The sequence below is a fragment of the Esox lucius genome, chromosome 24, assembly GCF_011004845.1.
Source record: "Esox lucius isolate fEsoLuc1 chromosome 24, fEsoLuc1.pri, whole genome shotgun sequence".
Taxonomy (NCBI): domain Eukaryota; kingdom Metazoa; phylum Chordata; class Actinopteri; order Esociformes; family Esocidae; genus Esox; species Esox lucius.
This window is the reverse complement of record NC_047592.1, coordinates 16,864,706-16,935,435: the sequence shown is the minus strand read 5'-3', so window position 1 is coordinate 16,935,435 and position 70,730 is coordinate 16,864,706. Positions and strand designations below refer to the sequence as shown.

Here is a 70,730-nt window from a genome sequence, read left to right as displayed (position 1 = left end):
AAAGATGGACAACATGTTAATGGAAATCAATAGTGCTCACCCAAAAAATTCTCACAAGTACTGTAAAACAAGCGCGTGCACGTGTGTTTGTCATGCGTGTGCGCGCGTGTGTGTCAGTGTAAAGGCACGGACCATACCTTAGAGGTGAGGTCTCTGTGGAAGATGCCCTTGCTATGCAGGTACTGCAGTCCCCTAGCGATGTCCAAAGACAGGCTCATCCTGACCGGCCAGGACAGGTACCGGTCACTGTCCAGCAGCTGCTCCAGGTTCCCGCCGTTGATGTACTGGAAGTAACCACGACAACGGCACACTCAGACACGCGTCACTCAAACGAGCTGACTGCGCTGTAACCAAGACAACCTCACACACGCGCGCGCACACACACACGTGCGCCGCTCAAACGGTCCTGCTTCACTTAGCCTGGTCTAATTCGAAACAGAGCTACAGGAATCTGCACGGTGACCATGTCAGCGTCTGGAAGCACAAGGCTGTCCCGGCTCCATCGCAGCAACACCCAGCTTATTATGGGACTGTCAATGTCGAGATACACGTCTTCAGAAACACATCCAAGGCTGTTCTGGTCCTTAGATTAGATTCAATTGTATTGTCGCTGAACAGTACAAGTACAGTACAATGAAATGTAGTTAGCATCTAACCAAGCTGCTCTTATCAAGCTGCTTGCTCAACCGGGAGTCTAGACCGTGCAATGAAGGGTTTTCCCTCGTATGTATACTGACCCCCCCCCTCCCAGATTTTAACAGGTAAAAACACATTTTCAGCAATAGCCTGGGAGCATTTAAGGTTAACTGTCAGGGCCAGGAACAAAATGACAATTTCTATCTTGTCAATTGATGTTTTTCAGTTTTGGTCACTGACACGTTGTTAGGCTACCTGCACCCTCCCAAATCTATTATTATTATTTAAGTACTTAAATCTGTTTACTTAAATCTGTTTATCTGTTTATTCCAATCGTTTGTTTTTTTACCTCAGTCAGTGCATGCAGTTGACCCTCGTGGACACAGACTCCCACAAACCTAGGACAGCAGAACGGTGGTTATAGAAGATCATAACAGGGTCATCATACACGTTCATGAAAATGTGCTATAACTGCATGGTTCAAATAAGCATACTGACAAAACATTTGTTGACCAAACCTTTCATGTGAAAATGGGCAGTAAGTCTACATTGAAGACAGACCGACAGACCTGAGGATGTTCGGGTGAGACAGGCGATTCATCAGTTGGACCTCTCTCAGCATGTTGGCTCTGTTACTGGCCATAGTGTTCATCTTCAGAGCCATCACCTGGCCAGTGATACGGTGCTGTACCTAAAGACAGCGAGAGAGAGCAAAATAGAGACACCCTAATTTAGCACACCTGATTCTAATTACTAGCGGAATAAAAAATATCAGGTTAGTCACAAATGGAGTTGAGGAGAAAAGATCTAGGACAGTGGCAGTCCAGGAACAGGTCTACCTGTGGAAAATGCAAATGACTGGACAGGATTTTGAAAGGCACACACCTGTCTATATAAAGGTCTCACACTTTACAGTGCCTATCAGAACAAAAATCAAGCAATCAAGTCCAAGGAACTCTCTGTACACATCTGAGATAGAATTGTGTTGAGGCACAGATATGGGAAATTAATGTTACAGGAAAAATACAAAAGCACTGAAAGTTCCCAGGGGTATACTGTGATACATTACCGTGAAATAGAAAAGGTTTGGCACCACTAAGAACCTTCCTAGAGCTGGCCATCCCACCAAGTAACAGGGCAAAAATGGCCTTGATCAGGAAGGTGACCAAGAACTCATTGGCCACTTCAATAAAGCTTAAAGGTTTCTCTGCAGAGACGAAAGAACGTTAAAGGAAAACTCTCTGCAGCACTCCATCAGTCCTTTATAGTAGAGTGGCCAGACAGAAGCCACTTCTGAGTAAAAGGCATTCAATAGCCACTTCTTTGGAAGGCATGAGGAAAAACATTCTGATGAGACTAAAATGTAACTATTAGGCCTGAAAGTCAAGTGCTGTGTCTGGCAGAAATGTAGTACCGCACATCACCTGACCATCCCTATGAAGCATGGTGATGGAAGCATCAAGTTCTGGGGATGCTTCTCAGCGCCAGGGACTGGGAGACTGATGAGGATTGAGGGAAGAATGAGCAGAGCAAAATACAGAGAAAGTCCTGAATCAGAGCATACAGGACAGAGATGTAAAAGTACAAAGAAAAAGTACTTGGTTGTATTCACCAGTTTTGGGAAGTTCCTAATTAAGAATTAAATTACAAAGTAAAAGTAGTTCATAACTAAATAGTGACCTAAACTGTCCTTGTAGATATAATGCCAATTAACTGAAAATGTTTCTAAGATGGCATTTTCACTTTGTCATTATCGGGGATAATGTGTATACTGATGGACAAATAATAAATGTATTCATTTACAAATTCATTCCGTAGCACAACAAAACGTAAAGTGAAGAGGTCTGAATCCTTTCTGAAGCACTGTAGGTTATGGATTGGACCAGATTATACAACCCTGTTTCCAAAAAGGTTGGGACGCTGTGTAAAATGTAAAGAAAAACAGAATGCAATGATGTGCAAATCCTTTAAACTTTATATTCAATGGAAAATAGTACAAAGACAACTAATCAAATGTTGAAACTGAGAAATGTTATTGTTTCTGGAAAAATATATTCCCATTTTCCTGCCAACAACACATTGCTGGGACAGGGGCAACAAAAGACTGGAAAAGTAGTGTAATGCAAAACAAAACCTGGTGGAACATCTCACAACTAATTATGTAAATTTGCAACAGATCAGTAACATGATTGGGTATAAAAACAGCATCCCAGAGAGGGATGCTATATTATTGTGCCGGGCAGGTAGGGTCAGTTCTCCTCCTCCATTGTAAATCCTTGTAAATCTATGGAATGCACTCTCTAAATTTTCCTTGTCTCCTTCTCCGTATGAACGTAGGAGGGCATGAGGTCTTGGCCCACACCTCCAGAGTACCAGGCTCGTAAGACATGTTGCTGTCCCTGTCCAAAGTCCTCCTGGTTGTGTTGCAGATCAAGAGGACACCTGACAATTCCAGCTGCCACTCTGACGATTGCCCCCCGGGTTGCCCCTATCCTTGTCCATCTGGTCATGCTTCTGACCTGGATTATGTTTTATAGACTTTGGACACAGCCCACATGCATTTATTAATTATTACAACTTAAAATATTCACCCAGCACAGCCAGAAGAGGACGGGTCTCAGTTCTCAGTTTCAACTTGTGATACAATGCCTTTGTTCTATTTTCAGTTACTTATAGGAATTTGCACATCATTGCATTTTGTTAATATTTGCATTCTACGCAGTGTCCCAACTTTCTTGGAAACAGGGTTGTATATTTTATACAGTATATACATTGCGTGGATAGAGGGACAAAGAGGAGGCTGGAGGATTTGAACCCACGCTAGAGCAGTGCATGCACACTGGAAGCAGCAGCTTTGACCACCCTAAACCACACACACACACTTTCTTTACATTCATTTGTTTTACGATTTTAATGTCCGGTTTCTATCTCACATAACATTATTTTAAGCACTTTGAAATACATTCCATGACAAATAGGGGCTCTAGAAATAATGTGATTTCCCTCAGGCACACAAAGTCCCACAGAGACGGATGAAAGGAGCACACACACTCAGGTTTTACTACCCTTGTGAGGACTAGCAATTGAGTACCATTAAAAATAAATTAACCTTAAAACTAAGCCTAAACCTAACCACCAAAACCTCAAACTCCTAAACCTAACACTTAAAACCTAAGCCCTACCCTTAACCCAAAACCAATTCCCAAGTCCAATAAAGATGAGGCCAAATGTCCTAATTTTTACAGTATCGGTCTGGACAAAGCAAAATCAGTTCATGTACACAAGCATGCTGATGTATTGTGCCCTTAGACATTCATGACAGCACTTCCTTTAAGAGCTACGTAGCCGCTTCCTCCATCAGATTTACGACATCTTTCAACAGGATTTAACTACATTAGCAGAGATTTAAAGACCAGCAGAATTACATGAGACAGGGCGCACTTACCCACACCCACACACCCACACATCACACTTACACAGCATAGTGCAGACATGAGCCAAGTGCTGAACTAACAGAAGTGAACTGTATCTGGTTAGGGCTTGGCTATCCGTGCACGCCGCTGGGTCTCGTGCTCATACAGAATTTCTAATCAAATAAACGCTGCCGCTAATAAAGGCCAAAGGTTGGTGTCCAGTGGCCACAGGCTGAAATATTACCAATGGCGATGTGGTGTGAAACTAGCTCCAGTGTGTGGATTCCACGATCACGGCTAAACAGGAAGTAGGTGTGATATCAGCATTCTAGTGACATGAAAACGGAGATGTCCAATGATCGGACTCTCATAGACACAGACGCCGAATCACGACGCGATCGCGAACTAGCACAACCATGACAAGACGATGAGACATGCACATACACACATGCGGGCGAGCACAAAAGTCAGGGGCAGGCCTGTTCGTCATCGGCCGAGAGCCGGGCTGAGAATGACAAAGTCTGAGTTATTGTGACCTCTAGCAAAACACTGCAGACTGACAGTTGGATGAGAGACACAAAGATGATAATAAGAGAACATAAACAGATACAGTTACAGTGAGGGGGAAAATTATTTGATCCCCTGCTGATTTTGTACGTTTGCCAACTTACAAAGAAATGATCAGTCAAAAATTTTAATGGTTGGTTTATTTGAACAATGTGAGACCGAATAAAAACAAAGAAATCCGACTCATTTTCAAAGCCCTGGCTGAGGGAAGGAGGTTCTCACCCAAGATTTGACGGTACATGGCTTCATCTATTGTCCCTTTGATGCTGTGAAGTTGTCCTGTCCCCTTAGCAGAAAAACACCCCCAAAGCATAATGTTTCCACCTCCATGTTTGATGGTGTTCTTGGGGGTCATAGGCAACATTCCTCCTCCTCCAAACACGGCGAGTTGAGTTGATGCTAAAGAGCTCTCTTTTGGTCTCATCTGACCACAACACTTTCACCCAGTTCTCCTCTGAATCATTCAGATGTTCATTGGCAAACTTCAGACGGGCCTGTACATGTGCTTTCTTACCAATTGTTTTCTTGGAGCTGTGCCAGCTGTCTTGAGATCATAGACAAGATCCTCCCGTGTAGTTCTGGGCTGATTCCTCACCGTTCTCATGATCATTGCAACTCCACGAGGTGAGATCTTGTATGGAGCCCCAGAACGAGGAAGATTGACAGTTCATTTGTGTTTCTTCCATTTGCGAATATTCGCACCAACTGTTGTCACCTTGTCATCAAGCTGCTTGGCGATGGTCTTGTAGCTCATTCCAGCCTTGTATAGGTCTACAATCTTGTCCCTGACATCCTTGGACAGCTCTTTGGTCTTGGCCATGGTGGGGTGTTTGGAATCTTATTGATTGATTGCTTCGGAGGACAGGTGTCTTTTATACAGGTAACAAACTGAGATTAGGAGCACTCCCTTTAAGAGTGTGCTCCTAATCTCAGCTCGTTACTTGTATAAAAGACACCTGGGAGCCAGAAATCTTTCTGATTGAGAGGGGATCAAATACTTATTTCACTCATTAAAATGTCAATAAAATTACAGCTCTTTAATGTGTAGCCACTTCTTTTTCAAGGGACCAAAAGTAATCAGACAACTGACTCAAAAGCTGTTTCATGGATTGGTGTGGGCTATTTAGTTATTTCTTCATTAATTAAGCAGGTTAAAGGTCTGGAGTTGATTCTAGGTATGGCATTTGCATTTGGAAGCTGTTGCTCTGAACCCACAACAACCGGTCAAAGGAGCTCTCAATGAAAGTGAAACAGGCCATCCTTAGGCTGCAAAAAAACAATTATATCAGAGAGATATCAGAGAGTGGCCAAATGAACAGTTTGGTACATTCTGAGAGAAAAAAGAACGCACTGGTGAGCTCTGCAACACAAAAAGGCCAGGACGTCCAGGGAAGACAGCGGTGGTGCATAATCATAGGATCCTTTCCATGGTAAAGAAATAAACCTTCACAACATCCAGCCAAGTGAAGAACACTCTCCAGGAGCTAGGCATTTTGTTATCCAAGTCTACCATAAAGAGAAGACAAGAGCAAATACAGAGGGTTCACCACAAGGTGCAAACCATTCATAAGCCTCAAGAATAGGAATGCCAGATGGACTACGGAGCAACAGCTCCCGTGTAAAACTCCCATCCCAGTCAAAACAAATTATGCCTTAGGATTTGTTCAGGACAGACAAAAACTTCACTAGCTACAACCTTCGGTAGCTACGTTATAGGAAGCCTAAAAAAAAACAGTCCTGGCAGATGTTAGGATTTGTTCAGGATGGACAAACACTTCGCTGGCTACAACCTTCAGTAGCTAGGTTATAGGACGTTTACTGTTATATTGCGACTTTTTCTGGTTGACTTTCAAATTATATATTTAGATTTGTTTAGGATAGACAAAAACTTAGCTGGCTACAGGATTGTCTCGTTAGTGTTAGTTAATGTTAGTGATCTAATGCTGAATCGCCATACCAACTCTTGGCAGATATGTAGCTCCGCAGTTTAGTGGTTAAAGACACAGTCTCTTATGTGGGAGACCCGGTTCGAATCCAGGGAGGGTAACAACGATCTTCAGTTTTTATTGATCATTTCCATCCTCTATGCCTTTTGTTGCATTCTGCCCTTTTCCAAGGACTTTGATTTCGGTTTTGATTTCCCAGGTATGATTCCTCATTAGTGTTAGGGAATTTATTGTTGGTCGTTGTTACCCACTGTCCTATCCAAAGCTATTTGATAAAGCTAGTTTAAAGAAGTTCATGTGGATTTTTGAGTTGTTTGATTGCCAGTTGAAAAGTCAATTTGTTATGTCCTTTCAGTGATTGCCATTGGAATAAGTGGATCGCTCATTAAAATAGTTGATAAGGGAAGTATTTCTTACGCTGTACCAATAAGGATTTGGCAGTTTTACAAGGATGTACTTGAGGTAGATCTGCCCTAAAGTTAGAAGATAATTATTGGTTGACTCACTGAATATTACTTTTCAAATGGTTAAGCATATGGGTTAAGAGAATGGATTAAGGGTAGGTTTTAAGGGTAGGAACAAACACCAACCCTGTTCACACTTAGCCCCTTCAAAAAATTTACTTGAGACCACCTGTGGCAAATGCATGATTCAGAAAGGCACACCTGTCTACATGAAGTCCCACATTTCTCTGTGCATGTCAGAGAAAAAGCAAACTAATAAAGTCCAAAGTACTTTCTGAAGACCTTAAAGAAAGAATTGCGTCAAGGTAAAGAAATGGGGAAGGTTAAAAAAGGTTAAAAAGGTTCCCAGGAGCACAGTTGGTTCAATTTTGAAATGGAATAAGTTCTCGAAACACCAAGACTCTACCTACAGCTGGCTGTCTGGTAAAACTAACTACCTGTCAAGAAAGGCCTCTGTCAGGTAGGTGACCAGGAACCCAATGGTCACTCATAGAGATTCTCTGTAGAGATTCTCTGTAGAAATGGGAGAACCGGGCAAAAGGTCAACCATGTCTGCAGCACTTCATCAAACTCCATCAGTCTAGATGGAACGCTCTCCTAAGTAAAAGGCATATGAAATGCTGCCTGAAGGACTCAGAGCATGAGGAAAAATATTCTGTCCTGATGAGACCAAAATCGATTTATTAGGCCAGAACGCCAAGCAATTTGTCTGGCGAAAACAAGGCAACACTCATCACCTGACTAATCCCATCACTACGGTGAAGCATTGTGGTGGGAGCATCGTGCATCGTAATGTTGTTTCTTAGCAGGAGAGACAGAGAGACTGGTCAGGACTGAAGGAAGGATGGGAGAAAGCTGGCAGAGGCAGAACCAACAAGACTCAAATATGTGATTGCTGCCAAAGGCGCCTCTACAAGGTACTGAAAAACTGATCTGAATACTTGAGCACATTAAATACTTATGCACATTAAATATACTCACCTAAAGGATTATTAGGAACACCTGTTCAATTTCTCATTAATGCAATTATCTAATCAACCAATCACATGGCAGTTGCTCCAATGCATTTAGGGGTGTGGTCCTGGTCAAGACAATCTCCTGAACTCCAAACTGAATGTCAGAATGGGAAAGAAAGGTAATTTAAGCAATTTTGAGCGTGGCGTGGTCGTTGGTGCCAGACGGCCGGTCTGAGTATTTCACAATCTGCTCAGTTACTGGGATTTTCACGCACAACCATTTCTAGGGTTTACAAAGAATGGTGTGAAAAGGGAAAAACATCCAGTATGCGGCAGTCCTGTGGGCGAAAATGCCTTGTTGATGTAAGAGGTCAGAGGAGAATGGGCCGACTGATTTAAGCTGATAGAAGAGCAACTTTGACTGAAATAACCACTCGTTACCACAGAGGTATGCAGCAAAGCATTTGTGAAGCCACAACATGCACAACCTTGAGGCGGATGGGCTACAACAGCAGAAGACCCCACCGGGTACCACTCATCTCCACTACAAATTGGAAAAAGAGGCTACAATTTGTACGAGCTCACCAAAATTGGACAGTAGAAGACTGGAAGAATGTTGCCTGGTCTGATGAGTCTCGATTTCTGTTGAGACATTCAGATGGTAGAGTCAGAATTTGGCGTAAACAGAATGAGAACATGGATCCATCATGCCTTGTTACCACTGTGCAGGTTGGTGGTGGTGGTGTAATGGTGTGGGGGATGTTTTCTTTGCACACTTTAAGCCCCTTAGTGCCAATTGGGCATCGTTTAAATGCCACGGCCTACCTGAACATTGTTTCTGACCATGTCCATGCCTTTATGACCACCATGTACCCATCCTCTGATGGCTACTTCCAGCAGGATAATGCACCATGTCACAAAGCTCGAATCATTTCAAATTGCTTTCTTGAACATGACAATGAGTTCACTGTACTGAAATGGCCCCCACAGTCACCAGATCTCAACCCAATAGAGCATCTTTGGGATGTGGTGGAACGGGAGCTTCGTGCCCTGGATGTGCATCCCACACATCTCCATCAACTGCAAGATGCTATCCTATCAATATGGGCCAACATTTCTAAAGAATGCTTTCAGCACCTTGTTGAATCAATGCCACATAGAATTAAGGCAGTTCTGAAGGCGAAAGGAGGTCAAACACAGTATTAGTATGGTGTTCCTAATAATCCTTTAGGTGAGTGTACATTTTACATTTTCAATAAAAAGGCACAAATTTCTAAAAACAAAAAATAAATATTTAGAAATATGTTCTCAACCTTGGTATTAATGGGCAAAACATACATACATACATACATACATACATACATACATACATATACATAGATAAATATACACATATATACAGTGGGGAGCACAAGCATTTGATACACTGCCGATTTTGCAGGTTTTCCTACTTACAAAGCATGTAGAGGTCTATAATTTATATCATAGGTACACTTCAACTGTGAGAGACGAAATCTAAATCCAGAAAATCACATTGTATGATTTTGAAATAATTAATTAGCATTTTATTGCATGACATAAGTATTTGATCACCTACCAACCAGTAAGAATTCACAGACCTGTTAGTTTTTCTTTAAGAAGCCCTCCTGTTCTCCAATCATTACCTGTATTAACTGCATCTGTTTGAACTCGTTACCTGTATAAAAGACACCTGTACACACACTCAGTCAAACAGACTCCAACCTCTCCAAAATGGCCAAGACCAGAAAGCTGTCATCAGGGATAAAATTGTAGACCTGCACAAGGCTGGGATGGGCTACAAGACAATAGACAAGCAGCTTGGTGAGAAGGCAACAACTGTTGTTCAAGATGACGGTCAAGATGACGGTCAAGATGACGGTCAATCTGCTTCAGTCTGGGGCTCCATGCAAGATTTCACCTCGTGTGGCATCAATGATCATGAGGAAGGTGAGGGATTAGCCCAGAACTACACGGCAGGACCTGATCAATGACCTGAAGAGAGCTGGGACCTCAGTCTCAAAGAAAACCATTAGTGACACACTACACCGTCATGGATTAAAATACAACTGCACCGTATTGAGGGGAGGATGGATGGGGCCCTTGTATCGCGAGATCTTGGCCAACAACCTCCTTCCCTCCCTCCCTTCCCTCATTAAGAGCATTGAACATGGGTCGTGGCTGGATCTTCCAGCATGGCAACGACCCGAAACACACAGCCGGGGCAACTAAGGAGTGGCTCCGTAAAAAGCATCTCAAGGTCCTGGAGTGGCCTAGCCAGTCTCCAGACCTGAACCCAATAGAAAATCTTTGGAGAGAGCTGAAAGTCCATATTGCCCAGCGACAGCCCCAAACCTGAAGGATCTGGAGAAGGTCTGTATGGAGGAGTGGGCCAAAATCCCTGCTGCAGTGTGTGCAAACCTGGTCAAGAACTACAGGAAACGTATGATCTCTGTAATTGCAAACAAAGGTTTCTGTACCAAACATTAAGTTCTGCTTTTCTGATGTATGTCATGCAATAAAATGCAAATTAATTACTTAAAATTCATACAATGTGATTTTCTGGATTTTTTGTTTTAGATGTGAATCACAGTTGAAGTGTACCTATGATAATAATTACAGACTTCTACATGCTTTGTAAGTGGGAAAACCTGCAAAATTGGCAGTGTATCAAATACTTGTTCTCCCCACTGTATATATAGCTCAGGTCAAGTGTATTTTATCAAAATGGAAGTCAGAAGATCCTTGAACTTTAAATAAGTTGTCATATTGAACCCTGTAGAAAGCAGATCTAAGTTTTAGAAATATAGACATACACATTTAGATTGGTACTGTGGTGTATCCAAACCTTTTAAAAGTATTTCATAATTATGTTGGTGGGGGTGGTACGATGGTTATAGCCAAGTGAAATGAGATAGTAATATTGACATTGCTGATATTGAATAATATTACAGATTTATAACACTGACACATCATAATGAGATTAATCAGAATGAAAGTGAGATTCTTCTCAGAATGAGAATCTCTTTACCTCTTGTGTCTTGATGTTCCAGACCAGGGGATTCATGTAGAGGTACTAGCTAAAGCCTTGTTTACATTGCGCTTTATTTTCCGAGACATATCGAAGAAGATTTTGTTGTGTGAACTTCCAGATATAGACAGTTCTGGGTGCTACCTTCCAAGGTGGCACGCATCACATTTTCAATATAGAGAATTTTAGGTTTACAAGAGGGAAGACAATTCTGCAGTGCGCACTCATATCGGCCCATTTCCCCCACGGTTTGTGGCCACAATCCTGCGCGATACGTCTCGAACATGCCGGTGTAAATCGAAACACTGTGGAAATGATTATGCCAACAAATACGTTCATCTAGCGCTTTATCCTCTCTCCCGTTCTGTAAACAAGCCCTGGTTCAGGTCCCCCAAACTGACCGTTCCTGGAGAGCCCTGACGAGTCTCCAGAAAGAACAAGACCCAGTGTCTAGACCACAACCTGACACAGAAGTGTGCGCGCACACGCACGATTACGTTAGGCCTTGTAGCATGCAGGAGCATGCAGCTCCAGGAGATCAAAAGAAGCTCTCTTCTCTTCCATGGCAAATGAAAATTCCAATGTACCCCCTCCCCTCTATACCCCCTCACCCCTCCCTCGACCCCCCCCCCCCCATCCCTCTCTGGCCTTTACTACCAGTCCCCCTGAACAGTCACACCTCCACAAACACCCTCATTAGGGAGCAGTGTAGCATCGCATTGGTCACATCCAACATTACTACATCAAGAGATCAACACAGATCAAGAGACCTAGGCAATTACTCCCCCGCTTCAGTGTGGTGCCAGACCAACACATTCCTGGTCTGTTTATTTACCTAGCCTGCTGCCGGGGGTGGGGCCAGGGAGGCGGGGTGTAGCTGGGACAACAAGCTCCTTACACACAACCCAACGTGTGGGGAAACAGAGCGTGTAAACACAGCACACACAGTCAGAGCGGGACCCTTTTCCTACCCAAACGCTACGTATACTTGTATTTGAACACCAAGCAAGTGTGTGTGTGTGTGTGTGTGTGAGAGAGTGTATATATATAGCGTAGTCTTTAACATGTGAACTCATGTGAAAACAACAAGGAACACACAGCCAGAAACAGCATGGTTGACAGGAGAGCAAGTCCTGACTGGAGAGAGGAGAGACAATAGGACCGGGAAAGTGTGGTGCTAGAGAAGTCCCCGTGCCGAGCTTCAAGTCAAAACTGGCACAGGCTCCTCCCCCTCGTCACAGATTACAAACACATGGACGACAGTCAGTTATGGATAGGTGTGTCCCCGTGCGCGTGTCTCAAGTCTCTTTAAGAAGTAGCTCTTCAGGACTGTTGTTTCTTTCCAAAAGGGCAGGATGTCCACTGGCCTTCTCTTCTCCTCTGACAGACCTCTGTTTAGCACTGACATCAGGACCCTAGAGGAAAGCCACGCCCATCAAAGCTTAAGCCAGCCTGTCAATCTCACACACCTCTGAGTCAGTAATGTCCTCTGTGGAAACGCAGAAGCGATTTCAACTAGACAACAGACCTAGCATCATCATAATTTAGTAGAGAAGGAGCAACAGAGAAATCAAGAGAGTGAGAGCCTTGAAGCTTCTGCATGAAGTACACACACACACACACGTTTTGCATTCTGTAGAATAATACTGAAGACATCAAAACTATGATAACAGTTATAAACCAGAGGTCCCATGTGACTAGAAAAATTATTAACCAGTATTATAATCATTAACTATTATTACAATTATTAAGTATTGAACTGTATTGATTGGAACTAAACAAAGAATTACTAAATAAAGAATGACAAATTTATTTCAGTTGTGTGGACAGTGTGAAGAGTGATCTGGGAAATGCACGCTGAGCCTCCCACCACTCCTGGTGTGTAAACTAGGAACCAAAACAGAAGCACCACTACAGTTTGCACAATAGAAACTTGTTTTGAGTGCAAAAAAAAGAAATCCCTTGTGAAACATTTAGCAGTGATGAACAGCCCCCAGCAGACTGCTGCGTAGGCCCTAATAGTGGCAACTGGTGCTTGTACTGTCATTACAAGGATGAGTCAATATTGACTGTGGAAAACTCCTAGCCACAAGACTTAGAACATCAACACATTTAACTCCCCTATGACAACAACAACAAACTCAACACTCCTCCTGGTCTGAAAAGGGCTAAATGGCTTCACACCTGCCTACATTCTTCTGCTCGTCCCTTTTAACCTCCACACACCCTACGGTCAAGCCAAATGTCCCTTTTAACCTCCACACACCCTACGGTCAAGCAACGGCAAACTACTTCATGAACCAAGGACCTGGCTCCAAAAGATGAAGGAGTGTGCTTTTTGAAGCGACACAGTTGTGAAAGTCTCTTCCTGACTCGCAGGGTTGTTCAGACCATTGTGACCTTTAATAGAGGCCTTAATACACACCTTTATCACCCCCTAGACACTAATTTCAATATGCTAACATTTGTTTTGTTAAAATAAATACGTATAAAAAAAACACAATAATACAGAATAATTTGTAAGTGTCTAACAAGATAAAAGAATACTTGTACAGCATAATGAAAAGCACTTAAATGTAGTAATTATACAATTATTCTTATACAACGAAAGGGACTTTCATACATGTAATTATCATCATTACTATTGTGCCATTGCTTAATCCTTGACAAGGAATGTTTTGAAACTTCAGCCAGGTCTGGCTCCTTCCGCATAGAAATAAAAGGACTAGAACAGAAGCATCTAATTGGAAGTGTTCACTTCGTCCCCAGAACCATAATAATCACTATTCATTCTAGTTCATTTGTATAGCAAGAACATCCTGTTCATTTGTAATGCAACAGCTTGATTCAGTTATATCGACAGAGAGAAGCACCAGGGTTCCTGCCTGCCTCTACTGACGGTGACTCGTCAGTACTTTAGCCAATAGCACAGCAGGTAGGTTTAAGGAGCTCTCTTTCACGTTACTTTTGAAGTATATTAAAGAGAAACAGAAAAAGCACCACCTGAAGGGTTTGTCTTGACACGTCTAACTCCTTACACATTGCACAATGGCATTGTGAAAGGATACAAATGCCAATGACTGCCTGACCGAGTCCAGTGAAAAAGCATCCATTGAGAGAGAGAGAGAAAGAGAGCGAGAGAGAGAGAGAGAGAGAGAGAGAGAGAGAGAGAACACAGTTGTGAGGATCATTTATGCCTCCATTACCACACAGTGCCATGTTATCGGAACTCTCCATCAGTTAGACTGGGACTCATACAGTATGTAATCAGTGCAGTAACACATTTGCGTTGATATTCAGTTATCAAAGGGCAGGTTGCTCAATCACCTGTGGCATCTTAACAGCTAGCCCTTCTAAAAATCTAGTAATTTGCATTTGCTATCCACATCCAAAGGGCACACTCGCTGGGCAGAGTTGCCTGACAATGTGAAGAGTTACGTCACCAAGGGCTTACTGTATCATTTTCCCATAGCAATACCATATAATTAACTGGTGTTGACCTGGTCCCAGAAGAGGTTATTTAAAGGGAACAGAGTGTGACAGACTGAACGGTTGTGTTCTGGCTCTAACGACAGGTCTAATATTAAGTCCTGCTAGCTTACTCATGACCATAACCAATATTAACCAGAACAACTATGACTGCAATAATTATGGTTAACTGTAATTAACTGTACTCATGTCAGCTTTTGAAGATAACCCTAGGTCCCAGAATTTGGCCCGACCTTTGGCCTCCTTGTTTAAATGCTTTAATATCAGGGCCTTTTCCAGGTCAGGACACGATATGGGCTGGGCTGGGTTGGGGACACTAAATGTTATACTACAGTGAAAATAGTAGAAGAACCAGGACTAGTCAAACGAAACAGGAGAGGAAGCAGGACTAGTCCAAGGAAACAGGAGAGGAAGCTGGACAAGGTTCTGTCCAATAACACAGAGCACTGAATGTACAGTTACTCCTGTTTGGTTGGTGTAGTGATATATGACCTGAAGCCATAATGTTGATTTTGAAAGGACATTGGTCAGACTTACAGAGTTCTCCAACCCTTACCTGGTTCAGTAGCTACACCACCTGCATGTTCAGAGGAATTTTCCAGCATGTAAAAATGTACTGTATTCAAGGATGGCGTCAGGTAACGGCAACGGTCATCATGTTTCATGCTCAGTGTCAAGACCTCACATCGCACGCTCAGATGTCCAAATGGATGTTTCTATGTTTTCTATCCTATCACACAGTAGGTTGAGCTGTTCTGGACCCATATTCACAAAAGGTTCTGATAAAAAAATAAGGATATCAACAGTATATTGGGAGCTTTCTGCCTATAGGTGAACATATTAATTAAGATATTTTGGCCTAAGTGATAACTGATCTTATATTAGCACTCCTGCTTTCCCACTTTAATATTAGGACATAGTATGGCCCTTACCTACCTGGATGCATAAGTAACTGACCTTAAACACTTCTGAGAAGAACCCAGAGCCAATCTTCTCGCAGATAAAGTCATCTATCCGGGCCAGACTTGACACTGCACTGCGCAGCGCACGGTATGATGAGGGCCTGATCCGATTCGGCCCGTGGATGCCGTGGATGGGTGGCTCCGCCGCCTCCTGGTCCCGGTCCGGCTCTACCCGATCCATCTCGGTTCTCCCGGGAGGGGGAGGGGCGTGCAAGCAGTTAAAATCCAACCCTTCTGTTTACATTTCAGAAGTTATGCGCAGCAGCGCGAGGGTCCGATAGTAACGGTCCGGGGAAACCGATGAGCTTCGCACTGGATCCTGAGGTTCAGAGCGAGGACGAAAAACCGATTAATTTTCAAGAAAAAAATATCACCTTGATCTCTAAAGCAATAATAAACCTGACGCGTCTGTGTCTCCAATTTAGGGTAGTATATATTTATAATGTCAATGCTTTCGAAATGTTTGCCGCATCAGAAAGCTATGAGCTGTAAAGATGTAGGCAGCCAGGCTATCCCCTCTCTCCCCCTTCTACCCCCCGCCGTAACTGCGCACTCAGGCTGCCTGCTTGGCACCAGAAGAAGCAGTCGACTTCAGCTTCCTCTGGTCTGCCTATGCAGTGAAGGGCTCCAATTTTCCGCCAATTGTAGGCAATTGCTGAGTAATTCCGCTCTATCCTCTCGCTGTCAGAAGCAAAGCAGCCGGGCAGCCTCGTTGCCGTTCGTTCGAGGGGAAATGTAAACAGACTTCGCAGTAAAATAGAAAATGGTCTGTTTACTTTGGTTTGCCTGTCATTTGTGTAGCTACTTATCTGTGGCTGGTTTGTCCTGATACAGGGCATGGAAGCCGCGAGACATAGCGGTTTCATTGTTTTAGACCATAATTTTGCAGGGCTGCAACAGCCTGATTACAATCAGATATAGGTTCGCCTATTCAAATGTAGGCCTATCTTTAAGTGATCACTCAATATAATCACCGGCAGTTGAATTAAACACCAAATAGCAGCATGAGAAAGCTTAGGACACGTTTTATGCAGTAGGTAGCAAGAGAGCAGCTTAGCCTATTCAAGACGGACCTTCGACCACTGCCAGCTTGACTGCGGGTCATACATTATAAATGCCAAAGCTGGGCTATAGTTTTTGAATTCGTCTGTCAATTCCATACAATTAAATATACGCGACCATAAACACTCCCTATGCATACTCCATTTAAAAGTTTTAAAATATGTCCAACAAGATAGAAAGGGTGAGGAATCATCGTGCAATGAAGCATGCGACTTACCTGTCCTTGATCAAATCCACAGGTAGCTAGCATTCGATATGTTCAGCTTCTAGTGTCCTGACCCGAACTTGGTATTAGGTTACAGGGCCTTCTATTTCACTAATTAATCAACAGTCTACTGTCCTGGTCCAGCATGGCCTCACGGTTCTCGTTTTACTTCAACCCGCCACTGTTTTGTCTTGGCTCTGGCTCCCTCGCTCACTCGTCAGAGCAGGGAGAGAACTGCGCGAATTTTGGTTTCGCTTCTTATTGGAGGAAAAGCCTCTGGGAGGGTCCACGCGTCCTAACCAACACAAACTTTACCTGTTCACATGCAACACAACTACTGGCCTGGCTCTTATAGCCCGTCCACAGCTCACAAAAGCCTTACTGTCACACTCACTCCACAGTCTATCCACACACCTATTTATAAATGTTTCCTCAGTACACTGTGAACATCGAGGAACACACCTCAAAGCACTCAAGCACTCGACCTCAGGGCCATCCCATGATAAATTGCTTCTTACTGTAGCGCCGTCTCACACCATACATCGACATAGTTCATATTATTTGGTGCTGTGGCCTCATTTGCCCCCTTGGCCCCTTTGCTATTCAGTGACCACTGAAACACTTGAATAATCACATGCATAATTTATCAATTTTATTGGGTATTTCACCCACACAATAGACACTAGACAGTTTACTGCCTGTAACATAAGCCTCAAGTCAAACCATTGTTATAGATAATGACATATCCCATGCATATATTATTTAGTGGTTCTGTTCACTTATTTATCAAGCATAAAATTGTGATTGTTTTCAAGACAGGACAATCTAAGAATAGACTGTGTCTGAATTCCAAATGGAATTCCCTATTTTTTACAGAGCGCAATACTTTTGATTAGAGCCCTATAGGGGATATGTGCCTACATTCTGAATAGAGCGTTATTTGGGAAAGGAGGAGGTTATAATAGCCACAGGTTATAATAACCACACATGACCCCGTAGTGCTCCACGGTTCTTTATCCAAACAAAAATGCATCAGAGAGCATTTGGATATTACATTTGACTAATTGATGCAATGGACTATTGCTTTTGACAAACTTGCTATTCTTGTTGATCCTTTAGAATATGTACAGTCATGGCCAAACATATTGGCACCCTTGCACTTTCTTCAATAGCTCACACAGTCTCAAAAATACGTTGATAGACAAACTGACAAAAGTATAAAGTCTCCACAGTTATTTATTTCACTGTTACTATTACAGAATATTTATTTTTGTTTTTACCTAATAGATCATTTTAAGTCAAAAAATAAACAGAAATGGCATTGACAAAACTACTGACACCCTAGACTCAACATTTGGTAGCAAATAGCTGCAATAAAGCACTTCCTATAAACATGGATGAGCTTCCTGTACCTCTGTACTGGCAAACTGCTCCAGTTCTCTCAGATGTAAAGGGCGCATCACAAATGCTGTTTTCAGAGCTCTACAGGTTTTCAATTGGATTTAGATCTGGATGCTTTTTGAAGTGTTTGGGGTTATTGTCCTATTGAAAGACCCATGATCTTTGATGGAGACCAAGCTTTTTGACACTGTGTTTGACATTGCATTCCAAAATGCTTGGGTTTTCTCCTGATCTGATGATGTCATGCAAACATTCAAGGCACAGAGTGCCAGAGGCGGCAAAGCAACCCCAAAATATCTTTAAACATCCTCCATGTTTGACTGTGAGGAAGGTGTTCTTTTATTCGAAGGCTTCATGTTGTTGTCTGCAGACATATTCACGGTGTACTTTACCAAAAAGCTTTAATTTGCTCTCTTCTCTCCACAGGAGATCGTCCCAGAAGGACTGTAGGTGTGTTTTGGGAAATTGCAGTCAGGCTTTCTTATATCTCTCCTTAAGGCAGTGGGTCAGTTACCAGTCAACCACCTTCAGTGAGTTGGCAACAGATGGTGCGAGTTGAAACTATTGCACTTTTGTTATTTATATTATATTATGCCTATGTATATTATTGCTATATTTTTGCTTTGTATATTTCTTAATTCTTACTATGAAGAGGTCATGTGCCATGTCACAAGAATTTCATTGTGCAGGATGATGCAGTGTTATTCGGTGCATTTGATAAATAAACTTTGAACTTCTGGATTTCCTTTGTTTGTATCGATGTTGACTTCTGCCTGCTCGTTTGTCTGCTTGTGGATCTTATGTTAATTAAATTCTACCCGCTCTGCAACTGGGACAATACCTCTGCCTCTCCTGAGTCGTGTTGTGGGAGAATCAATGGAGCAACTTTGCCAACAAGACATAAAATTTTTGAGAGAAATATTTCAATATTTACACTTACAAGAGGACTTAGATCGAGACCCACATTCTCTTAGAAGCGGACTAAAGGCAAATGCAACTTCATCACGTTACCCAGTTCATCCTGTGGAGACAAGTAAGTAATACTTCCGATTGCTATGTTACACAAAGTACACATTGCCTCTGGATATTCTGGGCAAGGGTTGGGGATTAACTATTGTCACCCTTTAGCTGCTGTACCTGCTTCTGTTTGGTCAATTCATCATCTGTGTATTATGGTTAGAACAAGTAAGAATCTATTCCCTGAAAAAAAAAATTCCTGCTCGTATTCAGAGTCAGACATAATTTATATGCATTTTCCTTTCTCTCTCAAAAAAATAAAGTTTGACTTTCTGAGTTGAATTTCAAAGACGAAATAGGTAACTTGCTTTCTAGCTATCGAATACTAAATTCTGTTTACTGTGTATACATGAACTCTTCCGCAACTAACGCATGGATTGATACAGTTGTGAACAAAACTGACAAACACAAGAAGTACCATTTATTTGAAATGAGAATTATATCACAAAAATTGTAACTTTATTTCGAGGAATACATCGTCATGTTCTTTGAGGTAAACAACACCACTAGTTTGGAGTTTTTAGAGTAGTTTTCCGCTTGCAATGCAGCTTTGCGATATGGGTACCTAGAAATTCATGAATTTGTACAATGCTAATAACGCTAATTACTGATTGAGACAGAGCAAAAAAATTAATTGTTTTAAAAATGACTATGTGTCAGGACATACTCAGGTTAAAGTGTCTGTCACCGAAATATGATTTTTGGATGAGTTTTCCCTTCACCTTCTTACTATAATTACATAAAATAATTTAATGAAATAATAAAATGTTTTGCAAATCTGTGTATGGGAGAGATGTCTATAGGTGAATGCTGTCTAAAAACTGTTTAGGTGGACAGGTCTACATACTGTTTAGGTAGAGAGGTCTCCATACTGTTTAGGTTGTGAGGTCTACATACTGTTTAGGTAGAGAGGTCTACATACTGTTTAGGTAGAGAGGTCTACATACTGTTTAGGTAGAGAGGTCTACATACTGTTTAGGTAGAGAGGTCTACATACTGTTTAGGTGGACAGGTCTACACACTGTTTAGGTAGAGAGGTCTACATACTGTTTAGGTAGAGAGGTCTACATACTGTTTAGGTAGAGAGGTCTACATACTGTTTAGGTAGACAGGTCTCCATACTGTTTAGGTAGAGAGGTCTACATACTGTTTAGGTAGAGAGGTCTACATACTGTTTAGGTGGAGAGGTCTACATACTGTTTAGGTGGACAGGTCTACATACTGTTTAGGTTGTGAGGTCTACATACTGTTTAGGTAGAGAGGTCTACATACTGTTTAGGTATAGAGGTCTACATACTGTTGAGGTGGAGAGGTTTATTTAATGTTTAATTTCCTAAGAACATTAAAAAAATATCGATCATGTTGGGACCAGAAACCCCACATCCATGTTTCCTATACCTATACCCTACCCCTAATACCTACTTCAATAACATAACTGTTATGTCTAAACTTGACCTAGCCCTAACACCTGACCATAAACATAAGCCGTATTACCTGAACCAAAAAGTAACCACAGTTTTTACTAAAGATTTATTTTCATCAATTGTGTGCTTTACTGGAGAGTAAAGTGGTGAAAGATACAGGGAGATTTCCCCAAAGAGCAGTAGTCCAAACAGCACCAGTGTGTACCAGAGGCAGTGGCTCTGAGGAGAACGCTGGACTACACAAGGCCACATAACTCCAATTAACACTAATTGTACGATTTATCCTATACCATTGCCTTCCTAGTGGGGACCTCCTAAAACACCTTGTGGATCGACGTGTCAGGACCTCTGGTCCCCATGTGTATTGCCAGACCTGGTTCTTATATACACACAGACAAAGATGCACACACACACATAGACTTCATTACCTTCATTCTACAGGTAGTAATGATTCAAATCAACTCCCCGTTTCTCATTGGCTGCACAGTTCCACGGGGTAAGAGACTAATTGTTTTCGGGAAGGCACCAGCTGTTTCACACACCCCCAGGGATCGGGGGGGAGCATGGTCCACGATAACCCCCTTCCTTCACCTCCCGGAAACTGGCTGCTGCTGATCGCCCGCTGGAGGGGACACAGGGGCTAATGGTACCTATCCAGGGGGGCACTCTGGGGACAGTCACTAGGGGATGTTGAAGTGGCACAAAAGTGGATCATGAGGAAGTGTGTGCGCTCTTGCCCAATGGGAATAGATACCAAGTGGATCATGAGGATGTGTGTGCGCTCACGTCCAATGGGAATAGATACCAAGTGTGTTTGTGATCAATTGACACCTGGAATGCTGATGGTGGGTGTGATCTGATTACAGAACTAGGATCTCTATGAATTAAAACATTTCTATAAAATATACATACATTTGCACTTTTCCTGTAAACACACAGAAGGTGAATGGTCCAGTTTACTGTACAACACCCTGCCTACATCTATCTTTCTTGTACATATAGATAGATGTGTTTTTTACATTGAGGATCTACACGGAAATGACAAGAAAAACAATGGAATGGAGGTAACGACTTCCTTCCATTTGCCTAAAAGGCTTAAGAATGAAAAGATAAATCAATACAATGTTGACCCTGGAGGCTTTCTGTTTTGTTTGTGTTGACGCATGCATGGGTGTGATAGGGACCCACATCAAACTACCCTGAGGACCTAAGTTCAGTAAACACCCATGAAGCACAATGTGATGCAGCCTCATACACACAAATCAGCATCTCCAACTCACTCAAAGGTTTGTCAGCAACATGGACAATCAACATTCCAGTAACACAACCAGGAATCCCCCTTCTGGAAAGACGATTTCGGCGGCTGTTGATGAAAACATTGGGTCGCTGTAGAGACTTGATGGACATGAAAACCGTATATCGTCAGTTTCCCCACCCATTGCTCTTTTAGTCTGACCTGTCTCAACATGCCCCATCATTCTTCCTCTCTACCAGAGATGAAGTGTGGGTGGTTGGGTCTCACTTTACAGATCAGGTGTGAACTCTTAATCTTCTCAAATGTCCATGATTGTGTATCCTTGGATTATAGCCTACTGATATTGCACACATTGGTTAGATTATTGGCTCTATAACCTGAAAAGCCTGTGTGTGGGTGATCTTTGCAAAGCTCAATGAGTAAAATTGGTTTACACTCATCCCTGTAGATGGCTTTCATTTGTCTTTCATAGCTGAAGTAATACTTTGGTGGACAATTATGTTGCATGACACTCAGAGTCACAGCGGTGACTGATTCAATCCATAAATATAGGCCTACAACACAACTTAATTCTTTATTGCAAATGCTACAGCATTTAGCCTAATTAAAAACTGGAACGAGAACAAAGTCAACTAGTATAAACAGGTTAGATGAGATTTACATTTATTTGGCCTAATTTAAGGGAAAATAAAATTAAACATGTTCCTAAAGGTTTCTTCAACCCATCTCCACACAGGAACTATGTAGCTCTGTCAGAGTGACCATCAGGTTCTTAATCACCTCCTTGACAAAGGCCCTTATTAGCGGGCTGCCAAAAGTCACCTATAGAACTCACAGACCATAAGAAACAAGATTTTCTGGTCTGATGAAACCAAGATATATATATATACTTGAAAGTTTGCTCTGTTGAATAACCCATATTATGGCTGATGGCTAACAATGTTTTTACGAATCGCGGTACTGCCACCCTGTGGCGAAATACAGAAATTACAAACGCCGGATTATTCCAGTAAATGCCGTGCTTTGTAGGGGGTAGCGTCACCATAATATATATATTTATGTTGTATACCTACCATATTTTTATATATTATATAAACTGTTTTATTCTAATAAGTAAAAACGCACGATGGCAAATGGTTCATTTGGTTAGCTTTCACTATAACAAATAAGCCTTCGAATTTTTCTGAGAACTTAAGGCATGTGAAGCGGACATGGAAATAATAAAGTAGGCTAACCATTAACCTTTTACAACGATTTTTCACACACTTGGCAACCACATAACGGCTTAAAGTTTAGCTGATCTTGATACCAAGGTGGAATGGTTTTAAAGTTATAGTGAACTGCAAGTGTACTCTTTTCACAAGAACGCGCTGCATGCTGGGAGTTGTTAAGTTAAACGAGGGCACATTCGTCATTCTCTGTGGTTTGGTTGTGACCACAGTTCTGATTATCATGTCACTGACCCGTATTGAAAGGGCACAGGCATGGATTCTGCGTGCGTGCATGGGGGTGCTCTTTGCGCTTTTTCAGCTACTCTCTCCTCGGCGGTCCACTGGATCTACCAAACTTCCACCGGTCTCCAACCCTCTGTTGCTGATGTCCGCGATGCAGCTCTCGCAAAAGATTCGTCGAAGAGAGGTCCGTAGGATACCCCGTACCTGGCGATTTGTTTTATTTGACTGGATAGACTGTCTTTAGAGCCTCGATTTAGTCTACTTGGAACGGTCCCCGTGCTGTGTATGCGCAATGCAGGCATGGATCTGGAAGGACTCGGTAAAGATCCAGTCGTTGCACGAGCTGGAGCGTTGCTCTCTGGGAGCAGTAGTACAGTGTGGGTGTGCCTTTCCAAGACCACTGTCTAGGGAATAGCACCTAAATTATGGACTTGGGCTAGGCTATATGATACACAGTCGTATGCAGGTCCATTTGAATCTCGTCAAGTTAAGAAGTAATATGACTCAAATTATCTTCTAGGATTTCATTAACAGCCTTTTGGAATTGGAGTTTAGGCCTATAAAATAGCAGTTGACCGATATTTGCCTGTAGTACCCGAAACTCGGGCTGCCTTAACTTGTTCATTTCAATTTCTAGGCTACTTTGAGTAACGTGATACCCAAAACCATTTAAGAGGCATGATTTTTTTTAGCATTCCTTATTTCCATCTGAACATTCCAAAATGTGTTCTGGTGAAGACACCTCCTGTCTTCTATGAGGATACAAAAGAAAAGCCCCAAATCCATTTTACACAGCATTTGACCGCCCAACAGTGCCTTATTACTTCGTAATTTGCGTTTGTCTAATCTCACAGAGCCTTCACAGAGAGACATATTTAATCATTAACAGAGTAGTTTATGTTTAATGTGATGATGAAACCCAAATGCTTATGGCGCACACAAACAAACACGTACAAACTCTCGTGTGTTCGCGCAGGTGTCTAGTGTGGAGGTGGTGGAAGCCTACATTGACAGGATTCAGGAGGTTAACCCACTTCTCAATGCTATGGTACAGCACAGGCAAGTATAAGTCCCCCTGAACTAGACTGGTTTAATGTTATAACACACGTCTTGGACTAGACTGTTTTAATGTTATAGAACAAGTCCTCCTGGACTAGACTGGTTAAATGTTATAGAACAAGTTCTCCTGGACTAGACTGATTAAATTCTATAGTACAAGTCCTCCTGAACTAGATGTCCTCCTGGACTAGATTGGTTAAATTCGATAGTACAAGTCCTCCTGAATTAGACGTCTTCCTGGACTAGACTGGTTAAATTCTATAGTTACTATAACAGTAAACCAGTCTAGTCCAGGAGGACTTCTATCTGAACAATAGACTGGTTTCACTGTTATAGTACAAGTCCTCCTGCACTAGACTGGTTTAATGTTATAGTACAAGTCCTCCTGCACTAGACTGGTTTAATATTATAGTACAACTCCTCCTGCACTAAACTGGTTTAATGTTACAGTACAAACCCATCACCTGGATTAAACTGGTTAAATGTTATAGTACAAATGCTCCTCCCATTACTCCACCGTTCTTTCTTCAGGTTTGAAGCAGCGTTGCTAGAGGCAGCCCAGGTGGACAAGCTTATTCAGGAGGAGTCAGGTGGAGAGCATGTTCTGGAGGATCGACTGCCCCTGTTGGGTGTCCCCATCACAATCAAAGAGTCCTTGGCTTTACAGGGTAGATCTGTGGTGACGATGTTCTAATGACATTCCCAGAAGAATCCGTGACATTCATCTTTCCCTACTGAAATACATACTTTTGGCAGGACAGCTGTGTTCTCTCCCAGCTTTGTACACGAGCCAAACGACACACTCCAGCCAGTTTATTCTCTAACTTTATTCATTTCCATTTGTAGCTAGTTTCTCATTTACCCACATATGCTTGTCCTCTCTGCCTGTTTCTCTTGCTCCTCCAGGCATGCCTCACACCACAGGTGTCGTTTCCAGGCGCGGGGTGCTCTCTGCGGGAGATGCTCCTCCCGTGGCCCTGCTGAAGAGGGCCGGGGCTATCCCCCTTGGGGTCACCAACACCAGCGAGCTCTGCATGTGGTACGAGTCGCACAACCACCTGTATGGCATCTGCAACAACCCCTATGACCTGGAGAGGACACCCGGAGGCAGCTCAGGTGTGGTACTGCAGGGTTTATAAGTTGTTATAAAATGGTAATAATACGTGTTATTAATACGATGTTTTCACAGATGTGTAATAACAACATAGGTACACTGGTATTAAGTGTTAATAGTGGAAATCAAGCTGCCTCAAGGTACAAAATGGTGGCTCTTCCTGGCCAAGTCTTACTTTGATTCCCTGGTCCTTCTCCCTGTTTTCCCCCTCCTCCGCGGTGGCCAACAGGTGGAGAGGGCAGTGTTCTGGGTAGTGGAGCATCTGTGATAGGGATTGGTTCTGATATTGGTGGAAGTATCCGTATACCGTGCTTCTTCTGTGGAGTTTTTGGACATAAAACCACTCCAGGTAAAGAAAGAGTGTTCTCCGTAGGATGTGTTGGTTCTAAGTAGGATGTGTTGGTTCTCCGTAGGATGTGTTATTTACTATATATTGGAGGTACAGTAGGGGCAAGCGGGTGTCTGTCTATGTGACATATGTGTCTTGTGTAATATGTGCTAACGTGTGTATGTGTTGTTCACCATGTTCTCTTTAGGTGTGGTATCTAACGACTGTCAGTACCCTCCTATGTCTGGGTGTTATCATGACTACCTCAGTACTGGGCCCATGTGTCGTTATGCTGAGGATCTTATGCCCATGCTCAGGATCATGGCTGGGCCCAACGCGGAAAAGTACAGAACCAATCACAACCCCAACCCATGGCTTGTACATAACCAATCACAACCCCAACCCATGGCTTGTACATAACCAATCACAACGCCAATACGTGACATGTACAGGACCGATCACAACCCCATCACGTGACATGTACATAACCAATCACAGCCCCAACACGTAACATGTACATAACCAACCAAAACATGTGACATGCACATAACCAATCACAATCACAACGCGTGAGATAACCAATGACAACCCTAACATGTGACATGTACATACAGTGGATATAAAAAGTCTACACACCCCTCTTTAAATGCCAGTTTCTTGATGTAAAAGAATGAGACAAAGATAAATCATGTCAGAACTTTTTCCACCTTTAATGTGACCTATAACGTGAACAATTCAATTAAAAAACAAACTGAAATATTTGAGGGGGAAAAAGAAAAAACTGCGTAAGTGTGCACACTCTTTAACTAATAATTTGTTGAAGCACCTTTTGATTTTATTACAACACTCAGTCTTTTTGGGTAGGATTCTATTAGCATGGCACATCTTGACGTGGCAATATTTGCCCACTCTTCTTTGCAAAAGAGCTGCAAATCCTTCAGATTGCGAGGACATCTCCCGTGCACAGCCCTCTTCAGATTACCGCACAGATGTTCAATTGGATTCAGGTCTAGGCTTTGGCTGGGCCATTCCAAAACATTAATCTTATCTGGTGAAGCCATGCTTTTGTGGATTTGGATGTGTGCTTTGGGTTGTTGTCGTGCTGAAAGGTGAACTTCATCTTCAGCTTTCTAACGGATGCCTGAAGTTTCTGTGCCAAAATTGGCTGGTATTTGTAACTGTTCATAATTCCCTCCACCCTGACTTCCAGCTGAAGAAAAAGAACCCAAAAGCAGGATGCTGCCACCACCATGCTTCACTGTGTGTATGGTGTTCTTTGGGTGATGTGCAGTGTTGTTTTTGCACCAAACATACCTTTTGGAATTATGGCCAAAAGGTTCAACCTTAGTTTTCACCATAACAGATTTTCCCATGTGCTTTTGGGGGACTTGATGTTTGTTTTTGCAAACTTCACCCGGGCTAGAATGTTTTTCTTTGTATGAAAATACTTCCATCTTGCCACCCTACCCCATAGGCCATTCATATGAAGAATAATGGAGATTGTTGTCACATGTAGCACACAGCCAGTACTTGCCAGAGATTCCTGCAGTTCCTTTAATGTTGCTGTAGGCCTCTTGGGAGCCTCCCTAACCAGTTTTCTTCTTGTCTTTTCATCAATTTTTGAGGGACGTCCAGTTCTTGGCAATGTCTCTTTTGTAATTTTACTGTCTTCACTGTGTTCCATGGTATATCTAATGCTTTGGAAATTCTTTTTTACCCCTCTCCTGACTGATATCTCTCAACAATGATATCGCTCTGATTCTTTGGAAGCTTTCTGCGAACCATGGCTGTTGCTCTGAGACTAAGAAAATGTCAGGAAACTCCTACTAGAATAGCTGAACTTTATTTGTGATTAATCAGAGTCACTTTAAATGAAGGCAGGTGTGTAATTACTTTTATTTAACATGAGTTTGAATGTGATTGGTTAATTCTGAACACAGCCACATCCCCAGTTATAAGAGGGTGTGCAACCTTATGCAACCAAGTTATTGTAAGGTTTTTATTTTTCATTTTACCCCCTCAAAGATATCAGTTTGTTTTTCAATTGAATTGTTCACATTATAGGTCACATTAACAGTGGAAAAAGTTCTGACATGATTTGTCTTTGTCTCATTCTTTTACATCACAAAACTGACATTTTCACAGGGGTGTGTAGACTTTATATCCACTGTAACCAATCACAACCACAACACGTGACGTGTAAATAACCAACCCCAACATGTGACATGCACATAACCAATAACAACACGTGACATGCACATAACCAATCACAACACGTGACATGTACATAACCAATAACAACACGTGACATGCACATAACCAATCACAACACGTGACATGTACATAACCAATCACAACACCAACACATGATGTATACAAACAATATCACCTCTAACCCACCTATTGAATCCCAACCCTAACAGAAACCCCAATAACAACTGAAGCGTTTTCAGTAACACAATAACCACACGTTAATATAGTCACCTATTTTAGTCTTACTTAGCTTCTATCAGTATACTAATGAACAGCAGCACTACTGTAGTTGGATAACACTTTTGATTCTGCACACGATGGGTGGTACGAGGTAGCCTAAAAATCCATTAATTCATAGAAAAACCTAAATTGACTAAAAAGCAGCCAAATGAACACCGCAATAAAGGCATACTACATTAGCATTTGGGTCATTTTTGGGACACTCTTATCCAGACGAACTTACAGTGGTTTGTGAATGCATTTTCATACTTTGATAGTCTTGATACTCATACTTTCCTTGTCCGTCTCTGTACAGACTGTCCTTGTCTGTGGATGTGGATCTGAGGAAGCTGCGTTTCTTTTCTATCCCTCATGATGGTGGCTCCCCTCTTGTGAATGCTGTGGACAGACAGCTCCTTCAGGCCCAGAGGAGGGTAAGCAGAACTCAACTCCACTGTAATGTGTAACAAAACACTTTAGAGGGCAGTGTTTTTCCTTACATTCAGTGCAATCAACTTAAGTAGTCTAACAACCACAGTCATGGGGTGAAATGAAAAAGTAAAAAGGTTACTATTAACAAGATTTAGAGTTTTTATACTAAATTTGTACATTTGTTTGTGCATTTTGTAATTGAATTCTTTTTTTCACATACTCTATATACACACACACACAACTTTACAGAGATATAATTGAATATATCTTAATTTCTATCAGGTGGTAGATAGGCTGGAAGCTGACCTAGGGGTCAAAGTTCAGGAGGTGTTTCTCCCTGGGCTCAAATATGGATTCCAGATCTGGAATAAGTACATGGGTCTCCCCGACAAGGAGGGCAAGGTGAGTCCACTGGGGATGCATAAAAAGTCATCATCCTAAACCCTATATAGTGCTTAATGGGCCCTGGTCCTACACTGAACAAAATTATGAATGCAACACTTGTTTTTAGAGTGGCCTTTTATTGTGGCCAGCCTAAGGCACACCTGTGCAATAATCTTGCTGTCTAATCAGCATCTAGATATCCCACACATGTGAGGTGGATAGATTATCTCAGCAAAGGAGAAGTGCTCACTAACACAGATTTAGACTGATTTGTGAACAATATTTGAGAGAAATAGGCCTTTTGTGTACATAAAGTCTTAGATCTTTGAGTTCAGCTCATGATAAATGGGGACAAAAATAAAAGTGTTGCGTTTATAATTTTGTTAATTGAAAAAAGAATACTGATAATATAGTGCTAAATGGGCTCAGAACCTATATGGTGCTTAATGGGCCCTGGTCACCAGTAGTAGGATGGGAGGGCATTGCAGAACCATGCCAGATTTATATTGTGTTTACTATATTAGTCAGTGGAATCAGAGTAGTAAGGAATGGTATGGAGATATTCACGAGTGGTGTGTTGTCTACTTCAGCCACTCTCAAATGTTTTGTGATGGCAAAGCATGGCCTTCTTTGAGGGACCACTTCCCTGACACATTGCTTTAATATAACATGGTCTAACAAGTCATTTAATTCTCCATTTTAGGACACATTGGGGCTGTTGGAAACAAATACGTAGAAACGTTTGAACTAGGCCTGTGTTAATTATTTGTGAAAATTTAATAAAAAAAGAATTTTAAGATCATAAGTAATATTTGCTTTGAATTGCATCATTGCCACTGTCCATTTAATGTGTAAGTACATATCAGTGTCATAGTGGGAAAACAAAGTCAGTGGGACATTAGTCACAAGAAGATGTTTGTGTGTCTCCTCTGTCTGTATCTTTATTTGGCAGTATGTTGATATATTGTAGGGGACCACGCCTCATGTGTACACACCTTGTAAGTACAGTGGGGTGAACAAGTATTTGATACACTGCTGATTTTGCAGGTTTTCCTACTTACAAAGCATGTAGAAGTATGTAATGTCTACCATAGGTACACTTCAACTGTGAGATGGAATCTAAAACAAAAATCCAGAAAATCACATTGTATGATTTTTAAGTAATTCATTTGCATTTTATTGCATGACATAAATATTTGATACATCAGGAAAGCAGAACTTATATTTGGTACAGAAACCTTTGTTTGCAATTACAGAGATCATATGTTTCCTGTAGTTCTTAACTAAGTTTGCACACACTGCAGCAGGGATTTTGGCCCACTCCTCCATACAGACCTTCTCCAGATCCTTCAGGTTTCGGGGCTGTCGCTGGGCAATACAGACTTTCAGCTCCCTCCAAAGATTCTCTATTGGGTTCAGGTATGGAGACTGGCTAGGCCACTCCAGGACCTTGAGATGCTTCTTACGGAGCTACTCCTTAGTTGCCCTGGCTGTGTGTTTTGGATCGTTGTCATGCAGGAAGACCCAGCCACGACCCATCTTCAATGCTCTTACTGAGGGAAGGAGGTTGTTGGCCAAGATCTCGCGATACCCCCCATCCATCCTCCCCTCAATACGGTGCAGTCGTCCTGTCCCCTTGGCAGAAAAGCATCCCCAAAGAATGATGTTTCCACCTCCATGCTTCACTGTCGGGATGGTGTTCTTGGGGTTGTACTCATCCTTCTTCTTCCTCCAAATACAGTGAGTGGAGTTTAGACCAAAAAGCTCTATTTTTGTCTCATCAGACCAAATTAACTTCTCCCATTCCTCCTCTGGATCATCCAGATGGTCATTGGCAAACTTCAGACGGGCCTTCTTCCATTTTCTAATAATTGCGCCAACAGTTATTGCCTTCTCACCAAGCTGCTTGCCTATTGTCCTGTAGCCCATCCCAGCCTTGTGCAGATCTACAATTTTATCCCCGATGTCCTTACACAGCTCTCTGGTCTTGGCCATTGTGGAGAGGTTGGAGTCTGTTTTATTGAGTGTGTGTACAGGTGTCTTTTATACAGGTAACAAGTTCAAACAGGTGCAGTTAATACAGGTAATGAGTGAAGAACAGGAGGGTTTCTTAAAGAAAAACGAACAGGTCTGTGAGAGCCGGAATTCTTATTAGTTGGTAGGTGATCAAATACTTATGTCATGCAATAAAATGCAAATTAATTATTTAAAAATCATACAATGTGATTTTCTGGATTTTTGTGTACCTATGATAAAAATGACAGACCTCTACATGCTTTGTAAGTAGAAAAACCTGCAAAATCGGCAGTGTATCAAATACTTGTTCTCCCCACTGTATATATATATATATGTGTGTGTGTGTGTGTTTCTTACAGCCCCCCACACCCTTCTCAGTGCTGTTTGGGGAACCAGGGAGGCCAGTGTGGCCATTGTGGGAGTTGGTCAAGTGGATGATTGGAAGGTCCCCTCACACCATGGCTGCTATCGGTAACACACACACCCTGTTTTCTTGGTCTAGTGTTTGGTGCCTCAGAAATCTAGAGCAAACCTTCTTAGAAATGTTCGACTCAAGAGCCAAATAACTAACTGACCACTTTCCAATTACCAAAGTCGGCCTCCGTCAACCAAAATTAAGAACAAATAGCGTGTGATTAAAAAAATTTATCACACTTCATGCACATCAAGGACCCATTTTGGGTACCCATCCCATAGTTTAGGAAACCTGGCCAATAGTAACTGGCAGGATATGTTTATATATTGACTTACATCTTTGACTTCACCTGATTGTCATTCTGTTGCTTTGTGTGCGTTCCAGGCGTGACCCTGGCAGAGATGACCAGCTCATCCAAGCCCTCTCCCTTCATCCTAAAGCAGAAAGAAAAGCTCCAAAAGGAGTTTGAGGAGCTGCTGGGAACCGATGGTGTCCTGTTCTACCCTTCCCACCCACACCTAACCCCCAAACACCACCACACGCTGTTCAGCCCCTTCAACTTCGCCTACACCGGTGAGACAGCGGCGTTGCAGGCCAATAGATCAAATTATAATATCAATGGTGATAAATGTTACGACCCAAATTTAAACTTGATGAATGATTCATTAAATGGGAGATTTGTGCTAAAGTTATGGCTGTTAACAGAAACATGTGGGATTGACATGGAATGAGACGTGTTCACTACATAATTGAATAGATGACTGTGTAATTGTAAAATTTCTTTACCCCCCCCCCCCCAAGCGATCATCAACATCCTGGGCCTGCCTGTGACCCAATGCCCTCTGGGGCTGAGCGAAGAGGGTCTACCCCTGGGGGTGCAGGTGGTGACTGGGAAGTACCAGGATCGCCAATCCCTGGCTGTGGCTCTCTACTTGGAGAAGACTTTCGGAGGCTGGAGAGACCCTGGAGCTGCATGACCGGGGCCTGGATCCATAAAGCATCTGAGAGTAGCAGTGTAAACCTGGGAACAGATCCTACCGGTCTATATAATCTTAAAGACAATAAAAGAGTAAAAGAAGTATTTTTTTTTCGACAACCAGTCAGATGAACTCATGGATAACATTTTCATGGGTCTGCATGCAGTTTGTCATTGCTTACCACATTGGTTGTCCAATATAAAATATGCATTTTAGATTGCCCTTTCTTATACACCCAAAATAACTTCTGGGGGAAAACATCACAAAACACTTTTATTCCACTATTGATATTATGACATTTTGGTGTTACATTGTAAGAAATTTTATTATTTCCTTTAATTGCCAAATTCTCACACTATACCTTTAATGATTATGATATTATAGGAAAAATGTGTAGGTGCTGCAACTGTAAGATGCTTTATGAAAATGGGCCCTAAGAATTGCCTTTTCAGTAGTCCGATTGTCAATCATTGCTGATAGAAATGTAATGAATAGAATAAATATGATTACTCGTTCTGCATGTCAGAGGATCATTTAACAATGCTGTATCCCTGCTAAATGTTACACGTAGCTCTGAAAGAGTAGGTAGAGACTGGTGGTAGCCATTTTTAATTGGTGAGGGGTAGAGTTTGGGGCAGAGTACTTGAACCACAGACCTGTGGTAGGAAGAATCGCTAACTGCTGATTAACGGGGTGTTGAAGGTAAATTCTTGAAGGAGTACACTATATATAGCACGTATACCAATGGAACGATGTATGGTTCAGTCAACTTTCACCAAAGAAAAAGTCTGCCCTTTTGTCCTGCAAAAGAATCAATCAATCAAATGTATTTATAAAGCCCTTTTTACAACAGCAGTTGTCACAAAGTGCTTTACAGAGACACCCGGCCTTAAACCCCAAGGAGCAAACAACAGTAGTGTTGGATTTCAGTGGCTAGGAAAAACTCCCTAAGAAGGTAGAATTTTAGGAAGAAACCTAGAGAGGACCCAGGCTCAGAGGGGTGACCAGTCCTCTTCTGGCTGTGCCGGGTGAGATATTTAAGAGTCCAATTGGAATAATAAATACATTTCTCTGGGCTAAATCCAGAGTCTATTTGATTCTAGACTAGGTCAAAAGTATGACCAGATGGACAAGGACAGGGACAGCAACAGGCCCCCCAAACCAGGTACTCCGCAGGTGTGGACCAGGACCTTATCTCCTCCTAAAATGTAAAACTGGAGGAGACTGAGAAAAGTTAGAAGTGCATTCCTCATAATCCCCCAGCACTATAATATAGCAGCGTAACACCTTGGAACTGAGACTGCACTGGAAGCTGATGGTATTGGCCCAAACAATGTCTAGTGAGCCATTATAGAAGTTTACACTATGAAAATATCACTCACCTTGATAACTCTAACGCAAATTTCCTTTCAGGCAAATGACAGGTATGCAAACCTCCACAAGCACAAAATCAAAAAGTCAGCCTTTAAAAAAAAATATATTTCCATATTTCCCATCTTTGTGCTTGTATTAATAAAGATTATTTTCTAAGGATATCATCTGATTAATCATTTCCTTGGATACTTGACTTGGAATTCAAAGTTCTGAATTTAAATCCAATTGACTCCGACACTGGTGTAAAAGTCCCATTTTACCCCTCTACCAAGTGTGGGACGAGTGGCTTCGGTGTGAAATTTAAATATGTTCAGGGATCAGTCCAGTCATTACTGACCGCTACCCTGGAACATTAGGTTTAACCTTGAGGTTTGCTCAATTTCCCAATTCATTAGTGAGGAAATTGTCAGCACCAGTTTGGTTTATGTAAATACACCACTGATCTTTACCATAAAATAACTTTACCGTCCTTACCATGAGGATCAGGAGGGAAGTGGTTCTGAAGGACTGTTTATCAATGGCATATGAACGTGGTCAATTTATTTTCTTCACTCCTTTTTAAGGATGAAAAAATAAAAAACATTCAGCAGAACTTGTCGGGGAAAAACACTTGACAGTGAAAAAAGAAAACACGTCATCATCCCTCCGTCACATTTTTACTGATGCGTTTTGGGCTCTTTTTTCCTTAAATGACCCTTTTACTTAGACAGAAAGTTGGAAAACAAATGCTGCAAACGTCATTCTTTACATTCTCACAATGAAAAACACAGACATTTGTAATAAGATTGTTTCTCTTTTGACATAGCGACATGCTTGTACCGTTTAATCGTAAAGCAAGTCTTGAGAGGTGTCTTATGAAAAGAAGGTGTAAGGACTCTTCTTTAGCACAAACATTCAGCAATCTGAGGGGACATAAAAACAGGAACCAAAACAACAATCATACAAAAAAGAAAACCTGAAACTAGTCTTGAGGGTCCCTGCCTTTTGGCAATACAGGAACTTTTGAAAATGAGGGACCCAAGCCCTCTTAACCTGCGCCCACATATTCCCCACACAACCACCCCCCACCCCCCCCACCCCAGCCCCTCACACTCTGGATTTGGCCCGTGTGTGTGTGTGAAAACAAGTCCCTGGCCGCCCGATAAGGAAGGTGGCCTGCGTATGTTGTTGCTTGTGTATGTGCAAAAACGTATGTGTTTGTGTTTATACGCGTGTGTGTGTTTGTTTTAGTCCCGACCAGCAGCCACCTCAGGAGGTGTTGGTGATGGGTTTGTACTTCTTGAGGCGGGTCCACTGCCCCGTGGAGTAGTTCATCTCGAACACTGTGTCCACCAGCATGGTGGTGCTGCCGGTGCCGTCCGCTTTGGGCAGGATCTCAGTGTGTTCGCTCAGCTTGATCTGGATGATGTCACCCTGCTCCGGACACGGGTTCTCTGGAGGAGGTAGGAGGGACAGTTAGAGATGTTGGGGGGGGCGGAGAGGTCATAGACTGTTTCGTTTATTAAATCCAAATCCGTTTCGCAAACACGTTACTAACCGTGAACCCGGCGGGAAACAAAGCTAAAACGCTAGGTGACCTTTGTGTGGGGAAATGGGTCAAAAGCTGCACAGTACCTCTCGATCCGGCCATGAACCCCAGGATGAGAGCCTTCTCCGGCCTTGTCACCTTGTTGGCCGTCTTGAACATTTCCTGGGCAGCGTACATCTGGTCTCTCTGTAGAGGAAACCACACAGTTCACAACAGTCATTCCAGTACAATCACAGTTAACATTTAAATTGATTGTAACTTGGGTCAAGCCCGACATATCGGTGCTGTGAAGGCCGAGTCCCGACGGAGCCTTCTTCCGACTGACCGTGAGCGAGAGGTTCTTCTTGGGCTGTGGCTGCTGTGGCGTGGGTGCCTGGGGGGTAGCCGGGGGCTGCGTGGCGGGGGTCTCGGGCTGCGTGGCCGTTGCGGCAGCCTGGGGGCCGTTGCTGCTTGCCGGCGTGCTGGCCGGCGTGCTGGGGGAGGCGGGGGCGGTGGGGCTAGCGGCTGTGTTGCTGGCGTTGTACATGGCCGTCCGCTGTTTGAACTGGCCGGGGAGGGTGATGACCGTGGTGGCCGCTGCGGCGCTGGGCGGGGCCGACTCCTCAGGCTGGCGACCCGACTGCAGGGCGTCACGTCCCGAACCGCCCGCATTCGCTACAGGGACGGGCGGGTGAACGGAGAAAAGAAAAGAGGCCGTTATCGATGAGGTAAAAATTGCCAGGAACTTTTGGAATTTCAGGTTGTCAGTCACATAAAGAAACAAATTCCAAGCGGTTTACTAAAAGGCAAGATGACACTATTTATGTGCTACCCAACATATTGGCAGTGAGGCAGAATGTTCTATCCTCTCCTTGATAAATTGCTGGTTATTTTCTCCCTCCTGCAACTTACCACAACACACAATAGGAAGCACCAGACTTCAAAGACTTTGGAATAATTTAGTGCAGGTAATTTTAGACTTAAATTCTCAACTTCAGTAGAAAATGAAAGAAATTCTTGGCCCAGTGCAGACCATACGGCCACACACACTGTTTCCATTTGAACTGATGTTAGAGCCAACTTTTGAGTGGAGCCATGCAGGTTTCTCACCTGGCTGGGCCTCGGAACTGGGAATGTAGGAAGAGGACGGGACCATACTGGGGGTGGCGGGGAGGTAACTTGTTGACGGCAGGGCGCTCTCGTTGCTCAACGCGCCCAGTTTCTGAACAACAGGAGGAGTAGGTTAAACGTCCGCGCGGACTTAGGAGTGTCAGTCCGTTCCGTGACGACGCCGCTGCTCGCTCCTACCTGTGTTGACACCAGTCCTGCGGCATAGTCAGGTGTGGCGTTCTCCACCACCGCCTCCTCTTTGGCCGCTTTCTCCCCAGCCTCCGTTTCTGTACGAGGGAGGGACAGAGGCAGGAGGGAGGAGAGAGAGAGAGGGTCAGAAGGACGATGAACAACGGTCAAGACTGCAAGATGGACAGATCGCCAACGGGAACAGAAAAAGGCTTTACCCAACGTCTTTCTCCTCCTCTTGGCTTCTCTTCCTGCTCCCACCATGTCAAGCTCAGAGATGTCTAACAACTGGAGATGAGACAAAATCAGTGTCACTCTCGAAACACACGACTTTCAACAGAGCTTTCGGTCTACTTGGAAATAAACCTTTTTTTTTTTTCATGGAATAGTTCACCCAAATCACAAGACCACATTGGTTTTGTTACTGTGTAAGCAGTCTATGGGCAAAGTAAAAGACGTCAACCTTTGGTTTTGTCGGTCCACTGTCCCAAAACAAAACCAGAGGTCTTACTGTGTCGATAGACTGGTTACAGGATAAAGAAACCGGCATGATTGAGTATTTGGGGGTGAAGTGTTCCTTTAAAGGACATGAGGCCAAGGCCTCTCGGACAGTACCTTGACCCCCCTCTCCTTGCGTAGGGGCGTCCGTGCTGGGGCGATGGGTGTGCGGTTGCTGGGGGGGCTGAACATACTGGGGGTGGTGGGGCTGCGGAACGGGGCTTTGGGGATCCCCTTGAGAGGTGCTGGCAAAGAAAAACCCATATGATATCCGAGCAACCAATCAGACATCAATGGGCGTGCAAGGCTTTTTGTGCGTGTTCGTGTGTCACGCACATTTCACCAAGTGTTGAAATGAATTGTTCACAAAAAGTACATCAACGTGGCGTCGATGAAAAGTGATATAGCGTAATAGTGGGAAATAGTTTGCTAATGTTTAACCGATCACATTTTATAGGCCATGCCTGCCTACTCACTGCAGCATTATGTCCTGCTCTCATTTTCCCTTCACTGCTCTTCCTCTCCCTTTGAGCTACTTGTCACATGCAGGTGAAGTGTGCCACAACGTCACATTACGATTTAATACTTTTCCTGAACCTTTTCAGGCCTTAGAAATACATGTGACCGATTCAATGATTTTGAACACTCTAGTGTGTGTTGTAAACTCACTGGTGGTGTCAATCTTCTTGACCAGGCCTCTTCCTTTGGCATGGAATGGCACTCCGGCAGTCTTTTTCAGCTGTTGAGCCGTCTCTGTGGCTGAAACAGAACAGGACTGTGTGTCACGGGGCTTATATCATTAGTGCACACTGAAGCAAACATGTTACAATGGATAACATTTTCTACACACGTCTTTTTATTTCCCGAAAATAGGTTTTCTTGAGTGGAGCTGACTTAAAAAGGAGATGATAATCTCAATGTGAAATCTCCAGTTAAATTAATAGGGGGGGGGGGGGCTGAATGGATTTGGATAATTTACGATTGGAAATGTCCTCCTCCTAGGCAGATAAATCATAATGAGATTACAGTAAAAGCTGGGGACTAACTCCTTGAACAGCACTCCTGGAAGCTTGATACATTTGGCCCAATATGAGGACAATGAGTAGAGGAGTTGAGGAGGCCTCTTGACAATGCCTAGGCAGGCATGAGGAGGGAAAGGTCTCAGCTTACATTTCTGCAGTAGCTCTGCCCTGAGGGTGGCACTCTTGGGCTTCCTCTTGAGTTGGAAGTGTTTGACGGGGGGCGTGAGTGGACCCACCAGGGTGGTGAGGGCACTTTTGTTCAGGTACTGGCACTCCAGAGGCAGCATGGCCGAAGCCTCACACTCGCTCACTGCAGGGGGAGACCAATGAATAAAATGCCTTGATAAAATCACTTTGTGAGCAGTTGACAATGTTTTCACAGAAACTCCAGCTAGAACCCAAAAAGCTTGTCAACCAAGAAGTGTGATGGAGACAGACAGGCAGATGTAACAAACAACGACTTGTCCCAATACATGCTTACATTAATATACATTAAATGTACAAAACGACAAGTCCATTAAAACAACCGGATTAAGAGCCATGGCACAGGTGGTCTCATCCACTTTCTAGAACAGCAATCACAAATAGGTTAAAACTAACATTTCAACTCGATACTGTTTACATAACTATAGGCAATCCACTGGCAAAGCCCAAACCGTTATCTCCAATGACCCCTGCAACGCAGGTGACCCTTGATCTCTGGCCCCCTGACCTCTAGCCGGTGGCAACAAACTCACCTTTCTCCCGGAGCTCCCCCAAGATGTCCTGTACGTTAGGGTTCTGCTCCTCCAGGTCGAGGTTGAGGGAGCCCGTTTCTGGGAAGGACTTGAGGATGTCCGCCACCATCAGGACCCAGGGCTCGGAGTCCACCGTGGCAAGCTGGATGATCTCTGAGAGGGCCTCCTTCATCTGCAGGATGGGGTGATTGTGGACGTTATTAGATTCCTAACATCACTGTTCTTGTGGAATGGTCTTTAGTGTTCACATGTGCAGTTCACAGTAGGACTGAAGCAATTCATGCTTCAGTAGAGCAAAATGTAACGATCTCCATAGAACCTGGAGTGTAGGGGCACATGGGGGAGATGGATGCAGGTAGGGGTTAAAGTAGAATGGAAGAAACCTAATCCAGGTGTGCCAAGCTGGTAGAGGCATACCCATGATGACTGAAATCTGTGATCGCTGCCAAAGGTGCTTCAACCAAGTACTGAATAAAGGGTCAGAATACTGATGTACATGATATATTTCTGTTTTCGATAAATTCACACAAATTTCTAGAAATGTGTTTTTCACTTTGACATTGTACTGTGTTAATGGCAAAAGGAAATTTAACCCCATAGTTTCCCAGTCACAGATTAATCTTAGTCCTGGACTGAAAATCAAGATTAATGGAAAATCTCCATGGGAATATATTTTTGTTCATAGACTAGGTTTAATTTATGCCTCTGTGATTATTAAGAACTGTGGACTAACATCATTGATAATATAACAGAGTATGCGGTTTCTATCATTTTCATACACTTTAAATGTACATTAATTGTGTACCCAATTAAGTACCCAATTCAATCAAACAAAACAATGTCTTCACACTGTATGGAGTGCAATTGGCTTACAACCTCTAAGAGCAGAACTAACATAGTTTAATATTTAGTTTGGTTACCAGTCGATATAAAACAGCAAAATTTACTGTCCCCAAGTTTGGAGCTGTGACCTACTACTGTAGCACGTTGGTTACGCCCTCCAAAATGGCACAAACGGGCAGGCAAGCGAAACCACCTGGACTAACAAAGCTCCGACAACTTCATCATGATTCTCAGAAAAATCTAACTACAAACAGGTTAAATGGTAAATTTTAGTGTTAGCAAAGGTTTGTTAAATAACTTGGTGTTTGTAAAAGCAAAGCATGTGCGTTAGGTAAACAAATCACAAGACGATCACTAAATAATTAGCCTAGCCAAATGGTATCTTAGTTCTACCTCCTGGCTGGCGTTGACACTTCCAATTTGTTAATCAAGAAACCAATCGATGCTGGGCTCCTTGCCACATAATACTGTACTGTACCAGTAGTACAGAAGAAAACACGGTATAACGATGTTGACTGTCTACAGTCCATAACTATGCGGGTAGGTAGCTAGTTAACGTTTGCTAGGTAAATAAGTGTACAGTTTAACGATAATACTAATCGGATTAGCTTGTAAACACAGTGCCCGTTAATATTGCAAAACTATACCGGCAGAACTTCCCGTTCACGAAACATTAGCTAAGGACTGTCAAGGTTGCTTGCCGCAGAAACCCATCTCAACGAGCTAACGTTAGCTAGTTGCTAACGAGATAGGAAGCTAGCGCCAGTGCTCCGTCAGTTATAGCAAGTGGCATAGAGTGCAGTCAGTACCCACCTCATCAACAGTCCGCCTTGGAAGATGCAGCATCCCAAGCAAAAGTTTTAGCTTGACCGGAGGCGACAAACTCGAAAAACACAGCCTTATATTGTCAATAACTGAAACGGTAAGGAGTGAAGCAATACTAGAAGGCGCCCAAAGTTCGTCCGTTGATCCTAGTTTATTATGGAGCCACAGGCCGGTGTCGCTATCCTTCATCGACGCCATCTTGGAAAAAGAAGTGTTTTGAGTTCGGGCATTTTAACAGGCTACCTAAGAAAACAGAACGGCTAGGACCCCCACATGTTCATTTCGGGGGAGATCAGAGGAACTCACCTTTCTCTCATTTCTCAACTTCAGTAGATTTATATTACCTATGGTTTATTCCATGAAGATAATGATTTGAATGTCCATTTTAATATTTGACTTGTATTAGCCGCATTTGTATACACTAATGACAATGTATTTTATTTTGTCAATTTTTGAGAGATTTATATTTTTGTTGAATAACTAAGATTGTTTAAATATATTTATGTCCTTAAACGTATTGCTGCCTTGAATGCATACAACCTGAGATGACCTCTGTGATATGTTATAAAATCTGTTTTTTCTTTAGATATATATATTTTTTCATTTTGTTCTACATTAATTGTTTGGCTGTTGTGTAAAGCTTTAATTGTGAGTCTTGGATCTAGTCAAAAAGTCTGTTGGGGAAAAAAGTAAAAATACAAACCTCTTACATATAGCAATTTTTTTCAAGGGCATTCTGTAAATCCTTACTTTAATGGAATCTTGAGATACAGCTTTGCGTCTGTTTAGCTAATTCATTTTGTTATCTTTACTTACTTAACTTTTTTTTAACGCCAGAGGGGGATGAAACTGTAAAAAAAAAATATATATATATATATATATTCAAGCCGTTTTCTTGATATTTGCCTGGGGAATGCTTGACATCAGTTAGCAGGCATATTATGTAGAGACACCCAATTTCTGTCTCAAACCATTTCCGTAAAAGGTTGTGCAAACAAGACATGCAACAAAAAATCCCAAAAAAGGAACGATTATTATTTTTTTTTTATTTGGAATAAAATAGGCCTAACTACATTTACAGCGTTTGGACAGGGACTATCTAATCCACTCGCCTACTTCACTAACGGTTTCATAGGCATGCGCACTCTGCCTTTGACATCATTCAACAGAATCGTTTAGAGGTGATCGTCTGTTCTAATTTCGACTACATTTATTTTAATTTCGTTTAAATCACCGCACACAGTAAGTACGCCTAAATGTTGGTCATACAATTCTTGGAGTTATGTCCGACCGTCTTCTCTATAACAATAGCTTGGTCCATTAAAACAACAGATATCCTCTCCGCTGCTTGAGATTTAATTATGGACGCTTGTTGTGTTGCCTTATTTAACCTATCAGACGTACCATATAAATGCTTTCTTTATATAAATAAATGATATGTGCTAAATAATATTATGGTATTCCAGATCTTTTCAGGGACCGAGCATCATTATGGCATCGAGCGGCTATTTGCAAGCGGTGATGTTGTTGTTAGCGGTGCAGCTGGTATGTGTTCGGCCAAGTGATGCAGAACAGGAGACAGGGACGGTAATTCCTGCCGAAAGTAAGTGGTTTTATTGTATTTGTTGTATTTACAGTTATACAAAATGAGAAGCATACTGCAGTGCATAGTGTGCACAGCGAGAAATAAAAACATGTCGACCAATTCATTAGACATAAAATAAAATTATCTAATAATATGTACTAGCTGAGAACAGCCACTGATTCAAATCAGAAGTGATTTTTTTTATGCACTTCCTAAAATATCGTTTTTGTTTTCACAAACATATCAAATCGGAATAAATGAAGTTTTTGCAATTTGTCTTACTGTCTTGTAGGTCGTCCTTGTGTGGACTGTCATGCATTTGAATTCATGCAGAGGGCACTGCAAGACCTCAAGAAGACGGCTTTCAACCTGGATGCCAGGGTAACTATTCCTTTTATATTCACTTTAACTTTCTGTAACATTGTCATATTCTTGTACATACAGTGTAATAACAGTTGCATTTAATCAGTGTTTTACTGAGTGCTCGAAGTGGGCTTAAAGATTTGAATTCGAGGGGGCACCTACCTCATGTCAAAATCTTTAAGTGAAGGTGGAGAGAAATTACTTTTACTGTTTGATAGTTAATTTCCTTAAATGCTACCGATTTTGCAATGGTGACTAGAGAGAAGGTAGCAGTTTTAAATACATTTTTATGCAATTGTACACACATTTCTGTGAAGCAGGGAGAAAATGCCTATAGGCGCTACACTGTAGGTGTCTGGCTATTCTCCCTAAATGGTTGGCTGACCCTGAGCACCCATTTCATTTAAATTCAAGCATTGGTTATGGCTGGGATAGTACTGTAGGCCTACGCTGTTGCGTCATGTACCCTGGCCTCTAACTACATTTAAAGGTCCTCTCTAGGCCTTAGCTTAGCTTAGAGAGTTAGAAACTCGTAATTAGTGTTGCATTCCTAACATTGCTTTTCCCCCCCACCTAGACTGAGACCCTGGTGTTGAGGGCAGAGAGACGAGCTCTCTGTGACTGTATGCCAACTAACACCCTACGTTGAGTCAGGTTGTGATATGCCCCTGAGCATACCGACCAAGCCCACGCACACAATGGCCCGACACTCACTTTTATCCATGGCAAACATTGCTGGATTAGATATGTTACTCTGAGCCTCCTCCTGTAGAGAATTGTGAAACTTTTGTTTAGTAATTTGTACAACTGACGCTTTCTTTTATTTGCTTGCATATCCAAAGTGGCATTGCAGTGGTTTAATTAGGTTCAATTTAGTTTTTTGGATGAGTTTAGATAAACCAGCAGTGTGTTACCATGTCATTTCGAAAAATTTACATGCAAGTGTCTAAGAACACGTCTTGTGTTTTACATGAGGTTTTTAAAACATATCTGGATCAAGGTGTGAGAAAACATACACACCTGTGACATTAAAAAGAAAACACAGTTTCTATTTGGATGTTAATTTGCACTGAAGCGTAGTAGTTCTGTATGTATATTTGAACGACAGATGTCTCTAGAAATGCAAGGCAAACGGTAACCAATAAAAATAGCTGGTAATTCATTATAACAAAACCCATATCATTTTAAGAAAGTGTCTTGTGCAGTTTGCAACTCCAGGCCTTGTGAATAAGTGTACTTTTTAGAGGTCTCTATGCGGGACCAGGTATCACACACTGCTGCATGAATATGAATGTAGAACCACACAAATGTAAAGAAGTTGTTCATGGCACTCCGTTGGTTGAATCATGACTACACAATTGGCTACATTTAGCAATATGTTGTATTATTATTATGTCTAGGTCAGATGTATACAGATAAGAGCTGGATGATGTGGTAGTCAAGAGACTTTAGACAAATAGTCACATCACACTTTAATAGGATGGTAAAACCTGACAATGATATTAATTCAAGAGATGTCCTTCGGAGAAGGAACCTTTGTAAAAATATTCTGTGTTCTTGTCATTACTTTTCATTTGTTACTGAACAATTGGTTTTGTTAATCATATGCACAGAGTACGCAAGGCAAACTACAAAATTACATTCCTACTGTTAATAAGCTGCTTTTAGTAATGTCTTGTTTTATTTGGTATTAAAGTTATTATACCTTTAATCACTGATGTGTGCCTTTCTCATTTATAGTGAAAATGACATCCCCGAAAGACACTAGACCGTCTTCTCAGAACCTAAGTAAGAAACAAGAGTGCTATGTAGAGATCCTAGAGGATTTAGTTAGTACAAAAAAAAAAATCTGCCTCTCTTAATAAACGCCTTTCACCTGTGTAATCCTCTCAGATCACCACAGCTGTGTAGGGTGTTGTGTTCAGGGATCGATCTGCATCGGGCCACGGTTTCCAGTGGTAACAATACAGGCTCAGTATTTCAATGTGACAAGCAACCTCAGCAGTAACATAACACTTGTCGTGTGTGTGTGTGTGTGATTTGGGTGTGTGTAATGTAAGCGTGTGTCTACGTGTATTTGTGCTTGTATGTGCCCAGCTGTAATGTGTGGGTGTGTGTGTGTCAATGTCCACAGGTTTTTCATACATACACTGTGAAAGCCTCCTCAATCATTTAGTTGCTGAGGCACGTTAATGATGGCTGCATCCCTAGTGGCTCCCTATGTAAATTGTATTATAAAATAATATTGACCGTAGACTCTAATCCAAAGTAGCACACTTGTAATGGGCCAATCTTATGATAACAAAAATTAACATGCAACGTATTCTACTTCTCCTTTCTGTAATGTTCATGATTATATGCATAAAAAGCATAGGCAAGGCTGGTTGGGCATGTCTATGCCGAAGGTTGTTTTCCTGTTGCAACTGGAATTAAACCAGATAGAGCTTCATCAACAACCGATTCACCTGGAAATTCCCTTCAGTCCACTCTACAGGAAAAGGTTGACATTTAGGAGATAAAAAGGGATGTATTTCTCCCCTGAAGGTAATATGTTCCGTTCTTCAGGAAACGTCATGTAGCAGTTGCCTCAACTGCTATTAGGCTAAACAAGCAGTTCAGACTGAGGCCACTCTCTCTGAGTCTGTGTGTGTGTGTGTGTGTGTGTGTGTGTGTGTGTGTGTGTGTCTATCTTGCTATGAACTGGAGACTATTACTATGAGACGAGGATCCGTCAGTCGTGATGGTACATGCTTAATGAAGTCATGTCTTGGTGAATACATAGAAGGATTCCAGAAGGATACTTGGTACATAATTAGATTCTAACGAGAGACACAGATTATTAAGTAATATAATGATTAATTAGAATTAAGAAAAAAAGCATTTTATTCTGAATCGCGTAGCTTTGCCCGTCTCTTCGACGTCCGAACAGACTGCTCTACTTGGAACGGTACCCCTGGAGTTATCAATGAAGTGAGGATTAAAAGTGACGGTTGTCTGAGATCACACAGCCACAGTCCTTCTCAGTGGACATTTTGTTCTGTTGGGGAGCTGGTTCAGTCCACTCCATTTACAGAATGCAGCAATAACCAGCCTGGTCCTTCATCTGTAAGTGCACTTTTGGTCCATATTGGTATGTGTCAACATGGCAGAAAGCATACAGAGATCAAGCACAGGTCAAAATTAGCCTAATTCTCACCCCGATTAGGTAGAAATGCTTTAGTGTGTACTTGGCTGTTAACGGAGCCCTGACCTCATACGCTCACACCCTTCATTTATTTATAATGCGGATTACAGCAAGTAGAGAGAGGCTGTTTGCGATACCACCTCCGTCCACATGGAGGAGCCCTAACTCAGTGCAGGGCACTTGGCACAGCTACTGTATGTCGCATTGATGCACCATCTTCCCTATAGACTTCAAAGCTGGGCTCCTGTCTGCAGAGCAAGCAGGTTTGGATAATAAATAGATCCAGAAGCAGTTTGCACAAAATCAGGGATGTTACACACTTGCAATGACGTCGCAACCCAGGACTACACCCCTGGCACCCCCTGGTCAAGAGTCACCATCCACCCAGGCTAAAGAAACCTCTCATCACCATCCACCCAGGCTAAAGAAACCTCTCATCACCATCCACCCAGGCTAAAGAAACCTCTCATCACCATCCACCCAGGCTAAAGAAACCTCTCATCACCATCCACCCAGGCTAAAGAAACCTCTCATCACCATCCACCCAGGCTAAAGAAACCTCTCATCACCATCCACCCAGGCTAAAGAAACCTCTCATCACCATCCACCCAGGCTAAAGAAACCTCTCATCACCATCCACCCAGGCTAAAGAAACCTCTCATCACCATCCATCCAGGCCAAAGAAATGCCTTATCACGGTCCATCCAGGCTAAAGAAACCAGTCAAGCCATTCTCATGTCTTAATTGTCACAGAACACCCATTTCGGGCTTTGTTTAACCTTGAGTTCGATGTCAACCCCCCCACTCTTTCCCTCATCCCCGTCCACGAACTTTAAACTAAGCCCTATTAAAACTTTGCTCTAAGCCTTAATAAGTGTTTGGTTCCTTGGAAGAGTTTTGTAAATGGCTATAATAGAACATTTGGGACTTTGTTCATAGGGCTTATGAAATGATAGGCAGACACGTGGAGTGGTTTGGAATACAGAGAGGTTTCATAGGCCCATATGTTGCAGTAAAAGGAGATTCAATAAAATATCATTTTTAGAAGGTCTTAGGAAATCTCTGGAGTCATTGACTAGAGCTTGCCAATCATTGGTTTAGAGACCCAGTATGTGGAGTGTTTGTGTCAGAGAAGGTGAAAAAAGCAGACAGTCAGAAATGGTGTGATGGGATTATGAGGGAAATCTGTGTTTGTACATTATTCGTTTTTTACTTTTTGGCATAACAGCAATGGAGGTAGTCGGGGTCCTGATTTGTTATTGTCATCACTGCAGATTACCCCTTTAATGGGGGATCACATCCTCACGGATGCGATGCCTGAGAATCAGGCTGACTTTCTGCTGAATCACTCAAACAGATCCTGAAAGCCGTGCAGAGCAGCCTCCTGTCTCTGAGGCTGTGTTCCCAGTGGCACCCTATTCCGTTTCAAGTGCACTCCATGTGGCTTTGTTCAAAGGTAGTGCACTCTATGAAGGACCGAGGTGTCATTTGGCACAAGCCCTAAGATACTGTTTTGTCAATATCCCCCTTTTATCTGTTACTGAGAAACCCCACTAAACACTTTTAACAGTCTAAAGTGTTGAAGTGTTCCCTACAGTAAGTTCAGAAAGTCAGCGCTTACACACTCTCTCTCACACACACACACACCAAGTGTTTAACCATGGAATGGATTGCCAGCCTTACATAACACCTCGGTACACATTTCCATTACCCATCCACAAACAAGCATTATGCCAACTAAACCAGAACATAGTAACTAAGCAAATTTAGTATTTGCTGGAGACAGTGATTTGTTTGAGACCATATTGTGTGAACAGGATAAAACAAAGGTAATTGAAAGCAATTGCTTTTCCTTGCCTAACTCTAAACTAAAATGAAGATGAAAAGGCACGTTTTGTTTGCTGAATCTGACTTTGTTGCGATCAAATCTAATGGACTTCTGTACCGCTATGTCATCAGTAAGTGTCAGTTAAGCCACTGGTAGGGAGGACAGGCTTTTATTAACGGCTGTAAAGGAATGTATGGAATGGTATCAAACACATTCTATTCACTCCAATCCTGCTATTATCACGAGCATCCTCCACTCAGCAGACCCCCTGGGATGTACAGAATCTACACTACGGACCACTCCCAGACAAAGAGACCCAGGCCTTTATGAGAAACCTGCTTCCCAAAAAATGACCATGGAACCACTTAAGTTTCTGGTCTGTAAAGGATTTAAATGTACATCATTTAAAATGTTCCTCTGGAGTGGGAACCCTAGTTTGTATACTGTGTACTCTGACATGTCATCTGTACCGACAATACATTAAAGACAAGGACAAGGACAAGTGATGACATTAATTCATAACTGTCTTTTTGCCCCCCCACAAGCTTGCACACACACACACTCAAACACACTACTGTAAATCTGAAGTGGTTCCACAGACGGTGTTAAAAAGATTCCCAGCCGATTGAACATAAAGAATCTGTCAAGGTTCACATTGTGACGTGATTACCACCACGTGCAGATCTTGATCCTGGTGTTTTTCCTGATCCCTTTTCTAAATTATTATTCAGACAAATTATGTCTGGTTGAATGCAGTGCGACGATTTTCCAGGTAGTGTGAAGATGACCATCCACCCAACAGCCACAAAGTCATAATTGGGTGTACATACATGAAAAAGGATGTGCTTTTCTTTGGCCTAGTTTCATTTTCTCAAGTAGGAGACTTTGCTTTCTCCCTTTCACAATGGAAATGTAATCAAAATGTAATCATTGTTGCGAAGGCCAATCTGCAGATGACTTGCCTTCCAGATTGATACGGGCCACACCCATTTTTGGCAACTTTTCCCCACTTCCAAACCACAAAGACTTAGTTTTCTTCCCTGCACATTAGTATTAAATAGTTTATTTTGATTCTGTGGCTGGCTTTCCTGGTCCTACATTTAGTGTGTGAAAGCATATGTGCCTGTATTATTATTATCAATAACATATAAGTAGTATTTTGTTATGTTTTTTTTAAAAAGACTGGCTGGTTCCTGAGTAGACAGTTTAGCCTATTTATCCTAATACTACCTATTATACTTATTAATTCATTCACAATAATGTCATTTGTCCCTGATTTATCTCCCTCATAGATGACCACAAACTGATACAAAAAACTGGCCTTCTCTCTTCTCCTGAATAGATCTAAATATGCTAGTCTGCCGTCCAGCACTTAAGAGATGCCACTGATGTTTGCAGCTGGCTCTAGTTTTTACCCAAGATGCTCTGCAAATGGAGCCAAAATGGCTGCGTCGTTCCCACAAGTTGGCGGTAGCAGTGTGGCTGCATACTTGGGCTGCCACCATGAATAAATTAAATGCATGATATTACATGAAATATGCATGTATATTTTTGCAGGGCTTCTATGAATTAGTCATTAGAGGCCGATTGAATAAAGTCCTGGCCAGCCACAATAAAATATTAACTGGATGAAGATACACAAGGCTGGAGGAAGAAGGGCTGACGGGTGGGAAGTGAACATTTCAATGAATGGTTCATACCTTATTTATTCTGTTCATAAGACAAATAAAACTAGAAACTTAAGAGTGATGGATGGATTGATGGATAGTGTGTGGGTGCAGATGGATGGCGATAAAAAGATGGAGGCATAGAGCGAAAGAGATTAGGCTGGGGAGAGAAAATTACTTACTTTGGAAGTTCTGCAGAGAGGGTACAATCTCCATTTGACTGCTGTTATCCAGCCCCATCCGTCAGGTTTATAGTGAAACAATTGATGGGCCAGGTGGCAGTTTGTTTGGAAGTACAGATTGAGTATTGTTGGCTTTAAAGGTGTGAATGAGAGCAGCAGAATAAACTTTTATAGCACTGCTTGGAGTCCACCTGTGGCACATTCTATTGATTGGACATGATTTAGAAAGGTACACATGTATATGAAAGGTCCCACACTTCACTGTGCATGTCAGAGCAAAAGCCAAGCCATGAAGTCCAAAAAACTCTCCATAGAGCTCAGAGATAAGACTGTGTCGAGGCAAAGAACAGAGTAAAGAAAAATTGCTAAGTTCTCTGGGGCACATTGGGTTTCATCATTGAAGTGAAATGGAAGAAATATGGAATCATCAAGACTCTTCTTAGAGCAGGCTTTAGAGTTTCTCTGCAGAGGTGAAAGAAGCTGCCAGAAGGACAACCATTCCGTCTGCTGCACTCCATCAAGCAAGCCTTTATAATAGTGGCTAAACAGAGTAAAAGGCATATAACATGCCAAGGACTGAGCATGTTGTTTTGAGGAAAAAGTTTATCTGTACTGATGATAAATATTAGGCATGAAAGCCAAGCTCAATTCCTGGCAAAAACAATTCATCACTAATACCATCCCTATGGTGGAGTATGGTGGGAGCATCATGCTATGGGGTTGCTTCTCAGTGTGACCTGAAGATAGAAGCACTTCATAGATGCTCCCTATCCAACTTGACAGAGTTTGAGAGGATCTGCAAGGAAGAATAGGAGAAACTGCCCAAATCCAGGGCTGGTAGAGCATACTTAAGAAGACTCAAAGCTGTTATTGCTCCCCAAGCTTCTTCAAAGTACTGAACAAAGGGTCTGAATAAGTACGTACATGAAATTCCAGTTTTATTTATTTTTTTAGAAATAAGCGCACTTTTGTTACTTTGCCATTATCAGGTATTGTGTGTAGATTGATGACAAAAAAAGATGTATCATTTATAAATTGAGTCTATAATACAGGAATATGAGAAAAAAGTAAAGGAGTCTTAAAACTGTAAAGCCATTTTTTCCCATTTTTATTTCTTCCCAATGCTTTTTCGACACTGCTGATCTAACCAGGAAGTGAAGTGAGGCAACCTGTGTGTGGGCACCCCTACTCCCCTGACAACCTCTAACCAGGAAGTGAAGTGAGGCAACCTGTGTGTGGGCACCCCTACTCCCCTGACATCCTCTAACCAGGAAGTGAAGTGAGGCAACCTGTGTGTGGGCACCCCTACTCCCCTGACAACCTCTAACCAGGAAGTGAAGTGAGACAACCTGTGTGTGGGCACCCCTACTCCCCTGACAACCTCTAACCAGGAAGTGAAGTGAGGCAACCTGTGTGTAGGCACCCCTACTCCCCTGACAACCTCTAACCAGGAAGTGAAGTGAGACAACCTGTGTGTGGGCACCCCTACTCCCCTGACAACCTCTAACCAGGAAGTGAAGTGAGACAACCTGTGTGTGGGCACCCCTACTCCCCTGACAACCTCTAACCAGGAAGTGAAGTGAGGCAACCTGTGTGTGGGCACCCCTACTCCCCTGACAACCTCTGTCAGGGGAACTGGAGTTACCCTCCGATAAGGGTGGAATGGCAAAGACATCAGAGGTGGCAGAACAAAGGAGACGGGTTGGGATGTAAGGTAGGGTTTCAGCATAGCCAAAAGGTACGCTCCTGGAAACATATAGGCTTCTCTGGATAAGATTAAAGAATATATTACTAAAATATTTTATATGTTTATTGTGGGGGGACATTATTGGCACTCTTGATAAAGGCAGGTCAAAATCACTGTATAGTTAAAAAACTCAAATAGTCTCTCGCTCTCTTTTCAATGGGTTGACAGTGTTAAAATGGAGTTTGCAGGAGCCCATCACACGTTCCATTATGTATGTGCTGACACCTGGTATACATCGGTCTTGTCCAAAATGGCCCTCTATTCCCTACAGTTGCTTAACTTGCTTCAGTTGTAAAAATCACCCATAGGACTCTAGCATAAAGTAGTGCACTATGTAAGGAATAGGTTAGCATTTGGGATGCACTGCCACCAGACCCAGACAATCCTCTTTTAAAAAGCTGGCTCTTACTTTTCAAGGATACATTTGCATTCTCTCTCTCCCTCCCAGCCTTCTCTCTCCTTCCCGGCCTTCTCTCTCTCCTTCTCTTCCTTCTCTTTCTCCCTCCCGGCCTTCTCTCTCCCTCCCCGCCTTCTCTCTCTCTCCCTCCCGGCCTTCTCTCTCTCTCCCTCCCGGCCTTCTCTCTCTCTCCCTCCCGGCCTTCTCTCTCTTTCTCAAGTGTTTTCTACACCCCAGCATCTTTCTGTCACTGCTACAGTCAGGTTTCACATTTCATCTCCTTTTGTCCCAATCTCCCCCTCTCACCCTGTTCTGTCCCTGTCTCCCCTCTTTTCTATCAACCTAGACCTCACCACTACCTCTCATTGTGGACAGAGTCTGTGGCGTACACACACGCGCCATGCCCTCTAAGCGGTGGCTGTCTCCGGCAGCAGGCAGGCAGGGGCATGGTGCCCGGGGGGACCAGGGAAGTGGGCACTGATGGCATGCCGGAAGGCCGGGTGCAATGGGGGATAAATGTGTGTGTGCACAACTAGCTTTGACTGGGTCAGACTGGGACGAGAGGGCGTGTGTTTCTCTGTGTGTGTGTGTTTCTGTGTGTGTGTGTGTGTGTCTGTGTGTGTGTATTTCTCTGTGTGTGTGTGGCAGGGGAAGGGGACCAAGTGGAAACCCAGGAACAAGGATCAGGACGATCCTGCAGCCAGACACGTTATAAATAGACAGTGTTAGAGCCTAGAACCAGGAAACATTGGCAGTGCACACACACATACACACGCATACACACACATACGTACGCATACACACACATACAAATGCATACACACACATACACACAAACACGCTTCACAATACTCACCCAGGGAGTTTGAAATTCAAATGCATAGCAATCCACCTCTTCAAACGCTCTTACTCCCACTGTGAGTTGAAAATGTGTTAAACGTTTACCTTATCTATCTCTCGCACGGTCGGGCACAAGTGCACACACGTCAAAGGTGAGGTTGAATTTAGGTTGGCAATAGGTTGGCATTAGATTGGCAGTAGGTTGGCAGTAGCCAGTTGTTTAATGTCGCCATTAAAAAGTGACCCTACGTACCAAGTTTTTAAAGAGTGGTAGTGTTCCTCATTCGTTGCCTACCCCTTCACCTTCAGCCGCAACTCTTCAGTGTTTGCAGTGCGGAACTGAAATTCTTCATTGGATTTACCTGGTTTCCGAGTCTCCATTACAATCGCCAGAAAACCACAGATGGAGCTCCCTTTGAATTATGACAAAACAAAAACTATGGGTAACATTTTATCTGGACTCATGCTGTACAACAGATTATCTAAAGACTATTAGTAACATTCAAACTCTCTTTTAAGTCTTATCCTGAGTGTAACCCAGTGTTTCCCAATCCTGGTCCTGGGGACCCCAAGGGTGCACGTTTTTGTTTTTGCCCTAGCACTCAAACACCTGATTCAAATGTTTCCCTACCACAATCATGCTCAAAGTAATCAATCCATAAGTCTTTAATGCACCCCTTAGGGTCCCCCGGACCAGGATTGGGAAACACTGCTGTAACCCATACCCTAACACTTATTCTAAACCTAACTCGGACCATAAGTTTAGCAAGCTGCTACTTATCGACAAATTGTTTGTTGATGGTTTGTTGATAGTATGACTGTAGAGCATCTTAAGATGGACATCGGGACTTTCAAAATGAAGTGAAACCAAACTGTTTTAGGTGAGAAGTTTGCACTGGTCTGAAACCCAATTCTTTGAAATAATATATTTCAAAACCTTACTGTTGTCGTCCATGAACAAATTCTTGCACTTTTTTCCTGTTCTTATAAAACACTGGCTTTGCTAATAGCTACTTCATTGAAGTAAAACATAATTCCTAACTGGGTGATGTGGTTGTTGTTACACCTAGATATCTTACCATGAATACACATACTGCTACTCAATCTGTTTAAGATTGTCTGTATTAAAATACATGACTACAGTATTAAAGCAAAGTAAAATAATCCTAACAAAACAACAGTTTAGAAAAGTAGCATAATGTAGTTTATCATTTCAAATGATGTGGTATATCCTATCAAAGATTGTGGTATGTCCTACTCCCAATCCGCGCATGCTCAGAACACATTTAAACTGGGGTTCTTCAGTTCAGTCTAACCGCAGGTGCTGCTACTGTTGCCGTCATGCTGAGCGAATTGAGCGCAAGAAACCAGTGATGCACCAGCTATACAACAAGGGCTACTCTGCCGCCTGCGCATTTTTATAGGTTTGTGCCAAATGTGCACGACCACACAGATTCCGAATGTTTACGTGTTTGGCTTGACTGCATAGGATTGATGTGTTCTTCAGGAGTGGAGGGGGAAGGAGGGGGTCGTGTTATTATCAACAGGGCGGATGAGTGGGTGGCGGTGATTATTCCAAACAAGCCAAGTTCTGTTCAGTGCCATAGTTTAAGTACACAATTAGAGTTAAGGAAAATTCATTTTCGTCAGTGTCATACTTACATTTACTTCTCTGCTTTGATTAGGGTATAGGCAATCACGACAGAAGACAGGACGTTTGTAACGGGCTTAATATTCGAGTTTATTATAGTGTCTCGCCCAGTAAGGGTAAATTCCACATCATCAGATACATGTGTATTTGTGGTTGATAAATCCACGGAGGCATATGCTTATAGCTAATATTAGGCACAAAAAAAAACAACGAATGTGAATAATAATTAATGAGCCCATTATTAACGGAGAAAGTAGTCTATATCATATAGGCTTTGGTATAGAGCAGTCTGTCAATTTATGAAATACCGCACGCACTCGCAAGCAACATTTCGAAAATAGTGAGGCGAGGAAAGAAAGCCGGGAGGATCACTGCAGTGCAGCAGAACTGTCAGTCAAGACACCGCGAATCGAAAGAGGTAGCCTATGCTCAGCTAGCGGGAGGAGCAAAGCCCGCACCACAGAGACTTTACCATATGAGATACGAGACACAGTCACCCAGTTCCCAAAACATTCCCCGCACGAAGTCCAACCATCACCAATTGCGCAGATATATGGTTTAGCCTATCGACAGCTAATGCTAATATGAATGTCATCCGTTCTGGCAAGCAATTTCAGCACTCGGAGGAGAGAGTTTGGTGCAGCCTCCCGCTGCAGGTGAATGATGCAGGCCGGATTGCTTGGGATGAGATTAGGGTCCTATAGCCTACCTGTTCAGAAACACCCTTACGCAAGCCAATCTCCCGGTCCCCCTCAAACACATATGTATGAAATGTCGCCGAAACACAGAGAGGAATGTAGAGGTTTAAAAAATAATTCGACCGGGTGTTTCTGTTGTCTATATCTGCCTATCAGAATCGAATAGCGTAGCGGCTCAGCCAATGTGCGCGCTATGTGGACCACCGCCCTGGCCCCTGAATCTGAATGCCTCGGCCACGGCTATTATAAATAGGCTAAGTGTCTGTCTGCAACACTTGGTCGTGCAGAAACGCTCAGGGTTGCAGCAGAAACACTCCCCGTATTTTTTCTTTTCATATTTATAAGCGCATCATATCCCATTTCTATTCTTTCCGAGGTTCTTTTTGAGGCCAGTTGCATGCATTGTTCGTCTCCAAAAATGGTTTGCGAGACTAAAATTGTTGCGGATGAACATGATGCCATACAAGGGACCAAAAAAGATTCTATTATCGTTTCCTCCTCGCAAATGTGGACTTCTTCCACACCAGCACCGAATCCTCTCGAGGAAAATTATGTGCGGAAAGATAAGGTTTTTATCCGAGAGTTTGAGCGCACGGACCATGTGGAAGTGCGCCGCATCTTTTATGAGGGGATCATGGAAAGAATACCCAACACGGCATTCAGGGGCATATTACAGCAAACTCAAACTCAATTTTTGTATGCTCTTCTGACACGTAAGTGACCCGATTCCCCGTATATTACGAATTATGGAGTGAATTTCGATGAAAGTTGCCACTTCGCATTGAAAAACGTTTTATTTTTCATTTCACCCATGTAAGCAACCTGCAATTTGTTGTTGTAAAATACATGATTGATGAATAATCCACCCATAGGCTACTTACACATGAAAACCAATTGTTATCAAATGTTTTTTTTTTTGTTTTTTTTAAGTTATAGAAGTGAGTTGAAATACAGGAAAGTCCGTATGTTTGAGCATCGACCTGTGTTAACTGATAATTCCTTGCCCCTTTTTCCTCGATACCGGCATGTAGCTCATGTGCTACAGCACCGCATTAAACTGCAACACAAAGGCATGGCTAGAACGCATGGTGCATGTATGTAGCTGCGGGTGGGCCTGATGTGTATACAGGGCTACGATGCCGGTTGGTTTGGATGCATGAATGAATGAATGAATGAATAGAATATCGGGATTGGCTCACTGTGTGCGCGTGCGTGAAACAATCGCACCTCGGCACCACTTTCCTTCATCATCATCGTGTGCTACACACACATCCACACACTCACCTTACTGTGCGTGCACGCGACGCGCTTATGCACCACCACCAGGCCATGTGCATGTTGACATTATTTATAATTCGATGATTTCACCATGTTCTTCATGAAATTTAGAACTGTCGTTTTGTCACACATATGACCCATATGGTCAGATGCAGTAGCTTGCGCACTGTCTATGTGCATGTGAATTAATGGAATTATGCACCAAAAGACGAATACAATCCATCGTCTGTGTTTAATTGCAAAATCATCACGAATGTCATTAAAATGTAGCCGACATCCTCTGACACAAGACGTGTGTACACCTCATGCTTTTATCTGTAGCCTACCATGGTAAGTGGCCATAAAGAACAACAAGCCTCCTCAAAAGCCTCGTCACTGTTGACATTACATTGTCTGAAAATTAGTAGGCCTGTATAATATGAATAGAACGTTTAATTTAAAACCACGTCACTAGAAATGTAGTGCCAATGTTGACAGTAAGCACGCCATGTGCAATGGAGTTCATGACAGCATAATAACATGCAATGCTGCTTCACAACCTGTCTATGATGGGTTCCTCTCTGGCACCACCGTGCGGCTGGTTCAGAGAAATAGGTTATTCTTAAAATCCCAGACTGTGTAAATGGACCATAGATGATAAATAGGCTGTGTAGGATATTTTATTGGTCTCTGACTTAGATTAAAATAGGTGCCTGTAGTCTACTTTTTTGGATGGCAATACTGTTTTTTTTTTCCAATACTTTTTTTTATACTTTGACTAGCTCCATTATAATTTTGAGTTAATATTCTACAAGAACAGGGACGCACGCAGTAGAACATAGGCTACTGCTGGTCCTGATCAGCTGCGGTGAGCAAAAGTCAAGCTCCAATTATAGCCTAAGCCTGTACAAACATTTGCATCCATTAAAGATACATAGACTCAACAAAGATACTGATCTTATTTTTGAAATGCTACTGTTTGGTTACATTTGTGTGTGTGAGAGGGAGAGATTTCCGCCAAAATCCAACATTTGATTCTCTTTTCTGACAGGTATCGTTTATTTTTCTTCCTTATCTCCATAGTAACGTGCTTTGTTGTGACCAAATCCTTCGCATTGACCTGCTGTGTGCCATTCATTCTTATGGGTGCGCGCTACTACTACAGCAGCAAAGTTATCCACAACTATCTGGATTGCGCGCTCCACACGGACATGGCGGACATAGAAGAGTATTACATGAAACCTGCAGGTAAGACAGCCTACTTAACCGACACAGAAAACGATGCCGTATTTATTATATTAAACATAACATTCACTTAGACGTCAAGGTCCAACCAAAATTTGACTTCAGCCTATGTTGTATTTACTGAATTATGGGATTTAAAAATAGGATGGGACGCAAAACATATCCCAGACTAACACACACTGTCCAGAGTTAAACATTCACTGACTAACATGAGACATTGAGAAACACACTCCTCAAACTAACACATACTCCACGACTAACACACACGCACACCCTATGAGTAACGCTCACTCTCTGATGAACACACTCCCTGAGTAAAGAGTCTCAGTGTCAAAGCTTAGGCTTCACGCGCCTCCTGCATGTGAAGAGTCACTCTGCCTGGTGAAAAGTAGTGCACTTTGATTGGACTAGGGTCAGATCTAGGAGGAGTGTGTTTTTAAGACCCATTCAGTCTGTCTGACTGCATGTGAAGCGACTCGCTCCGTCCATCTAGAAAGGCAAGGACCGCCGCGCTGCTGGGCCATATTGATTGTGAGGAGGAAACTGCAGAAACACTTTCCGCAGCTGTACCTCCAGTCTGTTTCAGCTGTACCTCCAGTCTGTTTCAGCTGTACCTCCAGTCTGTTTCAGCTGTACCTCCAGTCTGTTTCAACTGTACCTCCAGTCTGTTTCAGCTGTGCCTCCAGTCTGTTTCAGCTGTACCTCCAGTCTGTTTCAGCTGTACCTCCAGTCTGTTTCAGCTGTACCTCCAGTCTGTTTCAGCTGTACCTCCAGTCTGTTTCAGCTGTGTCTCCAGTCTGTTTCAGCTGTGCCTCCAGTCTGTTTCAGCCAAGGCTCAGTCGAGCCAAGTCCCTAACTCCGGTGTTGAATTAGGAATAATCAATCGCTCTCGAAAACACCTCCACCGGTTTTCCGATGAAGAGTGAGTCGTGACCAAAATTCCTCCCTGTTCCCCATCAAATCATAAGGCTATAATCAAAAGGAATCTCTGTTTTTCTTTCTGTCTCTCTCTTTTGCCTCACCCTCCCAAACCCTCGCATTTCCATCCACCTTCACCTCACATCTCGTGATGAGTTGGCCCACGTTGGTCCAGATTCAAAAGGACAGGTGCCTGTTAAACCCGTCATTGATTCCAACCCCCCCCCCCCCTCTCTGTCATTGTGTGTGTTGGCCTCAGTTTCTCGGTCCATCCACAGTGACACAGAGTCACCATGCTGACGTGTGTTCTCCCTGCCGGGCTGTAATTCCTGCCCTTGAACAATGGTAACGATTACCGACAGGCAAACACAACCGGCAGGCCTGCGGAAAAAGAGGGAGGGAGGATTGATGGGCGGACGATGGAAGGGTTAAACACCTGGGCAGTGGTCAGGATCACAGTCCTGGCACAATACACACTCAGAAATACAAGTACCGGTGTGTACTTACAAGGGTACAAATGCTTTTCACTAGGGGGGGGGGGGGGGTACCTTTTTGAGAGACTATTGTGCACCCTTTAGTGCCAGTCCATTTTTGTACCTTATCAAATTGTACCAGCAAATGACCTACACGCGTTTTCAGTGCTGCAGGGTCCCATGTAGCCCCTGCCCACTGGGGATGAAATGGTATGCATTTGTTATTTCTTTTGTTTTAATTCACTCTTTACCATTTCTGTTAGTCAAAAGGGGCTATTCTGTCCCCATAAAGACCAAAATTGTACCTTTGAGGGAACATTCTTCAAAAGTGTACCTGTAAGTACAGGACTGTCCTAGTTTCGCACCTCCATTTTTGTGTGTGTAGACAAACAGTGGCTGCTCAGTGCTCACGTAACAGGGTCCAGGCCTCGGCTTGTGTGTGTAAATGTGTGTCCTTACAGGATGTTAATGGGATTAACCCATGCAGGCCTATTTGTAATACCCATAATACCTGTCTTCCTGCCTGTGTGTGTCAGTAGTCAATGAGTCATACAGTGTTGTAATAGAGGGCCATTCACTGGGGATTGACACAAATTTGAGCCAACTAGCAGCAACACGTTCATGTGCTTCGTGTGTACTGGTCAGGGACACTTCAGTGTGTTTGTGCGTGCGTGTGTTTACAAGTCCCACAATCACTACAGCCCAGCGGTTACACCAGTCAGTCTACTGTTCAGCTCATTAGTGCATCGCTATGTGTGTGTGTGTGTGTGTGTGTGTGTGTGTGTGTGTGTGTGTGTGTGTGCATAGGACATACCAGAAACAAAATGGGCTTTGGGGTAGTGGTTTAACTAGAGCAGTGCTGTTCAATTCTGTTTATTGTGATTTAACTTGTTTTGGCCATGGATGACTGAAACTAAAGATACTTAACTGTTCAGTGAAAGCATACATTTTAAAAGCACATTTTCTGTAATAATTTTTTCATACAAGAGGATGTCATTCTCCCGCGGAAGATGAGCTGGCCAATATGCGGTAAACTCAAACTAATATATTTTCATGTCACTTAGTTCTTTTGGACGGCCAGGTTTGGGTAGGTTACTTTTTAAATGTAATCCGTTACAGTTACAAGTTACCTGTCAACCTTTGTAATCAGTAATGTAACTTTTGTATTACTCAAAATCAGTATTGTAATCTGATTACTTTTATATAACTTTCATAATGAATTGCTTCAAAACATTGCTTCAAAACATTTAGATTAAAACATTGTTTTAATGTAAAAATAAATGTCAATTACTTGAAAATGGGATTGACATTGTTGTATATAAAATGATGATATCCGTAGCTTTTCACTACGGATATCAAATGTAATCTGCAGTAGTCTGATGTTATACTCCCCAACCAACGTTTGCAATCGTGTACACCCGCATAGAATTTACCCATGTGAACGTAACCTGAGATTATTATGGCCACCAGGGATGGTTTTTCAAAACGTAAATAAATAAACTGTGATTACAAACCTGCACTCTTAGTTTAAAGTAAATTACATCAGCAATAGCTGTGTTGTTCGGTGCATTTGACAAATAAACCTTGAAACCTGAAAAAGATATAACCCCAGGTAGGCCTATCGCATGTCATTGTTCTGAGAAAGATCCGTAGAGTAGATAACTAAATAACATTTTATATGGCTCAGCTAATATTATCGTATATATACTCTGTTTTTTACCAGCCATTCAACCAACCAAAACTGAGAACATTTAACTATCGCTTCTTCCGTCCCTAATCTGGTTATGGGAGCGAACACATTTTGCACAATTATTTTGGTTCAAATAACTATGTTTAAAAAAAATTTAAGAATAAACTCAAACATACTAAGTGTCATAATTATTCTTTTTCAATTGAAGTAATCCAAAAGTAATCATACATTTCAAAAGTATCTGTAATCTGGTTACAATATTGTTGTTGGTAATGTAACGGATTACAGTTACAGTTTTTTTTTGTCATCCGTTACATGTAATGGATTAATTGTAATCCGTTACTCCCCAACTCTGTGGATGTCAACTACCATTGACATCATATTGTAAATAATTAAATGTTATACTTTATCATAGAAATTTGGATACATTGGATAGTGAATTTAACAACAAAAGTGAGTTCTTCCTGAAATCCCGTAGGTCCTATCAACAAATCAATAAAAGTAGACTCATAATTAATCAAGCAACCTTATACGTTACGTGAGCTGCAGTCTGCACCCAACACACACTATGAATACACAAGGTCTCAAAGACGGTTATACAAGACGTAGTGAGGGCCGTGAATAGTCACAAGCCTAAACGAAGCACTTTCACCCTCAGGCAACTTCAACGTGATGAAGCTTTGTCCCAGTTGACGCAGTGTCTCCTGCATAATGCATATTTCTCCCGTCAATAGAAGTGTACTAAGCAGGGGATAGTACGCTATTTTGAATTGAACCGTGCTTTCCACCCCATGGTTATCTAGTGTGGATACACGGATGGGTAGATGGACTGAAGGTTACTCCACAGACTAGACAGGATGTTGTCCTCACACCCGAGTCAGCCCAGGGTCAGGCCCAGGGTTCTGTCTAGACAGAGAAGCCTACGGGAACTCGGGCCCCAGCCTAGCTGTCCCTCTGCCCCTGCTCCCGTCCCCGTTAATAAAGGGGATGTGACTCGTTTCAGGGTGGGTTAGCGGGTGCAGACAAACCAGCGCTATCACTCCCTAGTCACCTATCGCGTCTTATTATAGATCAGCTGAAAGACACACAAGAGGAGAGAGAGGCGGAGAGGAAGAGGGTGAATGGGAGGTAGAAAACTGGAAGTGTCGCATACAGATCTGGGCTTTTTTATACAGCTGGGTTATATTTGAGTGGGTGTGCACCTTTGTGCGTGCAGTGTGTGATAGTTTTTTTTTTGCAGAGTGTACAGACAAAAGGGGTCTCCCCTGGGAACTCTCTGGCTCCTGCAACTGATGGAGCCACTTACGCACAGTAGATGAAGTGGCTCCCATCTTTCTGCTCCTTTTTCTCTCATCCTCATGCCCTTGTTGAGGATGTAACAGTAGCCACGGAGAGCTGGTTATTCGTCTCCTGGAAGAAAGTGAGAGACTGAAAGACAGGCAGAGGGAAAGGCCGAGAGAGAAAAAAAGGATAGAGAGAGAGAGACGGATAAATGAGCGCGAAGGAGTGGGATTGTTTCATCTCTGCTTCGGCACATCCTTTACGTTTGTTCCTGAGAGGAGTCTCCGGTATGGAAGTTGTAATTGCGGAGGTTTATTCCCAACTCACATCACAGGGTCTTATTCATTGTACAACGACACACCCCAGAAAACACGTCAGGATCACAAAAATATTTTCAATGAATTACCGTTAAGACCCATATGGACCCACAATAGAGGCTGAGTGAGACCTTAACAACAGTATTGTATCTATGGTTAGTCACTCCCAGGTGACCAATCCTGCGGTCTGATCTTTATGGGATGACCAGTAATGTGGTCTGACCCTTTCCAGTAAGTTAGTGCTACTCGCATAATAGCACTTTGCCTTACGCCACATCATCCCAGAGGTTTACACACATCATCTCCCAGGTTAAGGGACATCATCCCGGATGTTTACAAACATCATCCCACAGTAGTAATGCTTTTAAAGGTAGAGGGGAGGCTGTGTGGGCGCAAACACTCACTTTCAATCACATTCACATACCCCATCACACACACACACAAGTTTGTACAGCTACCCTCATGGGGACCAGAAAATAGAAATTGCATGCACCCTAACCCTAAACCTAACCTTTACCCTAACCTTAACCTAACCGTAATCTAACCCTAACCTTAACTTCAATAAAGTAACATTTATGCCTAAACTTTACCTAGATGTAATGCCTAACCTTAACCCTAAACTTAACCAACAACTCCTGGACCTTAAATAAACCCCAATTCTAACTATAAAATAAATTGTAAGTTTGACCCTAAACCTAAACCCTGACCTGGAAATTGACTTTTGCCTCACGGGGACCGGCAAAAGGTCCCAATGAGTCAAATTGTTTCTGGTTTTACTATACTCCTTGGGACATTTGGTCATTTAGTAAGACCTAAAACACACACACACACCCTAACTAAGAGCGATGAGCAGTACAGGGCAGTTATACAAAAGAGAAAAGGTCAGTCCTGCAGCCCATTTAGCGATTCAATGTCCTTCCCCATTCCATAACTAATGGAGCTGTATCAGAGACATGGACAGGATGTGTGTGTGTGGAGCTGTAACAGAGACATGGACAGGCTGTGTGTGTGTGGAGCTGTAACAGACATGGACAGGCTGTGTGTGTGCGTGGAGCTGTAACAGAGACATGGACAGGCTTTGTGTGTGTGGAGCTGTAACAGAGACATGGACAGGCTGTGTGTGTGTGTGGAGCTGTAACAGAGACATGGACAGGCTGTGTGTGTGGAGCTGTAACAGAGACATGGACAGGCTGTGTGTGCGTGGAGCTGTAACAGAGACATGGACAGGCTGTGTGTGTGTGTGGAGCTGTAACAGAGACATGGACAGGCTGTGTGTGTGGAGCTGTAACAGAGACATGGACAGGCTGTGTGTGTGTGGAGCTGTAACAGAGACATGGACAGGCTGTGTGTGTGTGGAGCTGTTACAGACATGGAAGTATTACATATGACACAGGTTTATAAGCTGTACGTAGTCTTGAGACCTGTAAGCGGAGTGTGAATCCTTTTTGCCGTTCATGTGTCATTCACAACTCGCCGAACGTGTGTGTGCAGATGTGTATAGGTAAGCATTTATACGCGTGCCCCTGGTCTACACATCCGGGCTACAGCTGTCAGGGTGTGGTGACATCGGGGGGAAATGCTGACGTGTGTGCTATAGGTGACAGGCAGATCCATACTCCCAGCATGCACTCTGGTCCCAGGGGATGGGGAGGGTGGTAAGGAGGCCTCACACTGCAGATATCACAAATCACAAAACACACACACACTTAACATGCTTAAGGGATGATCTGTAATGAGGATGAACACTGGCTGAGCACAGGCTTTTGTTTAATCTTACCCATGCGCGCGCGCACGCACGCACGCACGCGCGCACGCACACACACACACACACACACACACACACTGTGGTTATAGCTAGTGCTGTCTAGACTCAACGCTTTTTAACTGAATTACCCATATAGGTTTCAACTGAAAGGATCGTAACATCCCACTGTATTTAACCCTTTCTCCTACCCGCTAACGCACACGAACGGCAGGTAGCAGAACTCTGTCAGTCCTCAGCCTGGTCCAGCCCCTCTTCAACCCATCTCCCTTCCTACCCCTGTCCTCCCTGTCCTCCCTGTCCCCCCTCTCCTCCCTCTCCTCCCTCTCCTCCCTGTCCCCCCTCTCCTCCCTGTCCCCCCTCTCCTCCCTGTCCTCCCTGTCCCCTCTCTCCCTGTCCCCCCTCTCCTCCCTGTCCTCCCTGTCCTCCCTGTCCCCCCTCTCCTCCCTCTCCTCCCTGTCCCCCCTCTCCTCCCTGTCCCCCCTCTCCTCCCTGTCCTCCCTGTCCCCTCTCTCCCTGTCCCCCCTCTCCTCCCTGTCCTCCCTGTCCCCCCTCTCCTCCCTCTCCTCCCTGTCCCCCCTCTCCTCCCTGTCCCCCCTCTCCTCCCTGTCCTCCCTGTCCCCTCTCTCCCTGTCCCCCCTCTCCTCCCTGTCCTCCCTGTCCTCCCTGTCTTCCCTCTCCTCCCTGTCCTCCCTCTCCTCCCTGTCTTCCCTCTCCTCCCTGTCCTCCCTCTCCTATCTCCTCCCTCCTCTTTGTCTACCCCTGTCCTACCGATCTACCCCCTCTAATGTAACTTTCAACCTCTAGAGGTATTAAGTTTGATGAGCAGCTTCTTCTGTTCAATTTCATCACAATAACGTCCGTCACTGCAGATACAGCACAGCGCCACGGAACCAGCAGCTTACGGCTTAATATCGTTGCTCATATCTAAGTCCCAAATTGCTCCCCGCTGGGCTCTAGTTAAAAGTTGTGCACTATATCGGGAATATGGTGCCATTTGGAATGAGTAACATGAATGCCTTATGCTCTAAACTTTGTCAGACGCAGCTTAAGGGAATCATACTGAATAAGTGTGATCGATATGTAATATCCAATCACATATTATCAATGATTCATCTGTCAATGGAAAAAGCTCCCCGGACGTACTGTGACAAGTTGGTAGCGTTGATCTGTCTTTACAGGTACGCCCAATTCTTGTGTGCCTCACTGTCACACACCAGCAGAGTGAGGCCAGGGTTGTTGGCCCAAGCCCTGCTGAGACAGATGGTGGGGCGTGGTTTAGCTTCAGGGGCGTGGCCACTGCGACCCTCTTGCAGTACATTGGAGTTGTTTCATTCAATCAAACAGTAATCCAGTGAATCCCACAGGGCCCTTAAGTCCCTCATAACATTGGACTCATTAGCATAATTTCACCACCCGCGTGATGTGATGCTTTTCAGAAAGTGCGTGTGTGTGTGTGTGTGTGTGTGCGTGCGTCAGTGCGTAAGCGGTGTGTGACAGTGTGTGAGAGTCCGATCGTGTGTGTGCCACTGACCATGACGGGACAGACAGGTTTTTTATTGAGCAGTCAGTAAATATTATCTGCCAGATGGGATTTGAATAGAAATGCACTTTGCTCTACAATCACGAATACTGCTGACATTAACTTAATGGTATTTTTGGCACTGGTAACTGTTACACCCCCCCCCCCCCACACATTTATTTTTTTTATCATTGGAAAGAAAAATGCTTTCCCATGAAGTTCTAGGAGGTGTTAGCAAATCGTATAAACGTAGGGAGACTAACATTTTCCAAGAAGAGAATACAGTCAGGTAATTGTTCCTTACATCATCTGTACACCAAAATGTGAAGATTTGGATCCTTTGACACTTTTTACCCAAATCTGACAGACGGAGTTCATCACAACAGAGACAGACAAGGAACCTTCTCAGTCACATTGACAGAGCCCATAAGTGACATGCTGACAACAGTGTGCTCTGCATAGTGGTGGACTTTCCTGACAGCAGTGTGCTCTGCACAGTGGTGGACTTTCCTGACAACAGTGTGCTCTGCACAGTGGTGGACTTTCCTGACAGCAGTGTGCTCTGCACAGTGGTGGACTTTCCTGACAACAGTGTGCTCTGCACAGTGGTGGACTTTCCTGACAGCAGTGTGCTCTGCACAGGGAAAAGCACAGCCGTGGTGGACTTTCCTGACAGCAGGTTGTTGGCCATAACCAATTCAAATCCGCTGCTTTTATAACGTGGGACCAGGGTTTTGTCCCGTGACTTTCTGTGATGTTGATGCTGCATGAACGTTTCACGGATCTCGTGTGCTTGTATTAGTATTTGTCTGTCTGTCTGAGTACGACTAATCGGCTGGACGCCGAGTGGCAGCTCGGCCTGCGATTGTACTTTTCATTATGGGCATCTCTCGAAGTAAATAATGCTATGGAGCAGTTAGGACTGGCCTCTGCTTTTCATTTCTCTCTCTAATGTCTCATGCACGTCATCCGGGTTAAAGCTGCTAAGCTTTCCATCCACAGCAGAATCGTTGTGTTTAAGAATAATGATATATGCCATTTAGCAGATGTTTTTTCATTCAGAAACACAGATTGATACATTCAACAGAAACAAGGTTTGCTGGAAGTTGGAAGCAATAGTAATCGACGGCAATGTTAATGATTCATTGCAATGATATTTTCCAAGACAAATCAACCTTTTTGTCTATTTTTTGATCAGGCATCAGCCCCACATTCTCCATTGTAACCTAATCAAAGGCGGTTGTTATTTACCTGAAACCCATGAAATGTAACCGCTACCTGCCTTGTCATCTGAACTGACACCAGACTAGTACGTGTGATGTCTAAATGCATATGTGCAGTGGTGCCGGGTTCAAGTCCCAACATGGCATTTCAACGGCGCCATCACAATTCATTACAGTGGCCATTGATTGAACAGACAGGAGAGATCACGGATTGCGTCTCAAATGATGGTTGTTCTGGCTTCATTGGAGGGATGGTTGGGTGAGGGTCCACTGTCCATTTGATCCCCTCAGCCTGAGGCTCTTTGGTCTGTGGTGAGTAATGACATGTTGGCTGGCCAGTCCTGCAGGCTCTTCCCACTGAGCAAAATAATTTGAAAGACGTCTTTTCAACCAGGAAGATTTGAAAGACGTCTTCTTTCAACATCCTATGCTCAGTGGGTTGTCTTATTGCTCGGGTCAACCAGAGGTCAATTAAAGAGAGTCATAACACATTTTGTTGCCATCTTTTTTTTGTCTTTTTCATCAGCTTGATCACATTAGGTTAAATTGTGTTAAAGGGTTATATATGAAGAGTCTGTCATGTTAGTGTATCCTGTATCTGATTGTATGTGTTATTTGTGTGTGGGACTAACTGGGCTTTTCGGTCCTCCAGGATCTTGTTTCTGGGTGGCGGTGCTGGAGGGTCAGGTGGTCGGAATCGTGGCGGCGCAGGGCCGGGAGGACGACAACACGGTGGAGCTGCGGCGCATGTCGGTGGACTCACGCTTTCGTGGCAAGGGCATCGCCAAGGTCCTGGGGCGGCGAGTGTTGGAGTTTGCGGTGCTCAACAACTATGCCGCCGTTGTCCTGGGAACCACTGCCGTCAAGATGGCCGCTCACAAGCTGTACGAGTCGTTGGGCTTCCGGCGGACGGGCGGGAGCGAGGACTACACACTGCCCGGCATGAGCCGCTCACCGCTCGAGAGGCTCTTCTTCCAGATCCGCTACCAGCGCTACCGCCTGCAGCTCCGCGAGGAGTGAGGGATGAGAGAGAGGGAGAGAGGGATGGAGAAAGAGAGGGAGGGAGCAATGACAACTCCTCTTCCTCGAAACAGAGCCCCTCATCTAACAAGCCCCGACCAAGTCCTCAATCAATCTTTATTTATTTTGTATCATTAGTTTCTTCTTACTACTTACCACTACTATTTCTATTCATTCTTCTCAAGTCACTAACTTTTTATGGGTTTTTGTATTATTCTTTGACATTTTGGATTTACTGTTTTACCCCCTTTAAGTATACTTATATTTTTGTGCCTATTTCTCTCCCCGTCATGTGGTAAAAAACAAAAAGATTTCCCTAACATACATCATAATCTCTACCCAAATCCCCAACTGAGTACTCCTGTTGCTTTTAATACCATAAGATTGTAATCAGTTTTTCTTTCACCATGAGAAAACACCTTACCCCTTCTCACTATTCATCACATGTAGGCCCCTCCTAGCCACCCCTAACACCTTCAGAACACCAATCAGAGGCTTCACGAGGAGGGTGGAGTTTTAGGAAATGTTCAGATGCAAATACACTATATAATGCAGAACAGACATCGTTGGAAAACGGATGTTTGTGTCCACTCTATATGTGCTGTTTCTATCTGAATCGTTTCTCAACTGCATCTGGTCTGTCATCAGCCCACCTAAATGCCCTCTTCATTCCACAACAATGTGTGTGCCCATTAGAACTAGACAAAAAGACCAAGTAGGCTGGCATTTCTCCAGCCACTTCAGCACAGTCAATATTGAAGCACAGCAAGCGGCATTTATTCCAGTGCACTGTACCAGGCCTGTGGAAGGACATGAGGAACAGGACGGGTAATGTGGAATCCACACTGTGGATCCTGCATAGGCAGGAAACAAACACACAGCTTCTGTTCCAAAATGGTGCGCTATTTTCTATATTGTGCACTACTTTGAACCAAGGCTTATGGGTCTATAGTGGTGCAGTGTAGGGAATAGGGTGCCATTTGGGACACAGCCGGAGCCTTTTCTGTTTTTTAAACCCTGCTTTCTGAAAGCCTTCTTCTCTCACAATCTCCGCCATCTTTGGTCATGCTCTCTTGTTCTCTCTCAGAACACTCAGAATGGATTGTATAGAATGACAATGGATTCTGATTCTATAATTCCATTCCAACTGCATGGGAACTTTGGTGAGGGTCCCTGATTGGTTGGGGAGATGTGAGGGTTGTTTAGGCCAGGGGTCCCCATGAAGGGTGATAACTAGTTATTGAATATATTACTAATTGATCATGTTTTTTCCTAAAGAGTAAATCTAACCTAAGTCAGCATAGATTTTTATTTGCATTTATTGTTTACTAATATAATGAAACTAAATAATAACATTTTGATTATGTTTGGGTATTTTACTGAAAAGAGATTCAAGAGTTTTTAAATAACCTCATTGCTACTTTGTAGTCCTATGGATACCGCTACATTGTAACCACAATCTAATATACGTTTCCTTCAGTTCATGGGCCAACACTACTTGGGTAGGCCTAATACATTATTATAAACATGGTGGTCTTACGGTACATGTGGCTGACTTAACAAAATGTTTTCGAGCACACGTTTTTCAATTTGAATTTAAACGCAATACTACAGGTATATTAATCTCCTGTGTACGTGTTACTGTGTGATACAGTTGGAATACTATATCCAGTACGCAGGTATATTTATATCCTTCGGTGTTGATGTGTATACAGTTGGAATACTATATATACGTTATGTAGCTGACGCACCCAAAAGACGCCCCCCTCCCTCTCAGTCATGACGATAACCACTCTCTCCATCTCCATCCCCCCTACCATGGTCACAACCAGCAGAGGGAGAGACATAACCTCTAGGAGCCGATTAATTCGCGTCAATACTTGTACAAAGATTAACAAATAAAATGCAAAGGAAAAAAAAATCATAGACAACGGAGGTCACAAAAAAAAGGTTGAGACAAAAAAGATATCATGAATCGCACTGATCCTTCTTGCCTTGACCTCCACTCCCTCTTCCGACCCCTGACCTCCCATTCATAAATCTGTCTGCAACCCTGGGCCGGATCCCCCGCACCCCAACCCGCGCCCCACCCCATCTCTGCATGTGCCATAGAGTCTTGATACGCAGCATTTATAACATTTGAGCTTGTAACCCCCCCCCCCCCCCCCCCCTCCGCCTCACCCCCCAAAAAAAACCTCCCTATTGTGATGTCATTAAAGCAGTGTGGTCGCTCCCTGCTGCTCTGGAGGACACATGTGTTGACTGTGTGTCGTCGTAGGGTGGGGGTGGGAGAAGAGGCCACTCACCACAGCACAGCGCAGTACTGCCTGGATGACATCAAGCCTGCCAACCGTAGAATGCAACAGCAATGCAAGAGTGTGGCATGCCTCTGTACCTGGTGTGTGCGTATATACGTACGGTGCCTGCCCTGGAAAAATTATTGAAAAACAACAAAAAAAAAAAAATATATATATATATATATATATATACAATTTGAAATGAACTTTTTTTTTTTTGCTGAACATATATATATATATATATAAACATGTGTGTTTATTTGTTAGAAAAAAAAAACAAGCTGTTTTCTGCATGAAATGTGTCTGAATGAAAATGACGTGGAGGAAATATTCTATCACATGGCAAGCAGTGGAAACACGTATTACATTCATACTATCAATTCTCTATGTTTAAATTGAGTGAGTGAGGATTTCATGCACAGTGAGAAGAAGTCTATAGATGTTAGACTATGCCATATGTCTGTTGCACAAACATCCAGCATAGCAGTTTGTGAAAATATGTTGACGTGTCAGATGTTGGGTTACAATGAGACCGACTGCTGAAATATCTAAGGACTTCTCACTGTTTTGACAACCCCGCTTCCTTGTTCAAATGTGTGAATTGAGATGTGGAGGGCACAAAAAATTTACCAGCTAGACCTCTTTTTTAATTTATCTCCTCCAAATTGACATGCATGCTTCCCAAATGACTCCCTATTTCCTATAAATGACACCCCTCTGGGCACATTTAGAAATAGGGTGCCATTAGGACCTGGGTTCTGTTTGGAACCCACTTTATGATCAAAATTATAACAGACGCTCATCTGAAAGACTCAGAACAATGACGTTTGACCGGGTTCCGGGCAGTGGTTAAAGGGTGAGGCTATAAGAGTGTACTTACTTGAAATGTACACTACAACTTGAAACTATGTAGCGTACATTGAGCACTCAACAGATGAATGTGAAGTCTTATCGAAGTCAGATGTGGCTGCTGCTGTCGGC

At 43.0% G+C, this 70,730-nt stretch overlaps 5 protein-coding genes and 1 long non-coding RNA gene across 9 annotated transcripts in view; 4 read left to right on the top strand and 2 right to left on the bottom strand.

The window, feature by feature from the left end:
* tesk1 (testis associated actin remodelling kinase 1) overlaps positions 1 to 17,053 on the bottom strand; it is a 24,513-nt gene extending 7,460 nt beyond the window's left edge. Inside the window, exons 1-5 of the mRNA XM_010887675.4 lie at positions 16,762 to 17,053; positions 15,478 to 15,801; positions 1,206 to 1,327; positions 986 to 1,034; positions 138 to 284 (exon numbers count right to left, since the gene is read on the bottom strand). Coding sequence (XP_010885977.2) covers positions 138 to 284; positions 986 to 1,034; positions 1,206 to 1,327; positions 15,478 to 15,663 — 504 coding nt within the window. The 5' untranslated portion in view covers positions 15,664 to 15,801; positions 16,762 to 17,053. The remainder of the gene's footprint in view (positions 1 to 137; positions 285 to 985; positions 1,035 to 1,205; positions 1,328 to 15,477; positions 15,802 to 16,761) is intronic.
* Positions 17,054 to 23,103: 6,050 nt separating this feature from the next.
* On the top strand, positions 23,104 to 33,011 carry faah2b (fatty acid amide hydrolase 2b). Its single transcript, XM_010887676.5, has 11 exons — positions 23,104 to 23,484; positions 24,277 to 24,359; positions 24,891 to 25,027; positions 25,266 to 25,475; positions 25,703 to 25,822; positions 26,010 to 26,145; positions 28,590 to 28,707; positions 28,988 to 29,107; positions 31,465 to 31,576; positions 31,905 to 32,093; positions 32,322 to 33,011. The coding sequence occupies exons 1-11, from the start codon at positions 23,221 to 23,223 to the stop codon at positions 32,495 to 32,497; spliced, it is 1,665 nt and encodes a 554-aa protein (XP_010885978.3). The 5' UTR covers positions 23,104 to 23,220; the 3' UTR covers positions 32,498 to 33,011.
* Positions 33,012 to 34,508: 1,497 nt separating this feature from the next.
* On the bottom strand, positions 34,509 to 40,935 carry nelfa (negative elongation factor complex member A). The gene is made up of 11 exons (XM_013140340.4): positions 40,591 to 40,935; positions 38,935 to 39,106; positions 38,346 to 38,507; positions 37,845 to 37,934; positions 37,293 to 37,420; positions 36,896 to 36,965; positions 36,687 to 36,775; positions 36,489 to 36,600; positions 35,725 to 36,053; positions 35,486 to 35,585; positions 34,509 to 35,304 (listed from the first exon to the last, which is right to left on the bottom strand). The coding sequence occupies exons 1-11, from the start codon at positions 40,798 to 40,800 to the stop codon at positions 35,120 to 35,122; spliced, it is 1,647 nt and encodes a 548-aa protein (XP_012995794.1). The 5' UTR covers positions 40,801 to 40,935; the 3' UTR covers positions 34,509 to 35,119.
* On the top strand, positions 39,926 to 44,261 carry c24h4orf48 (chromosome 24 C4orf48 homolog). 3 transcript variants are annotated; one of them, XM_020043603.2, is made up of 4 exons: positions 39,926 to 40,039; positions 42,069 to 42,205; positions 42,480 to 42,568; positions 43,128 to 44,261. In XM_020043603.2, exons 2-4 carry the CDS (start codon positions 42,094 to 42,096, stop codon positions 43,197 to 43,199), a joined length of 273 nt encoding a protein of 90 aa, XP_019899162.1. In that variant the 5' UTR covers positions 39,926 to 40,039; positions 42,069 to 42,093; the 3' UTR covers positions 43,200 to 44,261. The 3 variants fall into 3 exon arrangements, with proteins under 3 accessions (XP_019899162.1, XP_019899163.1, XP_010885980.1); XM_020043604.3 differs by lacking the exon at positions 39,926 to 40,039 and adding an exon at positions 40,590 to 40,699; XM_010887678.5 differs by lacking the exon at positions 39,926 to 40,039 and adding an exon at positions 41,663 to 41,844.
* A 28-nt stretch (positions 44,262 to 44,289) lies between these two features.
* LOC109615066 lies at positions 44,290 to 46,785 on the top strand. The gene is made up of 2 exons (XR_002196094.2): positions 44,290 to 44,338; positions 44,444 to 46,785. It is a non-coding gene; the product is annotated as an uncharacterized LOC109615066 (long non-coding RNA).
* An 8,225-nt stretch (positions 46,786 to 55,010) lies between these two features.
* Positions 55,011 to 69,607, top strand: nat8l (N-acetyltransferase 8-like). Of its 2 annotated transcripts, none has more exons than XM_010887679.5 (3): positions 55,011 to 55,457; positions 57,085 to 57,249; positions 67,085 to 69,607. In XM_010887679.5, exons 1-3 carry the CDS (start codon positions 55,142 to 55,144, stop codon positions 67,450 to 67,452), a joined length of 849 nt encoding a protein of 282 aa, XP_010885981.1. In that variant the 5' UTR covers positions 55,011 to 55,141; the 3' UTR covers positions 67,453 to 69,607. The 2 variants fall into 2 exon arrangements, with proteins under 2 accessions (XP_010885981.1, XP_019899023.1); XM_020043464.3 differs by having other exon boundaries at positions 55,380 to 55,457; positions 57,053 to 57,249.
* Positions 69,608 to 70,730: the final 1,123 nt, after the last annotated feature.

Coding starts and splice junctions, on each gene's coding strand:
- c24h4orf48 (XM_020043603.2), top strand. CDS start 42,094: ATGGCATCGAGCGGCTATTTGCAAGCGGTGATGTTGTTGTTAGCGGTG. Junction 42,206..42,479: donor GACGGTAATTCCTGCCGAAA/GTAAGTGGTTTT, acceptor ACTGTCTTGTAG/GTCGTCCTTGTGTGGACTGT. Junction 42,569..43,127: donor CTTTCAACCTGGATGCCAGG/GTAACTATTCCT, acceptor CCCCCCACCTAG/ACTGAGACCCTGGTGTTGAG.
- nat8l (XM_010887679.5), top strand. CDS start 55,142: ATGCATTGTTCGTCTCCAAAAATGGTTTGCGAGACTAAAATTGTTGCG. Junction 55,458..57,084: donor TTTGTATGCTCTTCTGACAC/GTAAGTGACCCG, acceptor TTATCTCCATAG/TAACGTGCTTTGTTGTGACC. Junction 57,250..67,084: donor GTATTACATGAAACCTGCAG/GTAAGACAGCCT, acceptor TCGGTCCTCCAG/GATCTTGTTTCTGGGTGGCG.
- faah2b (XM_010887676.5), top strand. CDS start 23,221: ATGCTGGGAGTTGTTAAGTTAAACGAGGGCACATTCGTCATTCTCTGT. Junction 26,146..28,589: donor GCTGGGCCCAACGCGGAAAA/GTACAGAACCAA, acceptor GTCTCTGTACAG/ACTGTCCTTGTCTGTGGATG. Junction 32,094..32,321: donor CTTCAACTTCGCCTACACCG/GTGAGACAGCGG, acceptor CCCCCCCCCAAG/CGATCATCAACATCCTGGGC.
- nelfa (XM_013140340.4), bottom strand. CDS start 40,800: ATGGCGTCGATGAAGGATAGCGACACCGGCCTGTGGCTCCATAATAAA. Junction 39,107..40,590: donor CAAGGCGGACTGTTGATGAG/GTGGGTACTGAC, acceptor CCCATCCTGCAG/ATGAAGGAGGCCCTCTCAGA. Junction 36,776..36,895: donor GAGGAGGAGAAAGACGTTGG/GTAAAGCCTTTT, acceptor TCCCTCGTACAG/AAACGGAGGCTGGGGAGAAA.